At 36.1% G+C, this 72,089-nt stretch overlaps 1 protein-coding gene and 3 pseudogenes across 1 annotated transcript; 2 read left to right on the top strand and 2 right to left on the bottom strand.

Annotated features, from left to right (window-relative positions):
• The first annotated feature begins 16,114 nt into the window (after nt 1-16,114).
• LOC113739323 (F-box/kelch-repeat protein At1g74510-like) lies at nt 16,115-17,225 on the top strand (annotated as a pseudogene).
• Nucleotides 17,226-24,274: 7,049 nt separating this feature from the next.
• On the bottom strand, nt 24,275-25,528 carry LOC140004858 (uncharacterized). The gene has a single exon (XM_072045012.1). It carries the CDS (start codon nt 25,526-25,528, stop codon nt 24,275-24,277), a length of 1,254 nt encoding a protein of 417 aa, XP_071901113.1.
• A 17,666-nt stretch (nt 25,529-43,194) lies between these two features.
• On the bottom strand, nt 43,195-48,512 carry LOC140004857 (uncharacterized; annotated as a pseudogene).
• Nucleotides 48,513-51,126: 2,614 nt separating this feature from the next.
• On the top strand, nt 51,127-62,811 carry LOC140005389 (F-box/kelch-repeat protein SKIP11-like; annotated as a pseudogene).
• The last annotated feature ends 9,278 nt before the right edge of the window (nt 62,812-72,089 follow it).

Genomic DNA, 72,089 nt, shown 5'->3' with positions numbered 1-72,089 from the left:
GTCAACTTCGAAGGATCCTATCGGACGTCCAAAACATGCGTCCGAAGTTGTGCAATGATTATCGGACGTCCGGTACTGTCTTCTTGAGCGTCCGACAGGTTCAGCATATTTTATCTTTTTCAAATGTGTTTAATCTTTGAACCTGATTCGTTTCATTTCTGAAAAAGTCTTTGAGAAGATGTTAGCAACATCCATTTGTTTTGTAATCATCAAAAGCTAGGGACCAAGGTCAACAGAACTGTTTTTTATCTCATGCTAATATCTTAGGTGTACGAAGGAGTATTATTGCACAAACCACTGGTTTTCACGCACAATCTTTTCCAATAAAGTATCTTGGGTGCCTATTATACTCTGGGAGACGGAAAAAGAGTTATTTTTTGGTTGTATGTACTTCAGTGGTTAATAGGGTGCTCTTGTGGAAAGAGAATTCTTATCATATGGCAGCAAATTGGTCTTGATACGGAGTGTGCTGTTTTCGATGCCTATCCATATTCTTGCAGCTTCCAATCCTCCAAAGGGGATTATCAGGATATTGGAGAATATTTGTGTAGACTTTTTATGGGGTGTTTCAAATTTTGGGCCACGATTCATTGGATCAGCCTTATGGGGAGGGAGGTGTGGGTCTACGGCCGTTGCACCATGTTTTTGCTGCTTTTTCTCTAAAGTTGTGGTGGAGGTTCAAGCTACAACAATCATTATGGGCAGAGTTCATGCGCTTGAAATATAATTCCAATTTGCATTCGTATTATTCTGAGGTATGTCCAGGCAATCTTCCACTTAGAGGAGGATGATGGATGTTCAGGTGGTGGCAGAGAGGAATATACAATGGATATTGGGGAGCAGAAATTCAAGTTTTTGGCACGATAATTGGTTAGAATTAGGACCGATATGTCAAGAAGTGGAAACTTTTCAGGAACAGTCAGTTGCGGATTTCGTGGTTCAAGGTTGCTGGGATTGGTAGAGGTTATATGATGTGTTGCCTATAAGTTGAGTGCAGAGAGTCTTGGTATCCAACTAGCTCGGGTGAGTTTTCTATAGCATCAACATATCAGGTGGTGCGGTAGGGTAGTAATAGTTCTAGACTCTTCTCCTTTTTTTGGCATCAGGTCTTACCTTTGAAATTTTCCTTTTTTATAGTACGATTGATGAATGGTCGGTTGCCGGTTATGGATGTACTGGATAAATTTGGTGTATTCGGCCCGTCTTGTTGTTTTTCCTGTTGGCATTCTTCTCAAGAAACTATTAACCATATCTTTTGCACTGGTGAGTTTGCTAGACAGGTCTGAGATTTCTTTGAAGTGCCAATCGGAGGGTTTGGGGAAGCTTTCAGGATAAGGCATAACCGCATAAGGTGATTAATTGGTGGTTGAAATCTGGTCGAACTCCGTATATTCGATTCTTGTTTCAAATTCTGCCCGCCTTGATTTGTTGGAACTTATGGAAAACGAGAAATAAGTTTGTCTTTGAAGGGATGGTAGCGACTGTGACACAAGTTTGTGGTCGAATTGTTAATGAGCTTGACGAGAGTTGTGGCGCTCAGTTTCAGGAGGTTATTATGCCTAAAACTCCAATTGAGTGACCTAAAACTCCTGGATGCGGTAGCTAGGTTGAGAATATCTGTGAATGTGTTGACGGTTAGATGGAGATGTCCGTTGCAAGCAGTGGTGAAGTTAAACTTAGATGGTTGTTCAAGGGGTAATCCTGGGAGGAGTGGAGGGAGAGGTCTGTTCCGAGATAGTGATGGGAGGTTCCTGTTAGCCTTTTCTTGTTATTTTAGGGAGATGACTAGTTTACAAGCAGAAATGAAAGCGTTACTCCATGGGGTGCGGTTAGGAGTAGCTCGGGACTGGCCAATTTACATTTGGAGTCTGACTCGTTGGTTGTTATCAACATTATCCAAGGGAGAGCTAAGTCTCCATGGGTGGTGCAGCGGGAGTTACAAGAATTGTTGCAGTATAGCCATCACTACAGAGGGATCTCACACTCCTTTTGTGAGACGAATAAACCTGCGGATAGACTTTCTAAGGTTGGGGCTAATTCTAGGGAGTCGTTAGTTTATGATTCCGTCCTGGCCCTTCCCCGCATGGTTAGAGGAGATGTTACTTTAGATAGGTAGGGTTGTCCTAGTTTTCGTAGAGGTAAACATGGATGGTAACTTTGTGTAATCGGTCTCATAGGCTAGAGGTAACGTGTGGTCCCTCACTATGTATTTTTTATTTCTTATAATAAAAGTTGGGCTGGCATCCCACCCCCATGGACGGGGTTTGCCACATAAAAAAAAACTCATAAGGTAATGATGATGTAGAGCACCGATTGTGGGGCATTTGAGTGATGAAAGAAAAATGTCATTTTCCTACGAGAAGGATGTTGAGAGGAAGAGATCAACTTCCAGTTCCATTGTAGAAGTACTTTTTCGTTTTTATCAGAGCCAATAACATGATAAGAGCATTTTGTTGTTCATCATGAGAACTCAAATGCTAGTTTTCCTTCTTCTTGTTTTTTAAAAAAATTATGTTAAAGATATAGTTAGTTGGATCCTTTCGGGAGCACGTAGGTTATCACAAATCGCGTTGTTTATATTTACAAGAGCTTCTTTTTCTTCACATTCTTCTATTATCTCTCAAGGAACACTAGAAGAATTAGGTTTAATCTTACTTCATTTGCAAAAGTTAACTTTTTTATGCTAAACTATACACTTTAAAGTATATCTAATTCAATTGTTTAGAGTTATACTTAAGTGTTTTTCTGTTGGATAATGTATGATTTTGAATTCTAAATTATATTTGTAATCTTTATAACATTTTGAATATAATGATAAATTAGCCAAAATTTATTTTTAATTTTTTAAGGAATAAAAGTTATCCCAAAATTACTAATTTTGAATTTGCGCTAAAACTAAAAGTGATTTTGAAATCAAAAACTCTAATCCTAAATTAATCCAAAAACTCTTTTCTGGTACATATATATTTATATACATGCATGTCACTAAATTAATTACTAATACTCTTTGTCATGTAAGGATACCAGCAAAATCAGTACACTGAATGGTCAAGACAGACAATATATCCAATTCAAAAACCAAACTTTGAAACACAAGATATATACCAATTTAGAAACATCTTCAATGTCATTGTATATGCTAACGGGGTTGAATGAATGCCATATCATCTGAATTTGAATTTAAATACCAAATTTTGTATATGTGACACACATCTAGACCCACTAGTGTATATATTATCAGTGTATAAAAGATTTATCCTTATTATATACTAGTATTAAAGGCACACCCATGTGTGTGCAGTTTAAGAATAAATTAATTTTTATGGAATTTTTTTAATGAATTGATAGTTATCTTGGTAGTGATGTCAATTGGTAGTTATCTTGGCAATTAAACCTTTTTTTAATAATAAAAAGTTTGGATATTTAAACCTATTTGTAGTTGCAACAAAAATTGTTATGTTGGTTATATATAATTGGATAGTTAGGATAAAATTTAGTTTTTGTGAAGATAAAAATGAAAGTGAGAAAAGATGTTTAATGGATAATAGAGATAAGGGTAAATTTGAAAACACACAAAATTAATACCATATTAACTATTGTAGAGGCTTTATTATTGTAAAGATATATATATATATATCTATATATATATATATATATATATAGATATATATATATAGTAAGATAGTAATCAATTAGCATGCGTGCGAACAAAAAATAAACGACAACAGCTCTTGGAGTTGTATGGTGGGCAAACTTAATTCATATCAAAAGCCAAACTTTTTCGAGCTCGATCACTTGCAAAAGCAAAACTAGGACCTTCGGCCAAGAGGATTCCCATAACTTCTCAATCATTTTTTCTTGGGTTTTCTTAGTTCATCTTCTTCTTTTCTTATTGGTTGTTGGTAAAATTTGGGAGTTCTTTTCTGTCCAAATTTTATGAACCGTAAGAACTTAAGTTTTGCCTTGTTTGTGTTTGTTAATATGCCTCAATGAAATTAGTGTCCATTTTTTGTTCTTAATGAAGACAAAATAGGATATTTTTCTAGGTAGACAGAAATCCACCTGCAGCCTCTATGGCTGCCGCGGTTGCCCACCCACCTCCGGATGGTGGGCAACCTCCTTCTACGTCACCTAGATTTTGCAAGAAAGCATTCTCTGAGTTATTCTCCTCCATTTCAGCGCCCTTCCCCAGCCTCCAGGTTAAGGCAACCTCTATGGCCCATAGTGTAGAGTCGGCCATATCTTTTTCTTCAGCAACTATGGAGCTCATTGCGGCCCCCTTTAGATTCTCTTTGGTTGGGAAGTTCTCTAGACAGTGGCCAGCAATGGAGGTTGTGTGCAAATTCTTTACATCACTCGACTTGCATGACTTGTTTTTCATTGGGCTGCTTGACACTCAGCACGTCCTGATCCAGTTGCAGAACGAGGTTGATTTCTTACGGGTTTGGACAAGGAGTATCTAGTATGTGGTTGGGTGCCCAATGCATGTCTTCAAATGGTCTACAAGGTTTCACGTTGACAGGGAATCTTCACTCGCTCCAGTTTGGTTCAATCTGCCCAAGCTTCCAGTTCACCTGTTTGATAAAACAATGTTTGTTTCAGATTGTTTCATGTTTGAGGCAACCTCTCTTCGTCGATTTTGCAACGGCTAATCTCACCTATCCTAGCGTAGCAAGAGTGTGTGTCGAGGTTGACTTGCTAAAGGAATTACCATCCCGTATATGGCTTCAACTAGGTAAGGGACTAGGTTTTTGGTAGCCATTGTTACATGAGCACATGTCGCGGTATTGCTCCCACTGCTATCACCAAGGGCATGGGAAGAAGAATGCCATGTTAAAAAGCCAAAGTTTTGGACCAAAGGGCTGGCAAAACCTAACCCTCGCCTACAAAGGAAGCAGATGGATAAGTAGACTGATTCTGCTCTTGCTGCTAAGGAGATGGCACCTCCTTCAGCAGACCCCGTGGTGGCCTCTCTTTTGGAGGGTCAATGCGGGGAGGTCTCACTGCCTCTCGTAATGACGATGATGACTGCTGCCCAGCTGCAAGAAGACGAGGAGATGCTGGAGGAATCGTCAGGCGCTACTGCTTCAGAGACTTCAGGTTTTTGCACCCATCCGGTTTTCAACTGTTTGGATTTGAAATACTTAAAATGCTTGTAACGTGATATGCTGAGCTTATTTGTGACCTGAGCCCTGTTTAGGTGAGTGTGCTCTTATGTACATTCAATCGATCTGACTTGACAAAACAATTGATATTTCATTTATACATGAACAAGTAACTTGATTTGCATATGACCGTATATTGATTTGAAATACTTGAAATACTTGAGATGTAACTTGATTATGGTTAAGTGAGTGTGTCCTTATTCGCGCTCGACCTCCATGAACTTGAGTTAATTGATTCTGAACTTCAGTTAATTGATTCTGCATATGGACCCGCATGTTTATGTGCATGTTGTAGACCGGCTGCATTTCTCTTGCAGCAGTTAAACTGTAGACCGGTTGCATTTTTTCTTGTGACGATTGATAGGTTGCAATTTTATCATTTATTTTATTATTAATTCCCCCATTACCTGACCCCATGTGGATTAATTATTAAATTCTACTCACTTTTGATAATTTGCATTTATTTCAGGGAATAGATCAAAAATATCATAACAAGTGCCAATTTAGCAGACTTCGGGAAAGCAGTTCACATAGCTATCCTTAGTCCAGGGGCGAATATGGTACTCTAGGGGCACCTTTGGAGAAGGGGAACTTTTACCTTTTTGGCAACTACCGAACAGAGGAGAGACCGAGAAGGATGGACTCGCCCCCTTTTCCTTCCTAGGAGTAGCCGCAAAGCAGATGATAGCAATTTAGATAGGAAATAGGGAATAAATATAACAGACAATTGGGAGTCAATTTTCTTAGGTTAGCTTTTAACTTTTCTTTTCGTCTTTTAGTAAGTTATTCCTTCTTTTCATATGTAGAGAACAAAAAGGGAAGCATTGAATTCTTCCCAGTAGCTTCGTTTTCTTTCATTAGCGAATTCGCCCGAATTACGGAGACCATGGCCACGATTATTGCTTCAGTTTTGTGTGGGTTTTTTCTCATCAACAATGAACTAAACCTCTTTATCTAGTAAAGAAACAATGGATACTTTGATTCGCCTAAAAATTGTGAGATCGATTTAATTTTATCTTTTTCTTTTATTTATTGGTATTCGCATATTCTCTAGTTACAGTGCTTGTGATTATTCAATTAATTGATTGTATTGAATCCGGATAATTAGTTGATTGGGTAATTTATTGTCAATTGAGGCGTTAAATTCGTAATTATTTAATTGCCTTGAAATAGTGACAACTGGCATGATTAGATTTGTGTCAGGGGAATACGCGGGTTAATCTAAAATAACCCTAGTAGTGCGTTATTTGGTTAGAATAGGACTCCTCTAATACGTAAAGCAGTTGGGGAATTAAATCTTATGGGCGTACCTAAAATTATTTCTCAATTAGAGTAGTGATTAACGGGCGTACCTTAATCACCGGCACAGTAAGGAGGAGTTGACTGTCATCACTTGTTTGACAGTTATAACCCATTTATTGATAAATAATTGGAATTTCCTTTGTATCGATGATCAATTAGGTGAACTATTGCTGAAATTATTTCTTAGCTAGACCTTTAGTTACCATTCATTTGATTTTAGTGAATTGTTAGTTAGTTTTTATTAGTTTCTTAGATTTTATTTAATTGTCACCTTTTACACAAAAACACCCCCTGGTTATTGTGAATTTGAAAAGAAACATTTACACCCAATCCCTGTGGATTCGACCCTACTTATCACTATTTACAAAAATTAATTTTAGTTGAGTAGGTTTTTATTATTACACAGGCTGACAACCTGTCAATTTTTGGCGCCGCTGCCGAGAACTGGTGCCAGATTAATTTGTTTCTTTTTTAATTCATCTTGTTTTTATTTTTTTTATTTATTTTTCTCTTATTTTTTTTTATAGTTTATGGCTGCTAACATTCTATGTTTTGATGATAGACTGGACTTTATTTCTGAATAGAGTTGTGAGACTCGTGTTTTTTCCTAATGATCAATGGGCTGTTGAAAATTGTAAAACTTATTTTGCCTCAAGTTATTCAACCGATACATGCCCGGCATTTCAAGATAATCTAAGTGCTCCAATTGATATTTGTGGAGATTTTTCACCTCGATTTCAAACGTGGTATGACCCTTACCCAAACAGGTATGATCAAGGATGGTGGGATAATTTCAATTTTAATTATACGACAGGGCCAATGGATTTTCAATAGCAAGAGTCTCAACAATCATCATCCATGTCAGGTATGTCTCTTGAAAAAATGATTGAATTACTAGCTGCTAATATATATCGATTTCATCAGGAGACACAAACGAGTATTCGTAACATGACGGATCAAGTGCAACTATTGACATCCGAGATGGCAGATCAAGTGCATCTATTGACATCCAGAATAATGCAATTGGCTTCTCACATTTGTGAAGAATTGCCCTCACAGACCAACATCAACCTTGAGAAGATGAGAGTGCAATTATCCGGCCAAATGACATGAAACTGCAAGAGTTTCAAGGAAACGAATCTAAAGATGCAGTTGAAAAGGAAGTTGATGTGCAAAAAATAAGCCCCCAATATCAACTCGTCCAAGTAAATGAATCCAGTGAATAACCTCCAAATGCGGTGATATCTCCTCCATTCCTTAATCAATATTCTCCTGACTCTTATTTTTCAATTCTTGTTAATGAAATTGACTTTATTATACCAGAAAATCTTGAATTTCATGACAGGAATAAATTAAGAGTGGCGATGGCAAGATATCTTGGACCAATAAATATATGTGAGGGAGGAATGAATGGAGAATTCAAATTATCGTTGACTTGTTTGGTGCCATTTACTAGTCCATGAAAAACTGTAACTTGTGTGCTCAAGAATTACTCTATTTACGAGGGTTATCAGGACTATATAGATAATGAATCATTAAAATGAGTCACAAGAGTTTATCCTCCATGAAGAAACATGACAATGTCTAGCCAAAGACGTTAAAGAAAGGCATTCATTGAGAGGCAACCCAATTTCTTTTAGTTATTTATTCGTTTTTGTTTATTAGTTTAAATATGTTTTCCTTGACTTTGACTGATTTCTGGTTTCAATTTTCATTTTTGATGATTTGTAGGTGTCTCTCTAACTTGATGCGCCCGCGTAAGTCGTATGGAGAACTCATGGTCAGAAGGGTTCTTACCTTTTTGACGCGCCCGTGTCAAGTCCTATGGAGAGTTCATGGTTAGAATAGTTCTTGCCTTTTTGACATACCCACATCACATTTGCGGGAAAGGTAAGTATTCAAAAGTCGAAAACAGTTTTCGATTTCCTGTACTCTCTAATTTTGAATTTCGAAATGAGTTTTATTCATAATAATAATATTCAAAAAATAAATCAATAAAAAAATAAATAATAAAAAATTTAAAATTTTTTTTAGTTACAAAAAAAAGACTTTCCGTTTAGTTATAACTTTTGATTTCCAAAATTAGAATTTACAAAAAATCTAAAATAAAAAAAATGAAAAAAACAAAAACTATTTTATTTTTATTTTTATTTTTCTCTTTTATTTTTCTTTCTTTTCTTTTCTTCCTTTTCTTTCTTTCTTTCTTTTTTTTTTCTTCCTCTTTTCTTTCTTCTTCTTTTTCACTTTCTTCTCCCCTGTTTCTCCTCTTGTTCGATCGAAGCCCGCTACTCGCTTCCAATTCCACCTCGCTTGCAGCGCCGCCATCCTCCCCTCTTCGTGTGCCGCCGCTGCGCGCCTCGCGACCTCAGTTTCTCTCTCTCTCTCTCTCTCTCTCTCTCTCTCTCTCTCTCCTGCACCTCTACCTCCAGGGGTTGCTGAATGGCAACCAGACGCAGGTTCAGAATCTGGAGTCCCGGATGGTCAATATTGATAACAACGTGCATTTAATGACACATAATTTGGCAGCATTCATGCATCATGCGAGTCTTACGCTGCAATTTGGTTATCACTCACCACTTTGACCTAACTTCAGGGAAGTTTTGTTTCCCTTTCTCCTATTTTTAATGTTTATTTGCTACATTGTGGGCAATATATCGTTTAGGTGTGCGGGGATCAGTTGTGGTTCTAATTTTTAGCAGTTTCTAGTTTTTAGGTGTTTTTCCTTTATTTCTAGTTTGTTATTTGTCTATCTTTCATTCATTTTCTTTCTTTCTTTTTAGTGCTTAACTCTCATGTGAAGTCAAAGGTTTGATATTGGATTGTTGACTCTAATTCTATTATTGCCAAGTTTTAATAATAAAAGTGTATCGAGTTAATGTGGTTGAGTTCAAAAACATCTCTTTGTTGAATATCAGTAATTGTTTGATTCTTTTGAGATCTTTGTTAACTTTTCTAAGTATAGGGAATGACTGTTGGCATTTTTCATAAGAATTGGTCCAATATTAACTTTTGTTTTCCATGTTTGAAAGAAATGAGGCTAGCTGCTGTTTTTGTTTATTTTTGAGGTGTTATTTTGAATTATTGTGTTATCTAGTTGTAAATAAGAGTTGGCTGTACTCTGCTAATTGTTACAACTGAGTAATCGGGGATTTTCAGCAAAAGTGTCGATTCTGATGTCAAAAAGTAGTAATTGCTATGAGTACGTGGTCATATAGCGATAGAAACTGAGTAATCGGGCTCCTTCAATTGAAAAATGTTGGAATTCACATTAAAAGGCTCCAATGGCTAGAAACTAAGTCTTTTGTGTTATGTTAAAAAAAAAGAAAAAAAGAAAAAAAATTAAATAATAGAAAACGTGAGAAAAAAAGTGTAGGTTGTGTTGGTGTGTGATAGAAGTTAGCTTGCCGATTTATGAATTTAATATTGAGATTTTGGTTAATATTTAGACCATTTGCTGATAAATGTTGTGCACCATTTCTTTTTCTTAGATTAGTTAACCTAGAATTGAAGGAGTTTGTGGTTTAGAAGCTAACCGGGGTGATGTTTTCTTGGATTTTGATCATTGATACTTGATCTATGTTTTTCTTGATATTTTGGCAGTATGGTAGATAGAGCAATAGCCATTGTCAAATATTGGTGTTTGTTTGCTATTTTCATGCTTGAGGGCAAGCATGGTTTAGGTGTGGGAGGAATTGATAGGTTGCAATTTTATCATTTATTTTATTATTAATTTTCCCTATTATCTGACTCGATGTGGATTAATTATTAAATTCTATTCACTTTTGATAATTTACATTTATTTCAGGAAGTAGATCGAAAATATCATAACAAGTGCCAATTTAGCAAACTTCGGGAAAGCACTTCACGTAGCTGTCCTTAGTCCAGGGGCGAATATGGTATCTAGGGGCACTTTTGGAAAAGGGAAACTTTTACCCTTTTGGCAACTACCAAACAGAGGAGAGACCGAGAAGGATGGACTCTCCCCTTTTCCTTCCTGGGAATAGCCGCAAAGCAGATGATAGCAATTTAAATAGGAAATAGGGAATAGAGGTAGCAGACAATTGGGAGTCAATTTTCTTAGGTTAGCTTTTGACTTTTCTTTTCGTCTTTTAGTAAGTTATTCCTTCTTTTCGTATGTAGAGAACAAAAAGGGAAGCATTGAATTCTTCCCTGTAGCTTCGTTTTCTTTCATTAGTGAATTCGCCAAATTGCGGAGACCATGGCCACAATTATTGCTTCAGTTTTGTGTGGATTTTTCTCATCAACAATGAGCTAAACCCTTTTATCTAGTCAAGCAACAACGGATGCTTTGATTCGCCTAAAAATTATGAAATCAATTTAATTTTATATTTTTCTTTTATTTATTGGTATTCGCATATTCTTTGGTTACAGTGCTTGTGATTGTTCAATTAATTGATTATTTTGGATCCGGATAATTAGTTGATTGGGTAATTTATTGTCAATTGGGGCGTTAAATCCATAATTATTTAATTGTCTTGAAATAGTGACAGTTGGCATGATTGGATTTGTGGGATTTGTATCAGAGAAATACGTTAGCTAATCTAAAATAACCCTGATAGTGCGTTATTTGGTTAGAATAGGGCTCTTCTAATACGTAAAGCAGTTGGGAAATTAAATCTTACGGGCGTACCTAGAATTATTTCTCAATTAGAGCAGTGATTAACAGACGTACCTTAATCACCGGCACAGTAAAGAGGGGTTGACTGTCATCACTTGTTTGACAGTTATAACCTATTTATTGGTAAATAATTGAAATTGCTGTTGTATCGATGATCAATTTGGTGAACTATTGCTGAAGTTATTTCTTGGCTAGACCTTTAGTTACCATTCATTTGATTTTAGTGAATTGTTAGTTAGTTTTTATTAGTTTATTGGATTTTATTTGAATTTATTTGATTGTTACCTTTTACACAAAAACACCCCCTGGTTATTGTGAATTTGAAAAGAAACATTTACACCCAATCCCTGTGGATTCGATCCTGCTTACCACTATTTACAAAAATTAACTTTAGTTGAGCAAGTTTTTATTATTGCACAGGCTAACAACCTGTCAACGATTGAATAGTAGACCGGCTACATCCTTCTTATAGCGGTTGAATTGTAGGCCAGCTACATTTCTCTTGTAGTGATTGAACTGGGTTTTGGACTTTATCCGAGACGTCGGGTAAGTGGAATTTAGGGTTATTCATGCGTATGCGTGAATGTAAGTCGGTAACGGCTGAACTGAACCCTCGTTGGACCTTTTGCTTTAGACCAGTCTCAGAGCGATCGGGTAAGTTAGGAAATCTTGAGTAAAGGACAAGTTCCTAACCTCTTTACTCCTGACTAGAATTCATCACTTGAATACTGATATTACTGAATACGGAACGTTAAGTGTCAACTAACGTGTCCAATTATTACTGCGTGAGTATTGGATAATAGCCAACAACTCCACTTCTGAATACTGAATACTTGGGGTTATAAGTCAGATCCTGAATTACTAAATATCTGAGCCTATAAGCCTAACCTAGAGTTAGTTGGTCGAATCGAGCCAGCAATGGTTTGGTCGAGGAGATCGACGAACCTTGGATACATTTTTTATGTTTGGGCCCGGTAAGAAATATGTTTGGTAGACGAAAATTGATGTCAAGTGGTGATCTACGGATGTTATACTTTCATAGTTGACGGAAAGTCAACGAACCTTGTTAAAATTGCAGTGAAACTTGCTCCTGAGAGTAACCTATATCCTTTGTCATGAATGCGTTCTTTACTGTACATGATCTATTTGGTACTTTGCTTAACTTTATATTGGGTCATGATCTATTTGAGTTTGACTTGTTTCTTGATATTTGGGTATAATATCTTGCCTATTATATTACCTGCCTATTTTTTTGGAATCTCACTGGATTTTTAACTCATTCCATGCAAATTTGTTTTCCTTACAGGGATGAGAACATAAGAGGTTGAATTGAGGAAGGCCTAGATTTCATCTAAGTTCGTCAGTCGCTAACGCGAGCACTTTATAGATGTCTAGCCAGCGTGTTTGGTTTGAATTTTTTTTACAAGTTTGACTCCTTGGTTGTATATTAGATTGTGGGACATTGGAGGTATATATTAAAGGTTGTTCTTAATATCGCTTTTAGTTTGAAGTTATCATTTGTAAATTTCATAATGCGTGACTGAGTTCTGTCGAGAGTTGGGCAAACGGTCTACCAAACCCTTGGATACGCCCTAGGGGAAGGTGGGGCTGTCACAAAAACTAAATTAGGAAATTTAAATAAATAAATCAGCTAAATGGAAAATCTAGAAAAATAGTTTGTTATTATCATGTAAGAGAAATTCTACAAACATAGAGATACACAAATAAGTAGAATTTTTTTTGCACAAATAGTTTTACGAGCTCTAAGCGCATAATAATTGATGTTCATGATTATTATTAGTATTTCTTTCAATGAACTCATGAAACAATTAATTATTATGTGAACAATATACGATAGAGTTTTAGATTCTCTTATAAAGGTAATTCATCAGATAAAGTTCAATTTTGTTGTTTTACTTTATTTAATGATGGAATAACTATCATCAATTATCGATTTTTTTGGTCAATTATTTTAGTGAAAGAAACAAATATGACAAATCGCTATACATGTTATTTTTAACCGTTATATGCAAATAGAGCTCAAGCATGAATTTTTTTTTATACTTTGTATTCCACGACCTAATTTGTAAAGCAATTCAATTCATATTTCTTAACCTAAATCTTTGCAAACGACAAATATTATATACACTATTTTGGCCTATATATTTCTAACAGAACTCGCGCATCGATATCTAATCAATGCTTTGTATTCCATAACCTAATTATGTAAAGTAATTGAGTTCATATTGTATAACCTAAAGTGTTGAAATCGAATGTAGTAAATAGGGACATTTTTGTAAAGAATTAAAACCATAAGACCATACATGCCAAATACATTATAATCCTTCAAAGGCCTTAATCATAATTCTCATATAGGAAAATAGATTTCTAAATTTGGAAATGTGTATATTTTGGTACCAACATAATCTGATTGGAAAGAGACCATATTAGGATCACTCTAATAAACATCAAATCCACTCAAAAGAAAAAACAAAAGAGAAAAGTTGAAATTATAGTGTGTTACTGCAGTGTAGAAGAATTGTTGCGGAACGAAGAGCTGTACGGAAACGGAACTCTTTTGGAGTTTGGTAAGGAAAAACAATCCCAAAGGTGACAACCATTTCAGAAAAATGCTTACACATGCAATTGATGGCCATTAAATCATCTTCTGTTAAATCTTAACCCCATTAAATCTTAACCCTTACTATCACAGCCATCTCATTTCCCAAGTTACCGTCATCTCCCTCTTTCAGTTAGTTCACTACTATAAATACTGTTACTTCTAGCCAATATTCAACTCATCCAATAAAAAATCCAAGTCTTCTTCCTCCTCCTCACTCCTCAATTCTCATCATAGCTAAAGAGTGAGCTATTTTTTTTTTGTTGTAGCTTAGATTTGAGAGGGCCTCAAGCGTGGATAAAAGAAGTTTCCAAAGAGGCCTTGATGAAATAATTCAGCTACCAATTTATTTTTCTTTCTCTGTTTTTCAGCTGAAATTCGTTCTTTTTTGTAGTTACAATCAAGTACTGTGCTCATATTACTCTGGAAGTTTTCTGGTTTGATTTTTTAGGTTTTTCTTGTTAAGAGATAATTCCTAATGAGTTCTTTTCCCTTTTTCATTTCAAATTATATTTTGGAGGGAATGCATGCAAAGATTCTAACCATTGAGGGCAATTCATGTATAATGATCCCTCTTTTATTTCAAATTTATGTTAGTGTTAATTTTTTTTTATTTGCCTATTGCATACATCACTAATATTTGATTTTTTTGATTGGTAGGATTTTTCAAAGAAGTTCTCTTGACTGCTAGTTATCACTATTAAATTTGTGACTATTTTTTTGCTTGTGTATTTGCTTGTCATCCCCTTAATTGGGTGTTGCTATAGTTGCTTCCAAAATAGGCATTTGGCGGTTTGATTTTAGTTTGGATTTTTCTTGCAGGGGCTTGTTGAATTGAATTGGCTTTTACTGTACATGCATGCAGGTTTTAATTTGGTTCGGATTGAATATTGAATCCTTATCCTTGTCTTGATTTAAATATTGTAAAAGTGTTGGGAGTTCAACCCTTTTCGAGATTGAGCTTGAAGGGATGGATTTCCCACTTTTGTGAGTTTATGGTGATTTGTCTCTATTAGTAACGCAGGAGATTGTTTTTGTTGTTTTCCAAATTTTGATTTGTTTTATAGAATTTAAATGAAAATCTTTTTTCCCTAGAATAAAACATCATTTTTCAATTCAGGAATTTATTCTTATTCATCATGCACTTTCCAATGTATAAGATCTTTTCTGTTGATTTCCACATTTGGAATTTATTTCATGGAATTTAAATGAAAACTTTCTTTCTTTCCTTTCTCTTTTGGAAATACAAAACATTTTCCAAATCAAGGAATTTATTCATATTCATAAGTGGATCTTTTCAGTTGGCATTCATTGTCGTCCACAGCTGATTCTAGAGTTTGTTGTTTTATCTACTGTGCTTTAAATAATCATGTTTCTACCCATTCAATTCCAATTTTTTTTCTATTTTGATGATTTGGAAAAATATTTGATATTAACGATGGCAAAGAGATCTATATTGGCACTTGGAGCTAGTCATCTCCGAGCTAAACATGCTAGTATTGTTAGCACTTGTTTGTGCTTGTATCAAGATGTGTGTTCATGCCATCGTTGTTCTGTTTAGACTCAATTGTTTTCTTGCAAATGTAGAACTGCTCTAGCAATCAATGTCTTCAAAAACACTCCTCTATATCATGTTATTAGTTTTGGGTTTTAACTTGATTGTTTGTGCAAATTTTTCCTCTAATCATGCATGTCATGATGCTTTGCACGGTTTTACTAGTTTGCTAATTTTGCAGTTTGCCTTGGTGAGTATGCAAGCAACAACAAACAGAGGGTCTTGTTCACTTTTTAAATGTAATACCTAGCCAATTATATCCACTTTGTTACTCCCTATTTTCGATGTCTTATGGTTATGGAATTTCCTCTTCTTAGCATATTAAAGAGAGATATAGATTGTATTTATTCCAATGTTAAATAAAGATCATATATTTATGGCTAAACTGTTTAGGTACTCTTTTGCTTCCTTTTTTTTTTCCAGATTGTAGCATTAACTGATATTCCTTGGACTGATGTTTTCAAACTTAACTTTGTTGGACCAGTTTAGTTCTCAGATTTTTCATTCTTTTGGCCATCATATTGGAGAGGCCATCATTTCTTGTCTCTTGGGACTTGCCAAGCGCCTGTGAAGAAGAGAGCAAGTGGGTTTTTAATACTTATTTTTTTAGCAAGAACTCAGAGCGAAAGGGCGCTGAGAAAAGATGAGAAAGAGATTGGAGCAATGAAATCATCCAAGCGGTTGGCACTAAGGGCAAGGCTCAAAGCGAAAGTGCCCCGGGAGAGAGAATTCAAAGCGAATTCACCCCGAGGAAGAGACTGGAGTGATGAAATCATCCAAGCAACTAGCATTCCAAGGGCAAGCTATGGATCAAGAAGATGACCAAGGCCACGATGGGTAATATTCTGATACGAGTTCACTCATCTTCCAACTTGGCTGAGATCTCTCAATTAATTGCTTACTTCACTGCTCGAGGGCAGATTATGGCTCTATTGCTTCACTCAATTGGAGTTTTAGGTCTCTAATCCAGAGTTTCCAGAGTTGTGGGATCTTTATAGGTTGAGGAGGCAGCTGGGTATTGTGGCACATTGGGTCTATGTTTCTTGCAGCCTTCTTGAATGGGACACTTTTGATCCCGTCCATTGTAGATGGATGTATTTGCCTAAAATGATTTCAAATGAGTGTTTCTTTTTTTTCTGACAAGGAGTAGGTGGTTGTTGGCACTGAACTTCTTGTCTTTGGAAAGGAAATAGAGTCTCAAGTGATTTATAAATACAGCATATTAACCAATTCATAGCCATATGGTGTAAGGACAAACACCCCAAGATGGCTGTTTGGCTCTGCTAGTCTTTGAGAGATTGCAATCGTGGCTGGTGGTTGTGACTTAAGAGGCAATTTACTGAGCTCTGCTAAACTTTATAATTGAACAACAGAAAGTTGGTGCACTCTCCCCGAAATGCATAAACCCAGAAAACTATGTTCAGGGGTATTTATAGATGGCAAGTTTTATGTCATTGGTGGTGTTGGAATAGGCAACCCAACTGCAAGCGATGGAGTCAGCTTAAATGTGCTTACCTATGGGGAGGTATATGATTTGAGGATAGGAGCCTGATTTGAAATTCCTAATATGTACCCTCAACGTGCTAGAGAGGGTACAAATGATTCACCTGCAATGGCAAGAGCACCTCCTTTGCTTGCAATGGTGAAGAATGAGTTATATGCAATTTATTACGATGAAAAGGAGGTCTGGAAGTATGACAAGCAAAGAAATGTGTGGATTACTATTGGTAGGTTGCCTGAATGGGCACCCTCCATGGATGGCTAGGGTTTGGCTTCTAGGGTTGTGGTAATCAACTAATGGTTATCAGTGGATCAAGAGCATTGAATGGAGGGTACATAGAGATCAATGCTTGGAAGCCAGATGAAGGTCCCTTGGAGTGGACATTGTTGGGAAGAAAGCATTTAGGAAGTTCTGTATATAATTGCATTGCAATGGGTTGTTGAGTTGTCCTGATCTGACAACAACTCATAGTGTACATGTTTACTTTCATATGCCTTGTTAATATGATATTCAGAAAAAAATTTGGCTGGTCCGGAGCTTGAAGAAATTCCAGAGGCTTACACAAATAATGTTGAGCACCAGCTGCATCTTTTAGTTATGAAATATTGTAAAACTTCAATAAACAGAATGGAAAGCGTTATGTAAAGAGACAATTCTGATTTCCTTTAATATCTTAATTTGATGTAGTAAAATTGAAATTGCTTGGTTTCATTTGTTCTATGTATTTTCTTGCTTGTATATTGTTATCCTTCAAATACGGTAAAACTTGTGATAAATATATCCTTTCTGCTTCTAATTAAAGGACCAACAAGTTTCACAATTTCACTTATTGGCAATTGCCAAGTTACATTTATTGGTTTAATTAGGTGATGTAAAGAGGGAACTTGATGTTCACTCACATGAGTTTTCTCAGAGTGGAAATGTTGAAGCAGCTGCTTGGTGTCTCAGTGAAGTTGTTAGTTCTGAAAATAGGATATTTGCCACAACGGATATTCTATCCCACATTTTGTGTCACTCTCTATTCCATTGTTTATTATATTACTATTTCTCCTTCATAAACATCATATTTTAGTTCTTTTTTAGTTTTCTTAAGATACAATAACAATTAATTGAATAAAAAAATAAATCCAACAGTTGTAATTGAATAAAAAGTAATTCCAATAACTCATATTTTATGCATTTTGATTTTTTGAGTTTGTTAAATTTTGTGCATTACTTATTTAATAGTTATTGGATCTTAAAGAAACAAAAAAAAACTGAATATGATGTTTATGAAGGAAAAATAACAATATAATAAAAAGTGAGACAAAAAGTGGCACAGAGAGTTGAATAGAAGATCCGTTACGGATATTTACCCTTTGTGGTAGTGCCTTTTTATATATTTTTAATATCAAATTTATTTTTTATTTTTATTTACTATCTTGTTATTTGTGGTATTATTTTCGCTTTTATGGTTGGCTTGGTCATGCTTCGGAGCTCTAATAATCTTCCGTTTTGAATCTTATAACGGAACTTTTTTTCTCTTTTTTCATTCATTCACATATCTGCTAGTGCCTTGCATGATCTGGTGGTTCATGGTATTCCAACTAGGAAGGTGAAAATATGGGGTGTTACTTCTTGAATTTCCAATCATATAAACACATTCATGTCTACCCTCTACCCTCGTTAATATGGTTTTTGTTCAGTTTATGTGTGTGTGTGTATATATATATATATATATATATATGAAGATTAGTTTGTTCATAAGAACTCTTGCTTGCATGCCAAAAACTCATCTTAGCCAAGACCTATGTATAAAATCACGTTCTTTCCACTAACGACTTAGATAGTACATCAGTTACCTTCAAGATTAGGTTTCAAATCAAGAACATTGCCCATAGATTGTGTTCAGCTCTTAGTCGATTTGGGATGCCCATAGATTCTGTTCAAGATTAGGTTTCCACAATCCTTTCCAGTTCAATATTTAAGATGCCCCTTATTTTCTGGCCATTGTAAATTAGCTTATTATGGAGATATTTGTCAAAAAATTATTGCAAGAGTTTCATCTTGGAAGTCTCGGTCCCAAAAAGTTTATGCTTTTTGAGTAAAATAAAATTTGTCTTGGTAATGTATCTAACTAACAAACCTATCACAGTATATAATTTAAGCCACAGATTTTGATGCCGACTAAAAAAACTCGTACGAGAATCTCATATTTGTCAATTACATTATTCAACAAACTTAGGTAGACTATGATGTTTGGAAAACAACAGATGGATGTGGCCACTTTCTTTTCTTTCAAATAGATGTACTTGATTGGGACTGTCCCTGCCCCATATCCGATTGAAAATAGAATGATAGCTATAGATGATGATGAGAGGTGTCAATCATACACAAGGCAACATCACCATCCTTAAAGTCCATAACTGACCGAAACTATAAAATATAAACCACAAAAGGATTGTAGGTATACCATGTGATGCATTTGTCATAAGGTTAGATTCTTCAATTCATGTGCATAAATCAAGAAAGCACTTTAGTACCCGTAAGTGACATTAAGCTGCAAATCTTGTAATGTCTTCTTGTAGCTCTTGGCTCCTATAGGCTACAGGAAACTATAGAAGGTTGTACCTTTTAGCAAAAGCCAAATTTGAAATGTTCTAAAATCTAAGCAGTTGGGCTGCCACATCTCATTCTTTTATGGGTAAGAGTTGTGTCAGTTAATAGGTGGTATTACCCCCAATCATTGAGGTACTCATTTGGCCTCTGATTGCATATATATATGTAAACTTTTCTATTGAGAGTATACATATTGTTGTAAGATGTTATAATTTCTAATTACTTATTGTGATAAAAAATAACAAACTCCGCTTTAGTTAATTGTGATATTTAGGTAACTATACACATAAATTATTGTGTGCATGTAAACTTTTTCTTATAATTTGTGTTGGTTCTTTTTAATTAGATCTTTAACTAGAGAATTCAAGGCTCAACTAAGGGAAATAAAAAAAACTTTTATTGTTACAGATGATTCTCAAACTTCAATTCTCCTAACCATCTATTTCTCATTTGCTTGAATTTTAAAATTATTCGTCAACAGTCACATGGTTTCATAAAACTAGTGCCTTTGGCAAGTGTGTCTAATTTAAAAATGTATGGTTATTTGTTCTATCATATTAAGCTATTACATTTCATGGTACATATGTATATGTTTATTTGAAAAATCTGTAATTACTATTTTTTTAGAGCAATTTATTGTATTTGAAATTATGGTGGAAAAAAAGAGGAAATGCAAATAGTTTGAAAACTAACTTTAAAGGGTACTTTTGGTATAACATAAAGTGACACAAAATGTTTACACCAACCCTATCCTCTTCCTTTATATATGGTATAGACGATGCAAATAACAATTTAAATATTTCTATGTGTTGATAACTGCTAAAATTATCTTGTCAATGGTGCTATCACAAAAATTTTAAAGTCTAAGAGTGTTTTGTACATCCTAAATCATGCCCAGGGATCATTTCCTTGCAAATGTATTACAGTTGAATGTCAAAAAAAAAAAAAAAGATCAGTCAATGTACAAGAATGTACCACTTGGATCTATAATCTACCATAGATTGAGAGACTCGGATCTATCTAAGAAATCATCCTTGGAATCTACTTCAATAGAGTTAATTTATGACTAACTCATCTCACTGATCTTCAATGGTTATCCATCTATTCCTCTACTATTTTTGTCAAAAATTTAGTCCAAAAGTAGTAGGAAAGAGTTGCAAGTTGAAGTACAATTGGTTCTAGCTGTAAAGTAGCCAAAGTATGAATACGCACCCTCAAAATGTGGGTTAAGGTCACATATTGTGCCCGCATATTACCTCCCTTGCAAGTCTGCACTTTTCTGACCGGTCTTTAACTTTGCTCTGTTTTTGTACTAAATTCAACTAATATTTTCTCGATGATGGAGGTTGAACAAGTTCTTGTACAAAACATAAAGGTTGTAGCCCTTTGAGTTAGCTTTCCAATGCATCAAGAATCACCTAATTCGGAGCTCTATACTGAGAAATAACCAAAATACCCCTAAATTGTCAATCTTCTGTTTCAGCTTTTGACAACAAATCTATCCAACTGTATTTTGACTTTTTGACCAAAAAAATGCATGAACTAGATTTTGATGACTTCATAAGAATTGTACATCTGTGTTTTAGCTTTAAAATGGTTCAAGAATCACCTCAATCCGATACTTTTATCTCCATTATAGCCAAAATATCAAAAAGTGTCAAAACTATCAAGCATTTCTTCTTTAAATCACTTCAAATCATTATTAATCATCCAAATATCTTCTCAATTCACTTCATTTGATGATTGAATCATTAAAACCTATAAAAACATGAAGTTTTCACCACTTTAATCCATAGAAATGCAATTTTTTATACTTAAACCATGAAATGCATTGTTCACTAAAAACCTAGTTAATTAGGTATAAAAATGAATAAAACACACCAAAAGTAAAAAATAATACACATAACATGCACACTTATCAAGCCCCTATCATTAAGATACTCATTTGGCCTTTGATCGCATATATATATATATATATATATATATATATATATAAACTATTCTATTGAGTTTATGTATACTGTTGTAAGATGTTATAATTTCTAATTGCTTATTGTGATAAAAAAATTACAAAAATCTGCTTTAGTTAATCATGATATTTAGGTAAATATACACAAATTATTGTGTACATGTAAACTTTTTCTTATAATTTGTGTTGGTTTTTTTAAGTAGATCTTTAATTAGAGAATGCAAGGCTCAACTAAGGAATCAAAAGAGTTTTATTGTTATAGATGATTCTCAAATATCAATTATCCTAACAATCTGTTTCTCATTTGCTTGAATTTTAAAATTATTCACTTCTTATTTTGTCAACAGTCACATGCTTTTATAAAACTAGTGCTTTGGCACATCTCTTTTTTTTTTACACAAAAGCAATTTTTTTAAATAGTAATATATATTTTTATTTCATTGCAACAAGTAATAAGTTCCTCTTACATACGTCTAATTTTCCGAATAGAAGGCATCCCTAATCTTTCCAATCTAATTGCCCTGCGAGCCAGTCTCGGGAACATACAAAAGCAGTCATAGACCTTGACATGCTGCTCAAGTTGAGATATGCCCACATTGAACAATATATCAGCAACTTTATTAGCCTCCCTGTAGCAATGTGAGAATCGAGCAGGATCCTTGACTAACTGTCAAATCTGTGGGACTTCTCTTCGGATTTGGCACGAGCACTGAATGCGCCACTGGAGAACCCCAACTAAGACCAATGAGTCCGATTGTACCCATAGATTACTAAAACCTCAGTGAACACACGTTTGAAGATCAATCAGAAGGGCCAACGTCTCCGCACGAAGACAAGTAGTTTTTCCAAAGGAAGCTGAAAATCAACCAGAGGCAGCCCAGTTGAATCCCGAAGAACCCCACCGCCTCCACCCACTCTTGGATTACCTTTAGAGCAACCATTCGTATTAAGCACCAGTCTCCCCATCTCATTCGCCTCCCAGTGAACAAGTTTAAAGTCAAATACACTGGTAGGCAAATTTGACCAATCAAACAAATGACAGAATGTTTGCAACCGAAGCGTTTGTTTGAAATGGATCTCCACAATGGATTTGATTTTCGAGAAAATGGCTTGACAAATGACAGTAGACCGCATCTGTTCACCCTCAAACATTGCTTTATTTCTAGCCTTCCAACTATGCCAACAAATAAAACTTGAAAGGATGAGGCAAATAAAACGTTGCGTCACAAACTATTGTGACCGCAACTACCAGTCAACTATGCGAGCTCGCAGTGAAGAGCCCGGGGAGTTCAAACCGCACAAACCTCCAAAATAAGACCAGACATCCATCGCTATGTGATCACTGGCAAACACATGCTCAATAGATTCCTCAGAAGCACCTTGATAGCAAAAACATTTAGAAGGCAAATGGAACCCAAGTCTATATAAAGTATTCGGCAGTGGCAGCCTCCCTATCAATAGCTGCAACATAAAGAATGACACTTTCAAAAGAAGCCGAGGATGCCAAATCTTAGAGAAAACCACCGACGTGTTACGGGCCTGCCAAACGTCCCGAAAAGCAGATGCTAATGTGAATGTTCTAGACGTCGTTGGCAACCAAATGACTTCATCTGCACACCCTCTGTCAGGAACCAGGTGCTGCAAGATGGAAGGAACAATGTCCCCTGGCAAGATTCGAAACAAAAGATTTGCGTCCCAGTGCCCATCGGTAATGAAATTACAAAGCGAAAGAGATGGATCAACTGGTGCTCTAAGAAATAAAGCGCCACTGCCTAGCCAATTGTCGTACCAAAATTGACAGGATCCTTCATTGACTAACCATACCATAGAAAGTTCCACATGTCGCCTCACATTCAACATACGCCTCCAAACTGTCGAATCTATCAATGTCATTTCTGCATGCCAATGGTGGATCATTCTGCAATACTTAGCTTGCATGAAAGCAACCCAAAGTGACGTTCCCGTTCGGAAACTCCACAATAATTTATACGAGAAAACTGTGTAGACGTCCTGTGGTCTCCGAAACCCTACTCCACCATCCTCAATCGGGTAACACAGTTGAGCCCAACGTATCCAGTGAAACTTCGAATCTTCGGATGCTGACCCCCATAAAAAATTCGAGCAAACCTTCTCTATAGTGTTAAACACCGAGCTAGGGATCACAGCAGCGGACAGCAAATATACTAGCATTGACAACAACACTTGCTTGATTAAAACCATCTTGCCCCCCGCTGACAGAAACTTTGATTTCCATGACAAGACCCGTCCAAGAATAGACTGACACACTTCACCATAATATGAAGATTTACACCTCCTAAAATAAAGCGGAAACCCTAGATAGCGGATAGGGAAAGGCTGCCAAGTAAATCTCGTGACACATTCAATCACTCTTCTTCTAGTCGGGGACAATGACGGATGAACCAAGTAACCAATTTTTTGAGCATTTATTAGCTGACTCGAGCACCGTTGATACATCTCCAACACCTGCATAATGTCATTCAGAGAGGAGGAAGACCCGTTCGCAAATATAAGCACATCATCCGCGAACGCCAAATGAGTTACAGAAGGGCATCCATATGGGACTTTAAACCACAAGAAACCCGATTGCACCGTAAGGGCATTTAAGCCTCTCGACAAGACCTCGACCCCTATAATAAATAATGCCGGTGACAACGGGTCACCCCAACGTAACCCTCTCATAGATTTAAAAAAATCATGCGAATACCCATTGATACTTACCGAGAACCAAACATTAGATAATAACCGCCATACTAGATCTATGAAACGCTCCCTAAATCCAAACCGCCGCAAAACACCAATAATATGCAACCAAAATACCCTGTCATAAGTTTTGGACATGTCTAACTTCAAAATGACATTGCTACCCCTAGCTTTTTTTTTCAATACCCAACACCACCTCCTAAACTAGCAGGTAGTTCTCAGATATATTACGGCCCTTAACAAACCCTGACTGCTGGGGAAAATAATTTTTGGCAAGACACCAGCCACTCTATCAGCCAAGATTCTAGATAACAACTTGTTAAAGAAGTTACATAGGCTAATCGGTCTAAATTGAGAGAGATCCTGTGGATTCAAGACCTTAGGAAGTAGCACGATCGAGGTAGAGGTGATGAATCGAGGAAGTTCTACCCCACAGAAAAAGCTGAGTACCGCATTATAAACATCTTGAGCAACAACCTCCCACGTAAAGGTGTAAAATTTACCCATGAATCCATTGGGGCCAGTTGCATTGTCCTTTTCCATTACCCTCACCACTTGATAAATCTCCTCTATAGAAGGAACCGCCTCTAACATGCGATTGTCCTCCCCTATAATCAAGGGTAGAATGAGGTGCAACATATTGGAAGCAGACTCCAACGGTCCAGAGAAAAGATTAGAGCAATACGTTATTGCCTTACTTGCTATCTCAGCATCTGTATTCACCCAATCACCGTTGGACTTCTTTATTCGATGTATCATTCCTTGGACCCGTCTCTGCTTTACCACCGCATGAAAATACCTTGAATTACTATCTCCACTTCGAAACCATTTTACTCGAGTCTTTTGACTCCAGTACTGCTTTTCAATAGACAAGGCATAACATAGCTCCGCTTGAGCCTTCCTGAGCTTAACTTGACCCGCTTCCGAATCATCATGATCCACGGCCTTCTCAGCCCTTTGCACCGTAGCCTCCACCTCACGAACAGCATCGAACACATGTTCAAAATATTGCTTGTTCCAGACCTGAATAGCCCTCCTCGTCGCCAATAATTTAGAGCACAAAACACGCAATGGGGAACCACTTGCTTCTTGACCCCAGGCATGTCTAATCACCTCTAAGAGCTCTGGTTTAGTCATCCAGACATTCAAGAATCGGAATGGCCTTGGCTTATTGTCAATCCGAGATGCAAATGAAATCTTCAACGGCGTATGGTCCGAGGGATGTCTCGTCAAATGAACCACAAAAATGGCTACATAAAAATCCAAAAATTTCCTATTGACTAACAGCCTGTCCAATCTCTTCGAAACTCTATCTCTACCTCTCTGATTATTACACCATGTGAAGTTAGGTCCCAAAAAGCCCACATAAAAAATCCCAGTCTCCTTCAAGAAGGACATAAACTCCACCCCCTTAGCTACAACAAACGGGCGGCCTCCCCGTTTTTCATGAGGAGCCATTGTGACATTAAAATCCCCCTCAATGCACCATGGCAGAGAGTTAGGCTTATCCGCTAATAAGTTGTTCCAAAATTCTCTTCACTCCTTCACAGAGCACTTTGCATGAACAAAAGATATTATGATTGACCCAGGCATCAACGGAGATTGCACAGAAAGAGATAAATGTTGCCAACAATGGAACACACGAAAGGACTACTGTAGAACACCCAAATATCACCCGAACAATTCACAATCACAAAATCAAAATGTAAGTGTACTCAATTTTAGACACATCTAGTTCGGGCTCACATATCATAACGAACTTAGTCTGATGCAACTTTACTAATTTAATCAATCTTCTTAGATTAGGGGCTTTAGCCACCCCTCTAAAATTCCAAAAGATGCCATTAATCATGAGATAATACCTGAAAGGAGTTATAGGAGGATGTCGCAGACCGAATCTGTCTATCAGAGGAAAAACGAGTACGCACACCCTTTACTCTCACTTGCCTGAAATCTCTCTCAACTGTCTCAGATTGGTCAATGTTCAAAGCCATCACCGCTGACCTTCCCACCCTTTCTTGTCGAACAAGCCTTGGAGATAGATTTCCTGCGATAGTCGATAACTCAACGTCAGCGTCCCCATGTTCATCGTGAAGCACCTCCTCCTTCCTACTCAAATCGACAACCAAACTCCCCAGCTCGCTGCTGTGCAACAGGATCATCTGCCCCGCGGCAACCTGCTATCTGTTACTCAGAGACTGAGTCACGAGGTCCTGCCGCACCTGACACTCATGCCCCTGTTGAGAAACCAACACTGCTGCACTTACCCCTTGCTTCCTTTCCAATGTCCTTTCCACTCCGTCATATGCAACTTGGCCCTCCTACCCAACAGTAACTGTAGCCCCAATAGCATCTTGCCTACTCTCTTGCAGTTGCCCACAATAGGCGTTGGATCGCAAGGACAGAGAGCCTGCTGCCACTAGAAGTTGACCATCCGGACTGTGCCCTTCTTCCATGATCTCCACTCTAGCTTCCACCTGCTCCGTCAAGGCCCCATCTGTTGCACAGAGAGCTGTGGGTCGATCCCATTCTGGTATGCCATCTTCCTGTCCACTGCTCTCCAGTAGTGCCAAGGTCATATCAGCAACAATCAAATGAGCAGGCTGCTGCACAGGGTGCTTCGGCATTGCCTCCCTGGTTTCCATCTCCGCTGCCGCAGCTGCGTCCGCTGGACTTTTACATCCGTCACTAGCAGGGCTTGAAGGCTACCCTTCCATCAACGCTGCTGGTATTGAATCTCCAATCCCCCTAGGCTTTGATGTACCAACAAGACTGCCCTTGGCCTTCTCGATAGCCTCAGCAGCTTCTCGCTGCTTTACAATTTGGACTTGTTTGCCCTTAAGCAAAGCCCCAGCACCATTATGTGTATCCTTCTTGCATTTCTCCACTGAATAGCCCAATCTGTAGCAGGCGCTGCAGTACTTGGGTGTGTTCTCTAACACTATATTTTGCCAAAAACCTCCCTCTTCTTCAACAACCACCCACACCCGCGAACAAATTGGTTTCAACAGGTCTACCTCTATGCATACCCTCGCTATACTCGATCTCATGCCCGCTGCCGTTGCCGAATCCAGGAAGTGCGATTTCCCAATTGGTGCTAAAATAGAGAATAGTGAGTGTTTGTCAAAGTAGTGAACGGGAAGGGCCCGCAGAGATGCCCAAACTGGTATCAAGGCTGATTCCTTTTTCACATGGAAGTCCCTAGTCCAACGGAAAATTCGCATAGAATATTTCCCCAGTTGCCACATCCCACAAGTCCAGATATGGCTGAAATCTTGTTTGGCAAAACACTTAAGAAGAACATGTCTATAATCCAGGAGCCCAATGGAGACTTGATCCTTCAAGTTTAAGGAGGAGAAGAACTTACGAATCCCTTCCAAACTGGGATGCCCGTGCGAGAATTTCCCCACCAGAACCCTGCGAAAAAGGGTTGCTAGCTTATCCGCCTCTGCTTTGGAGAATACAACAGCCGCCTCACCCCATGTACTTTGTTGTTGGCTTCACCTGGATATTGGTGATTCGGCAGGCTGAGAGAAGAGCTGTGTGAAAGATTTTGCCGTACTTGGGGAGCAGGGACTCCCATCTGCCAAGGGCTACCGCGCCGCCATGGAAGAGCCGCCAGCCACCATTGCATGCCAAGGGTTTCCGCTCATGCACGTCCAAATTTTTCGCTTCCTTTTCAAATAAAAATGCTTTGGCACATCTTAAGTGTGTGTTTATTTTTAAAAAAATGTATGACTATTTATTCTATCATATTAAGCTATTACATGGTAGACATGTATGTGTTTATTTGGAAAATCTGTAATTACTATTTTTCAGAGCAATTTATTGTTTTTGAAATTATGGTGGAAAAAAAGAGGAAATGTGAGTAGTTTGAAAACTAACTTTAAAGGGCACTTTTGGTATAACATAAAGTGACACAAAATATTTACACCAACCCTCTTTGCTTCCTTTATATATAGTATAGATATGGATATTAGACGATGCAAATAAGAATTTAAATATTTCTGTGTCAATAACTGCTAAAATTATGGTATCAATGGTGCTATCACAAAAATGTTAAAGTCTAAAACTATTTTGTGCAACCTAAATCATGCCTAGAGACCATTTCCTTGCAAATGTATTATAGTTGCATGTAAAAAAAAATGTAAGATCAGTCCATGTACAAGAATGTATCACTTGGATCTATAACCTACTGTAGATTGAGAGACTCGATCTATATAAGAAATCATCCTTGGAATCTGCTTCAATAGAGTTAATTTATGACTTAGTTCATCACACTGATCTTCAATGGTTATCCATCTTTTCCACTACTATTTTTGTTCTTCTTTCCACGATGTCTATCCTCCCATGGTCACTTTTGTCGTCCGAAGCAAATTTTGCTCTTCTTTCCAGCTCAATGTCTATCCTCGCATTCTCATTTTTTTTTCTTGGATTTACTTATTTTTTGTGACTGAACTAACACATTTTTCCTGATGCATGTCATACACGTGTTTTAAAATTGATGTTCTCATGCATGTCCTACATGTGTTTTAAAATCGATTTTGACTCTACCTGTGATTATGTCACAGTGCATATGTCACAGTGCATGTGTGAGAGGAAATAATTAAACCAAAATTTGACAAAAAATAAAACCTCCATCCCACCAACTATCTTAGAGAAAACAAAAGAACATTTATCACAGCAAATACCTAGATAAGCAAAAGTTCATCCGTGCATCTATGATCATCACAGATTTGTGTGTGTGAGAATTTAAGTGGTGAATTTTTTCATAGTAGTATCATAGTAGCTGCACGGGATTTTTGCGCACGTGATGTTGTGTGTTTTTCTAAAGGAAAATTAAAAATATTGTGTTACATTTTAACCTAATGAAAACCACCAGAAAGTAAATACTACAAAATTCAAACATTAAGAAAAATTTATCCATAAATATTCAAGTGAAAGAAAGAAAGGAAGATGAAAAATTGAGCCTATGAAGTATTGTTAAAGTTCAACAATTCTACTCACGTGATGTTGTGTGTTTTTCTAAAGGAAAATTAAAAATATTGTGTTACTTTTTAGCCTAATGAAAACCACCAGAAAGTAAATACTACGAAATTCAAACATTAAGAAAAATTTATCCATAAATATTCAAGTGAAAGAAAGAAAGGAAGATGAAAAATTGAGCCTATGAAGTATTGTTAAAGTTCAACAACTCTACTTAGAAATCCCTCATTAGATGTTTCACCCCAAAAATGTTATATTAATAAACAAAATTATTTAGACATCCATGATCATACAGTAGTATTACTCGAATTTTCCGTACACAAACCATTTTTACAAGTTCTAAGCTTGTAATCAATGTTATCATGAACATTATTTCAATTTAATTAACTAGTAAAGACAATAATTATTATCAAAATATAACAAAATATATTATATTCACTTGTAAAAGTGGTCCATTTGATACAATTTAGTTTTGTCTTTTTTCTTTAAACATTATATTAAGATAGAATCATGATAGTGAATTGTTGATTTTCTGCCATATATTCATAAAAGGAAATAAAAATACAAATAATTCATAATAAAACATTATTTATGTTCTTTAACAATTTTATCGCTATAGAGGTTAAACAAGATTTTATTCAACAATTTGAATTCTATAACTTAATCTTTATGTTGAGCTCGTATTTATGTATAACTTGAATCTCTGAAGACAAATTGCCAAATAGGGAAACTTTTGTGTACACTTTAACCAAAAAAAAAAAGAAAAATGACCATACATGCAAATTTACTCAACCCTAAAAATTGTCATCAAAACCAAAATAGCAAACTAAATTAGGAAATACAAATCGGTGAATGAATAAACAAATGATGAAAATTATATATCATGGTGAAATTCAACCAAATGGAGTGGCTTGTAGATCAGATGAATTCTCTTTACACAAGTACTTTTTATGAATTGTAAGCAAATGATCTTTGATATATATTATGATTTTTTTCTTCCAAAATCCAATCTTATTAAATCAAACAAATCATCGAATACAGCGAGGGAGGCCTAGACCTTTACCTCCAGAAAGCATAAAGAAATAAACAAAGGAACAACTCTCACCAGAGCATAAAGAAATGGCTAAACTCTACTTCTTCGAAAATCCGGAAACCCAAACCAATCAAGTGCGATGTCACCTCTCACCAGACGAGGCAAATCACGAAAAGATTCATACGTCAAAATTGCTCCAGAGTCAACCCCAACATTCGAAAGTCTGTCGGCAGGTTTATTCGCTTCTCGATAGCATTGTGATATCTCTCTAAAAAACCTTCTAGCTTGCAATAGTTCCTGTAAATCCCCTTGCAACCTCCATGGACACCTCACCTTTCCTTGATTGATATGAACAATTACCAAAGAATCAAATTCTAAGTGCAAATCAAAATACCCTCGAGCAAGAGCCAACCTAACACCATAAAGAAGCGCTTTCAACTCTACCTGTAAACTCGTCATCTTCCCAAAGAAACACGAGAACCCTAGAAGAAACCTTCCTTTGCAACTTCGGAGCAAACCCTTGCCTCCACTCTTACCCGGATTACCCCTCGAACATCCATCCAAATTTGGCTTCACAACTAATTGCACTGGACATCTCCACCAAACAACTAAAGTTTTGTAATCTCTTTTCAACCTAGCTACCATATCAAAATACCTCGGCCAAGAATGACCAATGATAACAGTACCTTTAAATTTAAGATGAAAAAGGTCCCGAAAATCACCAAAAATTCACTCACAAACAGTAGCTGACCTTCAAACATAGATTTATTCCGCATTTTCCATAAGTACCAATATATTAAAGAAGGCAAGAGTCGAAAGAGATACTGAAGATACGGGTTTCGAATAGGTTTCAACCACTAACTAATCACCTTATATCTTGTCTAGAAGAAACGCTAAACCCTCCAACCACCACTTCAAAGTAATTCCAGATTCTTTGTGCAACCTCTCCAGTGCAGAAAATGTGATTAATCATCTCTTAACATGGATGTAGACAACAAAAACAATAAGAAGGGCCTAACACCCCAAGTTTATGCAAACTATCCATCACTGACAATCTGGCTCCCGTCAATCTCAACATGAAGAAAGAAATCTTTATCGGCAGCCTTTGAAGCTAGAACGATGAGTAAATACAAGAGTTGTTTCCAACTTCTCGAACAATCTGGTAGGCTGATGATAATGAGAACTTGCCTGAGTTACTGGGAGACCAAACCATTGTGGCCACTTGGTCCAGAGAAGGACGTGCAACATCTAAGATATGCCCCACCTACCGGGCAGCTAATACAATATATAACTGCTGCACATTCCAACACCTTGCTCAACAAAATCGGAAACTGTATATTCCTGGAAAGTATCCACTTGTCGACATAGTGGATCCTGTCCCAACCAATTATCATGCCAAAAACTCACAGAACCACTAGACAAGATCCATCTTATATGCTGCTCAGCAATCCTTTGAATAGACACCATTCTCTTCCAAGTCCACGAATTCCCCGGAGAAACATTAGCAAAACAAAGATGAACATTTGGACAATATTTTCAATGCATGAACTCAGCCCACAATGACTGCCGCAATAAAAAATGCCACCATAATTTCATCGAGAAAGCATCAAACACATGCTGCAAAAACCTCAAACCCACTCCCCCTTGTCGTAAGGTTTGCATAAATGGTCCTATTTTATCCAATGGAACCGCGGCCCAACCACTGAGGAGCCCCATAGAAAATTAGCAAAATCTTCTCCAAAATGCCAAATATCGACTAAGGGGTAGTCAATGCAGCAAAAGTATGAATAGGCATGGAAGATAGTACACTCTTTATCAGGGCCACCTTACCACCATGTGATAATAACTTCTCCTTCTATGATAACACCCTACTCCCGATCGAGTCACAAATTGCTGAGAAGTAACTTTTCTTTCGCCTCCAAACATATAAGGGGCAGTCCAAATATTTTACCGAACAATCCTTTGACTGAAACCCAGTTATCTCTGCAACAATGCGTTTTTTCATCCAAGGAAACTTTGCATGAGACAAAAAACAACTCTTTTGATGATTTACCTTCTGATCTGATACCAAAACATAAGCTTCAATAATCTTCATAACCAACTGAACAGACCTCTTCAGCCCACTAGAAAAGATAATAACACCATCCGCATATGCCAAATGAGTAACATTCGGACATCCCTGCGGAACTCTAAAAGGCATAAAGCCTCGACAGTTAACCAATGAGTTCAGAAGATGAGAGAGAATTTCAACACTAATCACAAAGAGAGCCAGCGAGATCGAATCTCCTGGTTGCAACCCACGACTAGATTTAAAGAATCCTTGAGGTGCACCATTAATTATTACTGAAAACCAAACATTCGAAATAAGCCTCCATATCATATCAATCCACATCTCACCAAACCTAAACCTTCTTAACACTTGTAACCAAAAAGACCAAAAAACTCTGTCATAAGCCTTGGCCATATCCAACTTCAAAACTACATTTCCCCCTCTATTCGATCTACAATTATTAGATACCAACTCCTGGACCAATAAAAAATTATCAAAAATCTGTCTACCCTTAACAAATCCACTTTGTTGAGGAGAAATAATACTCGACAGCATCTTTGACAAACGAATAGCCAAGATTTTTGAAATAACTTTATTGAAAAAATTGCAGGGACTTATTGGCCAAAATTGGCTAAAATCTTGGGGTGAGTTTACCTTCGGAAGCAACACAATCAACATCGAAGCAATACTCTTCAGCAGCTCATGACTACAAAAGAAACTAATCACTGTTTCATACAAGTCGTTGCCTAATAGATTGCATTTTTGTCATTAATTTTGTGATTATTTTCCTCTTTTATTTTACCAAATATTGTATTAATGGATAGATTCTACTTATATTTGGTATTTGGTGCTAATTATAGGAAAATAAGCAAAAAATGATAAAAGAGGTGATTTTTCAAGAGTTTCCCAATTCAAGATGAAGTCTACGTGGATTATTGGCGAAAGATTAGGAAATTACCATTTTTCTTAGATATTTTATATAGAAAATAATTGGCATTATTCTTGGAGTTACTTTTTTCAATTAGAATTCTAGTTTCGGTTGTCCAAGTGAGAAGCCGAATTGGTTATTAATTAGTAGTCATTAGGTATCTTATGGGGAGGAAGGACGGTCACTTGGCTTTTTGGCCAATCATTTGTTTTCTCTAGTTTTTCTCTTATCAAAGACTCATGCGGCTTGTGTGGGAAAAATGGTGTGAATTCCTTCAATTGGCTATGCGCAACTAAGTTTCTTTTCTAGTTGAAAGTCAACTTAAAGACTTGGTTCCAAACATCAGTGAGATCGGATTATTTTTATTTATTTCTTTTATTCATTGGTATTTGTAGATTTTCTGGTTTAACTTCTTATGATTGTTTTATTATTTGAATGTCAAGGGTCTGATATTCGAATTAACCTAATAATCTACTGCCAATTTAACCTGTTAAATCCGTAATTGTTTGATTGGTTTATACCAGTGGCGACTAGTGTGATTAGTCCCATGTTAAGAAAACGTATAATCTAATTTAAACAAGCCCCGGTAGCTTATTTGTTGATTAGGGTTGAGTTTTTCTAATTCTTAATCCAATTGAGGAATTACATCCTATAAGGCCCGAAAACAACCTAAGAAGGGGGTGAATTAGGTTGATTGAAACTTAATCAGATTATGAGACACCTTTTAGTTCAATATGAAATTTACTTTCTTTTCTAAGTGATCACACAATGAGTCAATCAATGAATGAACAAAATCACTTGAGAGAAGTAAAAAAGATAAGCAATTTAAAGATCACAAATGTAATAATAAGTAAATAAAAAGGAAAGAATTACAAATCAATTGACTACCCAACTCCTCTTGAGCTTATAGATCAATTCAAACAAGTTTTTTCAAGTTGATGAATTACAATCACTTTTGTATACAAAATAAGGCTCACTTCCTCCTTGCCCCAAACTCCACTCGGTCAAGGTAGAAAGTTTTACTATCCCTCAAGACAACCCTCACAGAGGTACACTCATGAAGTATTCACTCACAAATGAAAAGCTTACAATGAACTTCACACCACTAAAACTTCAAATCTTTCTTGGAGAGTGTTTTCTCACTAAAATTACTCTTAATCTTTTGTATTTTCAATGTGTAAAAGTTATTTGAAGTATCTGGCCAACCGCTATTTATATAAGACAAAAAAATGCCTCATTAATGCTTCCAATAGATAGAAAGTAGCTAAAAAATTAACTAGTCGTTGGAGTATCGGACGTCCGGTGCAAGATCTTTGTGCGTCCAATAGCAAACAAAGAGATTTGAGAAATCATCTTGTATTTATCAAACGTCCGGTGGAGACATATTCAGCGTCTGATAGTTTTGTCGACTTTAAAGAATCCTATCGGACGTCCAATGCTTGCGTCCGAAAAAGGTCAGTGAGTTAAATGGAATGTCTTAATTTCTTCGAACGTCCGGTGATGGAGTTCTTCATGTATCCGAAATTGCGCAATGACTATCGAACGTCCGATCCTGTCTTCTTGAGCGTCCAATAGCTTCAGCATACTTTGTCCCTTTCAAATGTGTTTAATTTTTTAATCTGATTTGCTTCATAGTTGAAAGTATTTCTTTAAGAGATATTAGTATCATCCAATTATTTTGTAAATATCAAAAGTTAGGGACCAAGATCAACATTCTCCCCCATTTTGATGATGACAAAACAATGGATGAAGGAAAGAAAAAAGATTGAGCATAAGTTCCCCCTTACTCATTGCATCCAAAAATTTTAAGTACCAAACTTATAATCTCAAAACTCAGAATAACTTCCCCTAACACATAGCATTCAAACTCAAAATAACTCCCCCTAATACATAGCATCAATTTCTCCCCCTTTTTGTCATCATAAGAAAAGAGTAAAAATTAGCAATCATAATCCAGTAATAATAATGGAGAATCCAGTATTTTAGAGAAATGATACCAGAATTCGGTAATCACCAACATACCAATATTTACCAACATATCACAGAGAATTGATATCAAAAGAAGTATTAAACAGAAAAATAATAGAAGTATCAAACAGAGAAATAACAATCAAATAATTATCAAAACAAATCATCATTAGATCAATATCATTCGATCAGCATTATTCATTTCTACCCCTTTTTATTATCATAAAAATTCAGTAATATTCAAAAATATTAAAAAAAAAACTCAGTTCAACACATCAGAAACATCAAAAGAAAATTACAAAAGAACATTATGAACAAAAATCTCACCGATCTTATCAATATCTCCTACTCCAATTATTTTAGTTTTCATATCATCTCCAAATGTGACTTTGCCACTAGACTTTGGTTTGAATAGTAATGGATCATGGGTCATGTGTCTTGAGCATTCATTATTTATGAACCATTTTGATTCTTTAATGATGTTCACCAGGTTCACCTACTTAAGAATTCAAGAACTAATATTTGGTACCCTATAATTTTTAGGTTCTTGAGAGTTAGTATCATGTTTAACTAACCACATACATTTCATTTCTCTTCTCATGTTCTTCATCACACAGAAATTACATTTCATGTGACTTTTTTGACAATAAAAATTACACATAATCAAAAAATTATTTACATGAATAAATTTAATAAATCTTACTTATCTTCTCTTATAAACAGCAAAAATATTTACACCAAAATTTATCTTTTTCTCATAAGTGCCGAGATGAGACTTGGATTCATTTCCTTGAAAGCAGTTTTATTTCTTATATTAGAACAACCCATTTAAATCATCCATTCTTCTTTTCAAATTACCTTATTCCTTTTTTAATGTTTCACAAAGATTTGTTTTTCTATCAAGTTTATTTTGTAAATCAATCTCATTCTTTTTCAAGAAATCGTTTTCAATTTTCAATTTCCTGTTTTCTTGAAAAAGGCGTGTATTATCCTGAAAAAGAAAACTGATTTTGTGTTTCAATTCCTTGTTTCTAACATAAGATTCTTACAAACTATCATGCAATTTTTTAATGAAAGATTCAAGATCATCATCAATTTCATCATCACTATCAGATTAAGAGTTACAAGTTGTTATCTCATCATCTCCAATAGTCATGAAAGTCAATTGAGCAGATTCTTCTTTCTCTTCAATCTCACTATCGGAGTTACACCCATTTCATGTGAATTGAAAATTATTTAATTTTGATTTTTTTCATCTTTCCTCTTCTTCATTGGATACTCACTCATGTAGTGTCCAACTTGGCTGCATTCATAGCATTTGTCACCTTGCTTTTTGTTGGCCTCATACTTTTCTTTGTTTCTTGCATTGTTGAATTGACTATAATCTGAATTACTAGGTCCTCCTTTTGTTGGCCTCCTTTTGTTAAGGATCCTTTTGAAACTTCTTATTATGAGAGTAAGATCACTGTCATCAACTTCCATATCTTTTCCATCCAAGGATGTCGAATCATCTTCATCTTGAGATGCTTTTAGATCAATGCACTGTCTTACCTTTACATCCTCTTCCTCTTGCACTTTGGACTTAAGTTTCAACTCATAAGAGATTCGAGAATTAATAAGAGATTCAATAGGTAAGGAATTTAGATCTCTAGTTTCTTCAATGGCAGTCACTTTACTCTCCCAATCCTTGGATAAGGCATTCAAAATTTTTCTATTTTTCTCACCTAGAGAGTATTCCTTTTCCGGCACCTCTAAGTCTTTAATGAGATCATTGAATGTACAATACATCTTATCAATGTTTTCATGAGGTTTCATCTTGAACGATTCATACTTGGTAACCAAAATACACTTCTTTTGTTCTCTCACATTTTCATTTCCTTCATGAATTTCTCTAAATTTGTCTCAGATTTCTTTAACGGATTTACAACCCTTGAGTCTAATAGATTCATTTGAGTCTAAAGTACAATATAACACATTCATGACTTTTGCATTTAAGGTGAGATGAGCTCTATCCACAGCAGTCAGTTCACTTCTTAGTTTTGGTCTAGATTTATGAGTATTTTCATCTATAAGAGAGGCATCATATGGACCTTCACTAATAATAAACCATAATTCAATATCAATTAATTGCAAAACGATAATCATTCTTTCTTTCCAACTCACATAATTTGACCCATTAAACATAGATGGTCTAATGATAGAATGTCCTTCCAAAAACATGACATTGTTGGTTGTCATCTTTACTTCTAAACTGATTGAGTTTAATCTCAAGAAGACCAAGTTTTGATACCAATTGTAAGGCTCGAATATAAGCTAAGAAGGGGTGAATTAGGTTAATTGAAACTTAATCAGGTTATGAGACACCTCTTTGCTCAATATGAAATTTACTCTCTTTTCTAAGTGATCACACAATGAATCAATCAATGAATGAACAAAATCACTTGAGAGAAGTAGAAGAGATAAGCAATTTAAAGATCATAAACGTAACAATAAGTAAATAAAAAGAAAAGAATTGTAAACCAATTGACTACTTATCTTCTTTTGAGCTTGTAGATCAATTCAAACAAGTTTCTTCAAATTGATGAATTATAATCACTCTTGTGTACAAAGAAAAATTCACTTCATCCTTACCCCAAGCTCCACTCGGTCAAGTTAGAAAGTTTTACTGTCCCTCAGGACAACCCTCACAGAGCTACACTCATGAAGTATTCACTCACAAATGAAAAGTTTACAATGAATCTCACATCACTAAGACTACAAATCTTCTTTGAAGAGTGTTTTCTCACTAAAACTACTCTTAATCTTTTGTATCTTCAGTGTGCAAAAGTTATTGACCAACCATTATTTATATAGAACAAAGAAAGTGTTTTATTAATGCTTTCAATGGATAGAAAGTAGTTAAAGAGTCAATTAGCCGTTGGAGTATCGGACGTCCGGTGCAAGCTCTTTGTGCGTCCGACAGCAAACAAAGAGATTTGAGAAATCATCTTATTTTTATCGGACATCCGGTGGAGACATATTCAGCGTCCGATAGTTTCATCGACTTTGAAAGATCCTATCGAACGTCCAATGCTTGCGTCTGAAACAGGTCAGTGAGTTAGGTGGAATGTCTTAATTTCTTCGGAGGTCCGGTGTTGGAGGTTTTCATGCGTCCGAAGTTGCGCAATGATTATCGGACGTCCGATCCTGTCTTCTTGAGCGTCTGACAATTTCAAATACTTTGTCCCTTTCAAATGTGTTTAATTTTTTAATCTGATTTGCTTTATAGCTGAAAGTATTTCTTGAAGAGATATTAGTATCATCCAATTGTTTTGTAAACATCAAAAGTTAGGGACCAAGATCAACAAATCCTACGATCGTACTTAGCGTTATTTCTTAATTAGGAAAATAGTTAACGGTCGTATCTCAACTATCGAAAAAGTAAGAAAAAATTAGTTGTTTATCACATGTATGACAATTGTAACTAATTTATTAATGAGTAATTGAATTAGTTTTGCATCAATGATCAGTTAAATGGACTGTGTTTGAAAAGTTGCACCTTTGGTTAGAGTCATATTTATTATTGATTAATTTTTATTTATTTTCTTGAGTTGTTTTTATTTAGTTAATTGGTTACTTTTATATTTTTATTTAAAAAACCCCCTATATTCTGAACTCTAGAAGAAACGAATTATCCCAAATTCCTGTGGATTCGACCCTGCTCACCGCTATATACAAAATTTATATTTTTGTTGAGTAGATAATTATTATTGCACAGGCTCGACAATCTGTCATTGCCAACCACCTTCCAAGCAAAGGTAAAAAACGTACCTATAAATCCATCCGAGTCAGTTGCACTCTTCCCATCCATCACAAACACATCCTCCCTTATCTCCTCCATAGACGGGAATCGCCCCAAATCAGCATTTTGTTCATCTGAAATAATCTTGGGAATCATATCCAAAATACTCCACGACTCCATGCAAGGCTCAGCCGAAAATAAGGCTTTAAAGAACTCCACTGCCTCTGCCGAAATCTAATCTTCATCTGTTACCTACTCCCCCTTAGTATTTTTAATTCGATGCATAACCGACTTAGATCTTCTCTCCGCAACAATAGCATGGAAGAACTTTGAATTTTTATCCCCGTCCTGGAGTCATTTAACCCTTGCTTTTTGCTTCCAATACCTTTCGTCCCTAAGCACTTCCTAAAGTACTAACCAATACTGCTGTGATGGATCATTATCAAAAACAGCCTCCGCTACCGCTACCACATCTTCTGCCTTTTTTACCGCATCGAAAATATTACCAAACTGCTCACGAGACCAAAGTTGGTTGGCCAGTTTAGCTTGTCGCAATTTTGCAGCCAAACGCTGTAACGGTGTCCCAGAACAAAAACCTGCCCAACTCTTCCTAATGACACCCAATAACTCTGCTTTCGACGTCCAAATGTTTAAGAAACGAAGGGGTATAGGCTTGTTATCAAATCCAGTCGAAAGCCGATAATAAAAGGGGGACATGATCCGAAGGCTCCCTCTTTAGGGATTGAATAAAAAGGTTAACCTTTAAAAGAGAAGCAGTCTGATTAAAAAGCAATCTATCTAGTCGTTTCCAAATGCGAGCCTGTCCCCCTCTATTATTACACCATGTGAAGCGAGAACCTGAATAACCAGCATCACTTACACCAGCCATAGACATAAATGTTTTAAATTCCACTCCTTCATCAGTCCTAAAAGGCAAGCTACCCTGCTTCTCCTTTTCACTAACGATGACATTGAAGTCCCCTGCCAATATCCATGGATAGTCCACTAGATTTTCATCTAACAAGGCCGACCAAAGCAGTGTTTGCTCCTGCTGAGTGCATTTTGCATGGATGAAAGAAAAATAAACTGGACCCAAGAAAAGTCGAGAATTAATTTTGAGCAAAAAGTGTTGAGAGAATTCACCAACATGATCACAAATAAACAAGTTTTGATAGAATACCTAGATAGATCCCTCTCTATTCACAAGCCACCAATCCATTTTGAGCTGCACACACATCAATTGGATGTTACGTGGCAACTCCTTAGGCTGACAAATAGCCAGTAATTGAATAGAGTACTCATCAATAATCCTTTTTAACCTACAAAAATTTGGAGCACGCGAATACCCCAAATATTCTAGAATAAAAAATTAATCATCAGACAATACAGAAAAAAAATTAGAGGATAATTTTGACTTAGAGCATAAAGAGTGATCACTCGGAAATTAGGGACGAATACGCTTCCTCTTTGATTTATTGACCAATTTAAGCCCTTTCACATTTTGAACCTTTTCCTGAACATGCTGAATTATAGGATCAAGATTAAAAATATCAATAACCAAAGAGTCAGACTCACATTGCCGTCCTACCAGTCGCTCTAGAGGAGATAAGCTACCAGTCCTTTGTTCTGTAATGGAAACATTAGTGACCTCGAGCTCCCCCTCGGATACCACCTCCTCCTCCCTCAAATCTATAACAATCCTTGTTGAGTCATCTTCCAGCAAATCTGCAAAAGTTACTGCAGCATTTCCTTCTTCTAACGAACTATTTTTAAAGGCCGTTTGCTGTCTCAACTACTGGAGAGGCACCTCATGTAGTGTTGCCGAGCTATTTGCTGGCCTACCAGCAGACGCAACACACTACAAGAAATTTGACCTTTAGTGACAATCTATTCTTGTCACAAAAAAGTAAAAAGTCATCACTAATGGATTTTACTGACAACTTTTCGGTCGTCACAGGGTCGTCACTAAATGCCCGTCGGTAAAAGTATACATTGATGACTTAAAAGTCGTCAGTGAATAAAGAGCTTTTGTGACAACTTTTCTCATCAATAAATGCTTTAAGTTTAGTGACAACATGACTTCTTATCAATGATGCATGAAACAATATCGTCACTAAAACTCAACAATGGTCATCAGTATGTGGTCCAATTACTAGCAATTTTGTTGTCACTAAACACCTTTCAACAGTGACAACATATTGTTGTCAATATAGAATTTAATTCAATTACAACAATTGTTGTCAATAAAGACATTTGATTTACTGACAATAGGCACTTGTCATTGGAGAAATGTGATTCAGTTACAATATCTTGTCACTGTGTAATTTGATGTATTTCTTGCTAGAGTAATATAAAAAAATGGGAGCCACCATTAATGAATAACAAACACATTCACCCATTACAATAGAAAATGCCAAAATATTATAATAATCCTTCCAATATCATAATCATGTGCAACATCACATTATAAAGAGTTTGACAAGTAGTATTAGAATGAGTTGTATCATTTAAGGCAAGGGAGCAGTACAAAACGAATCCAAGTCCCAAAACATTTTTGTGTTATACAAAACATTTCCTAAGCATAAGATAGCACTATAACCAGTTTTTGAGCTAATAAGTAGCCTCGGCTACTCATCTTCCAAAACTCTAAAATGTGCAATATATCTGCAATAGAAAAATACAATTATTAGTAGATGACAAAACAAACTTGAGACAAGGAAAATCAAATGAGGATTCACAAAAAATAAAGTCTCATTTATTTAAACTCTCATCCAAATAGTGACCACATAAAGAGCAGAATAAGAGACAAAATAAAAGCAAAGATAGCTCTTAATATGCACATAGGAACCAATTATAGAGAGTAAAAACCAGGTATTGTCACAGACAAAGAAAACTCTTAATATCAAAGACGTATAACAGCCTTCAAATTTCCTAAATAAAAAAACAAAAGTAACAAGCATTTACTAAATTCTTTGGCAAATTACATGTTAATATTGTCACAGACCAAGGATTAAGGTTCAATAACTTATGCTATTTTTGAATCGCAACAGCCACTATATCTATAATAAATATGCCTTAGTCACAATTTAAGGTCTCATATATGCTGGAAAATTACAAGAGCGTCTCATTTACAAACATAACACAATTTAGACAAGTATATATAGTTGAAAATAGGCTTATGCTGGAAAATCACTTGTTGTCCATAAAAGGGCAGCAAGTAACATAATGAAGGCACGGCAGTTAATTTAATCTTCCCAAACAACAACAATGAAAAGTAAACAAAATGGAACACAGCCATATTTGAGATTGTCATGAACTGGAGCAAGAACACAAAAAAGTACAAAAAAAATCATAGTAATTAGTCTTAGCTATTAAATCACATTAACCACTGTGCACCTACATATGCATTATATACATAGTGCATTTAGTAGCTGTATAGCAACATTTCAATTTTTAGGATGATTTAGAAAGTATAAATTTATAGTGAATTGGATTGGCTATAAATCACAGAAAAAAAGAAGCAAAGAGGAGATAGAGAGTATAAGGGTACCACAAGCGAATATGGTAGCTTGATTGGTAGATTGTAATATCCTAGACCCAAATCCGAATCCGAAGCCTCTGCCAACAGGTTCAATTGCTGCAAATAATAACAAAAATCAGTCGACTGCAGGAGACATTAAGAAGCTAACTTGAAGCTAATACTAGCACTAGAAAACTATAGAAGGAATTCTTGGTCCTAAAACTAATTGAGAGCCCTCTTGGCCAATAAGTCAGCAAACAATAATGCAAAAAAAAAAGGAAGCTGAATCAATTACTCTCACACAAACAACTCAACTAAACCATGCAAAAACTTCCAAAAGGAAGGAAAAGAAAATTACTCCTATCATATTCATTAATTGGCAGGAAAATCAAACACAAATCAGAGACCACTTGTAGCTTGTTTATATGCAAATGTCTCCTAGAACAAAGTGAAAATTGTCACTTTTACAGAAACTTTGTTGACAAGACCCAACCATTTGAAACAAGTCTAACATAGATAGAAAGGAGTATATACTTACCCAAACATCACAATAATTGGGAATTCCATAGCAGGGACCAATAGCATCAGCATAATGAGCTGCAAGACAATAACAAACCAATGATGTCCCTACGAAATGATAATGTGCATTATAAGCTCGAAGACAATGAATAAAATGGTAGCTGTAGTTCTTATAAGAAAATGTTTGCATATAAAACATATGTTTTCTTCTTTTAATTTTGATACTAATCTATACTTGTACCTAATTACGTTACAACTACATATTCCAAGAGCACTACATAATCATCAAAACTTACATATTCATTCGATTTATTTATTTATATTTTTTTTAAGTCCAAATATAAGCAATTGGAACACCTATTCATATCACAGTAATAATGATACACAACTTTCAGGCTGAGTTGCAAGTTCAAAATAAGCTACTCATTACTCGCGTATAATCTACACCTATACCTACATAATTCCACATACAAACTCACATTCAAGAATTAAAGCAAATTATCTCATTCACTTTTGATATCACTTAGAAACCAAAAGGATCTCAGGCTTTTTAGCCTTACTGGGTGTATTAGCATTGGAGGTAGCACTGGCAGCTGCAGCTGCAGCAACAGCCTCGCGTGCCCTGTTATCTAGCTAAATCAGACTGCTAGTCGCCAAAATGGCCTGCGGGTTCAGGTCATGGGAGGCCCAGCATACAAGCTCCTTATTGCCACTGAAGTTGCTGCTTTCACATCCTCTGTAATCAAATGCCCTAGCAAGCAGTGCCCCAAAATCCTCAATGCCGGCTGTAATAACTCTCATGGCAGCGGAATTCTCACCCCCTGTGACCTCAACTCGTCATCCCTCCCCTCACTTCGCAAATGCCGAATTTCTTCCACAACATCCTCAATCTCACTGTGACCCCTCGAGTCACCCGAAAGCCCATGGCTACTTTCAGTAAAATTATCAGGTTTTTGGGTAGTAAAATCATCGAAATCAGATTTACAAGGGCAATCCTGACTTGCCCAATCTGCCGAAAATTTGCAAAAATCAAGCTTTGACCAACTGGGCATTTGCGAGATCTGCTTATAATAACAATCAAGGGCAATGCCTACAATGGAAGCTCGTTTAGTAGACTTCACCGCCATCTGGGGTTCGAGAGGAGGCGATAGAACGCCGACTAGAGGCCGAGACGAGGGGTTATTGTTAATGGGGTTCGATTTATTCGAAGGGGGATTTCGAGAGGAGTGATAAAGAGAAGGTTGAGAGAGATCAGGGATTGAAATGAGCACGGGTATACCCGAATGAGCCTTGACTTCAGATGAGTAGAGGACAAGAAGGACAGCTTCGAAGCCGGCGAGATTAGGGGTGGGGGAGATAGCGGATGTGGTGGAGGAGGAGTGGATGCGGGATAGATAGAAGGAGGAGAGGAGAGGGATATAGCAGAGGACAACGAGGCGGAGTTCGGAGTTAGCGGAGAGGAAGGTGTCGTATAGCCACAAGCAAAGAGAGTCGTCGTCGGAGCCGGATGAAGGGGAGGAGAGGGAAGATGAGATGGAAGAATAGGCAGCGGAAGAGAGGAGGAGGGAGCGGGTAGGGCGGTCGGAGTCGGCAAGGAACGAGAGAACTGAGGAGGTTCCGGGGAGAAGAGTGGAGAGGAGATGGATTCGAGTGCGGGCTTTTGATATGGACTCCCACCAGGAGTGCATCGAGTCGGAGTTATTTGCTCCGGCAGCGATGCGGTGGGGAGCAGGACCACCGTTTTGGTGGTTGAAGGAAGTGGAGTTAGATGGGTTAATCTCGGTGGCAGAGGTGGATGAAAAAGGGGATCCACTCCTACCACTATAGCTAATTAAAACCTTCACCTTCGTCCCCAAACTCACAATCTCTCAAACCCGTTTCCACCACCAACTCCGCTGAAAACCTTTATCTTGCACAATAAAAAAATGAAGTAATGGTATTCACAACTAAAATAATTCTACTGGAGATGATTTCGCCCATAACTCAAACAATATCCAAAAAACTTGGGCACAAATTTTCATATCAAATTAACTGATAATCATTCTAAGTTAAGTAGTCACAAGTTTATTTACACTAATGAATTATTTATTTATTCAATTATTTTTATTCTAATGAAGTTATTACATATACAAGAAAATTAAATTAACAAGGAGGCTCATAAGTATATAACAGTTAAAAATCATTAGAGAACACATAATGATTACAAAAACACAATGCTTTTTTTTTATTTTTAATTTGGTTTGAAGCATAGATTTTATTGCTATAGTATTATTCTTTATTTTTTAGTACAAAAACACAAATTTTCATCAATATAGGTGGCAAAATTTGTTAATTACATATAAGTGAAAATATACTTTTATAATTTGCAAATATTTTAGCCCTGCAATTTTTTATAATTGCAGCACTAAAGTACATCATTAATTGAAAATAACGAAAGTCAAATTTTATGGTTATAACAGACTTTCATTAAAAATAATCAAATGCTATTAATAAGACATTATTATTAAGTCAAAATCAAAGAAAATTTAGTGACGACATAATGTTATCACTAATTTATTCAAGATTATAATGACAAGAAAAGTCGTCACTAATTAAATTGCTAGTTTTTAATATTGTCAATTGCTAGTTTTTAATACTTTTGTGAAAATATTGATAATGGTTGAGAAAATTTTGTTACATTACCGCAAGTGATAAATGTACTTTTGTTCTTTTTGAAACATTTATTTTAATGTTTAATTTTGTTTAAAACTATTGTACTAGTATAGATTTGCAAGACAAAACTTAAGTTCTCAATAGTTAAAAAAATCATTATAGAGAAAACACAAAGTAGTAGTTGCAAAATGTGTATAAATTACAAATATTTTAATATGTATAAATTACAGTTTATTTTAATGTTTAATTTTGTTTGAAACTATTTTACTAGTATACATTTGCAAGACATAGATTTATGGGTAATTTCTTTTTTTTTTTTTGCTTTCACATATTTAATTTATGTTAAATACAAAACCTACCAGTTTCCCTTCCATAAAAATATTAGTGCAACACTTTTTGAATTTTACTTACAAACATTTATGTATTTAACATAAATTAAATGATTCGGAGTGAAATGCCCATAAAGAGCAGAATATTTGTTCATGTAATGGAGGAAACCCACAAAGAGTTGGTACTTTAAGGGCCATTTCTTTTTTTAAAAAAATTTAATTTATGTTGAAAAGATAACCTGCCAGTTTTCGTTTTGTAAGAAATCAGTGTAACACTTTTTGAATTTTACTTACAAACATTTATAAATTTATCATAAATTATATGTTTGAGAGTAAAATGCCCATAAAAAGTTGGTACTTTGAATAGATAATGCTCATTTGCCCATAAATTACACTCCTTGAAGGCTATTTTGTTAATTACTTTGTAGTACTTTGTTATTCCTTTGCTAATACTACTTGGCATGTAGTACAAAGGATAAATCTGGCATAAATTTCTTATTCCATTGATAAAAAGACCTGTCTGCCTTATAACTATTGTAATGAAATATATATCTTTAGAGTTTATAACAAATTATTACTTAAGTTTGAGAAAATTATAAAATATTTATGCATAGTTTATCAAGATACCATTCATAATTTCCTAATAAAAAAATAGGGGCTAAATTGTAAAAGTTAGGGTGCCATAATAGAAATAATAAAATTGGTGTATTACATATGGGGGTTAAATTGTAAAAGTTAGAGTGCCATAGTAGAATTAATGAAATTGGTGAATTACATATGGGGCTAAATTACAAAAATTAGGGAGTAATAATAGAATTAAAGAAATCGGTGTACTACATATGGGGCTAAATTGTAAAAGTTAAGGTATCATAATGGAATTAATGGAATTTTTTACAACATTTGGGGCTAAATCGCAAAAGTTAGGGTGGCACAGTAGAATTAATGAAAGTGACTTAGAAATAAGTACTTTAAACAGTGACGATCAATTCTTGTCACTAAATCCGAATCGGTAGAGTGACAGTGACGATATTAGAAGTTGTCACTATATAGAGCATTTTAGTGACAACTTTTTCAAGGTCGTCACTGAAGACTTAGTTGCTTTGAGCAATTATGACAACTTTCCTTGTCGTCACTAAACAATCACGTTTTGTGACGACTTTTGTCGTCACTAAAAAATGTTGTCACTAATGACCATATTTCTTGCAGTGTAGTTTGTGACGAAAATAACGGGTCGTCACTAAACATTTAGTTACTTTGATGCAATTGTGACAACTTTAGGTGTCGCGACTAAAGAAGCTCCTTTTGTGACGACCTATTGTCATCACTACAAAATGTTGTCACTAATAACTTTTTTTTTTAGTGATCAGTGACGACAACAAAAAGTCGTCCGTAAATAGGCCAAGCAATAGTGATGATGTTCTTAATGTCGTCACTATTGTGTGTTCTAAACACTCCCGCGCTCTTGCTAAATCTTGGCGGGAATTTACTAGTGACGACTTAGAAAAGTCGTCGCAAATGAGTTGGCTCCCATTAGAGGTTTGTGACGAGTTAGAAAGTCGTCAATAAAAGATCCACTTTTGTGACAACTTTTTTTCGTCACAGAGAAAAGTTGTCACTGATGACCAATTTTCTTGTAGTGACACGAGCTACTGCAGCCATTATCTCCTCTGAATAGCTGGAAGAAGCAGAATTCCGCTGCTGCAATTTCTCTAGAACCACCTCTTGTGGTGAAGGCGACCCATCCGTTGGAATACCAGAACGCTGGGCTACTGCAATATCTCCCTCCCTCAAAGGACTGACAGACATGATCTTCTGATGCCGCAAGTTCTCTGCAGAGAGACCACTAGAGTCTGTTCTTATGTTCCCCAAAGGATACGAGTCAACCCTTGTAGTGTTCTTTATCGATCCCTCCTGATCAACACAGAAATTTTCTTTTCCTATCTCAGTTGGCACCGACATAGCTCCCGCAATAGCCAAAGAGCCTTTTGGATGATTTCCTGCTAGATTAGCTTTCTTCTCCACCCATTCCACCCTCAGTGCTGGATGGAGCACATGACACCTATCCTTGTCATGCCCTTGCTTGAAACAGTGGCTGCAATACTTAGGAAGACTCTCTAGAATAAGCTGCTGCCAGAAACCTCCGTGCTCCCCATTACCAATCCATATCCTCACAGGAAGAGTTTGGAGCAAGTCAATCTCTACACAAACCCTAGCTTCACTAGGACGAACACCAGAAGCTCTAGCAGAATCCACAAACAGCGGTTTAGCCAAGCAACTCACAATTTGGAAGAGGCACTCCTTGTCAAAGTAATGAATCGGCAATTTCGGCAATTGGAACCATACCGGAACAACAGAAGGCTCACGATCCACATGAAATGCAGGAGACCATTTAAACACTCTCATCGGCACTCCATGGATGTACCAGATGCCCCTAGACCAAATCCTATGAAAGTCCACCTCGTTCCCTAATCGAATTAGCACATGTCTCGAATCTAACAAGCCCACCGAAACTGTTTCCTTGAGATCCAACGAGAGGAAAAACTTCTGTATAACGTCCATGATAGGCCTTCCCTTCGAAAACTTTCCAACCAAAGCAAACGTAAATAGGGCAAGCAACACTTCAAGATCAGTCTGTGCAAATGTGATAGACGGCTCGCCTCGATGTGAAGACCTCATGGCCTTGACTTTAAACAAAGGCTGGTCCGAGACAGAAGTAGAGAAAAGCTCAGAAAAGGATTTCTTCGAGAAGGTAGGAGAAGTGGACTGCCATAACTAAACCCAAACCCTAGCAGGAAGCAGAAAGAAACATGGTACTGAGGTCAGAGTTGTTTTTTCTCCCTAATATTTCTTCGAGAGTTGTTATTATCTTCTTTAAGTAACTTCTAAACCAAAAGATTGCTATGAGATCTGACAAAAAAATTATTAGATGCTCTTATAAACGTAGTTCATTAGATATTTTGTTTGATTTTGGTGGTTTACATTTTCTGGATGGACTCCTGATTGTCAATTACTATTTTAAAGTCATTCCCTCATAAAAAAAATAAAAGATATACTGAGACAAATATTATGTATGCTATTGTAATAGTTATAAATCAAATAGAGTTCAAGCATGGTTTTTTGACACTGGGTACTAGAAAATCCTAAGTTAAAAGACAACACAAGTCGTACTCCACAACATTAATTTTTGTAAATGAATTACTAGATCGAGAACTATTATATACAATTAAAACCATGAGAGCATTCGTTAATGAATCATTGCCCTACCAAATTCGAAAGGTAATTCTCATCAAGAGGAAATTGAAAACTAAATAAGGAAATTTAAATAAATAAATCATTTAAATTGAAAATCTGGAAAAATAGTTTGTTATTATAGTGCAAGAGAAATGCTGCAAACATAGAGGTACATAAATAAGTAGAATTCTTTTTGCACAAATAGTTTTACGATCGCTAACTGCATAATAATTGATATTCATGATTATTATTATCATTATTTCTTTTCAATTAACTCATGAAATAATTAATTATTATGTGAACAGTATACGATAGAATTTTAGATTCTCTTATAAAACCAATTTGTCAAATAAAGTTTGATTTTGGTATTTTACTTTATTTAATGATGGAATAACTATCATCAATTTTTTGATTTTTTTGATCAATTATTTTAGTGCAAGAAACAAATATGACAAATCACTATACATGTTATTTTTAACTGTTATATGCAAATAGAGCTCGAGCATGAATTTTTTTGATGCTTTGTATTCCATAACCTAATTTGTAAAGCGATTCAATTCGTATTTCTTAACCTAAATCTTTGGTAACGACAAATATTATATACACTATTTTGGCCTATATATTTCTAAGAGAACTCGTGCATAGATATCTAATTAACGCTTTGTATTCCATAACCTAATTATATAAAATAATTGAATTCATATTGTATAACCTAAACCGTTGTAAACAAATATGGCAAATAGGGAAATTTTGGTAAATAATTAAAACCATAGGGCCATACATGCCAAATACATTATAATCCTTCAAAAGCCTTAATCTTGATTCTCATATAGGAAAATAAATTTCTAATTAAAACCATAGGGCCATACATGCCAAATACATTATAATCCTTCAAAAGCCTTAATCTTGATTTTCATATAGGAAAATAAATTTCTAAATTAGGAAACGTGTATATTTTGGTATCAACGTGATTGGATTGGCAAGAGACCATATTAGGATCACTGCAATAAATATCAAATCCACTCAAAGGACAAAAAAAAAGAAAAAAGTGGAAATTATGGTGTGTTCCTATAGTGCAGAAGAAATGTTATGGAACGAAGAGCCGTACAGAGAATGGAACTCTTTTGGAGTTTGGGAGTTTGGTAAGGAAAAACAGTCAAAAGGTGATGACCATTTCAAAAAAAATGCTTACATGTGCAAATAACGGCCGTTAAATCATCTTCCATTAAATCTTAACCCCTTACTATCATAACCACCTCATTTCCCAAGTTACCATCATCTCCCTCTTCCCATTAGTTCACTACTATAAATACTGCTACTTCTAGCCAACATTCAGCTCATCCAATAAAGAATCCAACTCTTCTTCCTCGTTCTCATTCCTCAGTTCTCAACACAGCTGAAGAGAACCTATTTTTTTGTTGTAGTTTAGATTTGAAAGGCCTCAAATGTGAATAAAAGAAATTTCCATAGACATCAAAAATTTTATAAACTGTTTCTATTATTTGTTTGTATCTATTTTTATTTATTTAAGTTTATTTGTTTTTTTGTTTATTTATTTATCTCTCTTTCTATTTTTATCATTTTGATTTGCATTTAATTATTTTGCAGAAAAATCAGAAAGAAAAGAAAAAAATCAATTAAAAATAGATTTTGTAAAAAAAAAAAAATTTTCTTCACGTCGCACGCACGCTATCCTTCATCGCCTTCGTACGAGCTAGGAAGCGGAGCTCAGTACAGGAAAATTGCAGCAACAAATTTGCATCCCATTCCACTCAGTTTTTTTTCTTTTTTTTTCCCAAAATTCCTTAAACCATTTTTATTATTTCTTTGTATCTATTTTTATTTATTTACATTTATTTGTCTGTTTGTTTATTTATTTATTTATCTCTCTTTCTATTTTTATTATTTTGATTTGCATTTAATTATTTTGCAGAAAGATCAGAAAGAAAAAGAAAAAGAAAGACAAAAAAGAAAAGAAAAAATCAATTAAAATCAGATTTTGTAAAAAAAATAAAATAAAATTCTTCTATCGCACGCGCGCTATCCTTTATCGCCTTCGTACAAGCCAAGAAGCGGAGATCAATACAGGAAAATTGCAGCAACAAATTTGCATCCCATCCCACTCAGTTTTTTTTCTATTCTTTTTTCCCAAACCTTTGCCACCTCACCTCAACCAGAATCATCAAGAAAATTCTGGAAGAGGGAGGATCGAATGGCTCAAGTTGAGCCACAAAAAAACAACCTTCATCCACACCTTTGAATGTAAGGTTGTGGGAATCTTACTTCATATAAAAAGGGCAAAAGAGACACCATTAAGGTGAGAAAGGGAGGGCGGCAAATAAAAAAAGGAGAAAAAAGAGAGAGAAAAGGAGAAAAAAAATGCAGAAAAATTTTGGTGAAAACCTTGAGCCGGGGTTGAACATCCAGCCTCCTTCTTAAGCAAAATCGAACCTCAATCTCAATCGCCTCAGCGTTTTTTCCAAATCTGCACTATCTATGTTTATAGAAGTGCAACTTCTGTTCAAAAAACTTCCAGAAAAAATCCCCCAAGTACGTGAAATTCGAGCTCGAATCTGCTGCTTCATCAACCCGTGAACATTCTGCAACAAAACTCTAGCTATTCGATTCCAGCCTTGAAGCTAATTTTTCTTGGATCCCCCACGTTGATTTGGTGTCTTCAAATATCAAAGGTAGTCTGTTCATCCTTCTCCCTCCTTATAAGCTTGAATCTGCAACAGATTTGCCTCATTTTGTTCTTAGCCTTGTCTTTCCTTCTGCTATGTCTTTTGTGAACTGTTGGTTTGAGATTTCTGCCATGTTTGCATAATCTTGTTTTGGTCCAAATTTTTTATGATTATTGGTGGTATGTTGCGTTCTGATGAAATAAGAAAAGAAATTGCAGAAAGGCTTCGAAGCTTTGCATGATAATGTGAAAAATTTACAATTTACCCCTTAATTTTCACATGATTCTACTGCGACCCAAAATCTGGAAAATATGAATCAATTTCAGCCCTTTTGATTTTTATTCCGCTTTTTCATGTTTCAAGTATGTTTTTAAGCATTTGATTTCTGGATTTTAGGGCATGAATAGAACTCTAATTTTTTATTGATTTAATATCTTGTTGGATTAGGTTTTGGGTTAAAGCATATTTTAGTTGGGTTAGTGTTTCATTTCTTTTTTTGGGTTTGGCATTGGGTTTAAGAGAGTAAAGCCCAACCTTTTGGTTGGTTTTTTGTTTGGTAGAAAGGCAGGCCAGCCCACTTTTCTTCTTAGGGCTTTTCATTAGGCCAGGATGGTTTTGGCCCAAGGCAATAATAAAATGGCCCAAATGGCTTTTATCTTGCAAAAATCTGATACAAAACTTGCATTTCAGTCCCTGAACTTTTGAGTATTTTTACTATAGTCCTAAAAATTTTGAATTTCTTTCAATTAGGTCCCTATTCTAATTACATTTTGGTCCCTAAACTTTATTTTTTATTTTTTACCCCTAAATTTTGTAATAATTGATAATTTGACTCAAAAAAGTTCTTAATTTTTGCAATTAGGTCCCTAACAATTTTGATTTCTTAAATATAAGTTTTTTATCTTTTTTAATTGTTAATTATACTTCATTTAAATGTTTCAATTGGTAGATTTCATGGTTATTGCAACTTCTTTATAATTTATTTATTAATTAAATTGGTGCCTTGACCATTTTGCTGATTTTGAAGTATAAATAGGGCAAATTCTATCCCATTTAACCATTACTTCAAGAAAGGTACCTTCTTTCATTATTTTTAATCCTCTTATGTGCTCCTATGTATTTTTTTGTGTAATTGCATATTTGGAGTGCTTTTTCTTTAATTACTCATTTTAAATTTCATTTATTTTATTTAATTTTGATGATTATTTGAGAGATATTTAAATGCCAATTTGTAATAGATAGATGCTCAAGACGTATTTAGTTGGGCTATGTAATAGATAGATTTTAGTTTTGCCAAAATGTAATTAGTTAGATAAATATAATAGTTAGGTTATTATTTTTTCAAATTCCCCCCTTAGATTGTAGTTAGACCCCCAAATGTAATAGTTAGGTTTTTATGTGCATCTCTTTACTTGTATGCTTATGTGTTTATTCGCTTTCTTTAGAGTTTTTGTATCTAAAACTGTGTTATGTGCTCTATGTGTTTTATGTGTTTGCTTGTTTTAATTATGTTTTATATGATTTACTTAGTTATAATAAATGCATGACATCACCACACTAATCCAACGCTAGTTGTGGCCTTTTTTTCGTTTTCTCACTAGTCCAATGCTAGTGAGAACCTATAAAAATGGGTTAGTACAATGTTAGACCCTTTAAGCAATTTTCGCGCTAAATTCATACTTTCACGTGACATTTATTGCATTTCATGCATTTTTTTTATTTTTAGATCATTTTTATTTGTATGATATTTTCCCTACTATTATTTCCTTACCCTCTATGTGTTTGAACCATATCATTTAGAATTGCATCTCATTTTAGAAAATTAGAAGTAGGTTAGTCCATTTGCTGGTGTATGTAATAAGAGTCACCCTTCAAATATAGGAAATAAACGAGTATGACCTCTTAATTTTAGCACGCTCATATCCCCTCTATAAGAAGGAAAATTGTGTCACGAATTTTAGTCCCCCGTACACGTTATGTTGCATCCCTCCCTTAGGTCATATATATATATTTATATATTATAATTTTTTTCTTTTCTTTAAATCTCATCTTTGGCATATTTGTGACCTCATCTAAGAATCATTTTTGGACATCACAATTAATGTGATTTGCACCAATTAAATTTTAAAGAGACATTCCGACCCTCCCAATACCTCCTAAGTCTAAATTCGCATTCATATAGATATATTCTAATGTGATAAGTTTTATATGTTAAATTAATAAAATTTTCGACTAAATCTCGCAACTAATATTGACTAGATTGAAAGGGTACCTTAGGTTTAAACCTATCAAATCTTTGCCTTTCCTTTTTTCAACCGTAACCCTCGAACCCTTTTATCTTGTTTTCAAAGATTTGGAGTCGTCTAAAATGGATTTTATTTTTTATTTATTTAAAAATACTTTGGTGACTTGGTACACCTAAACTCAATACCAAGTGATGACTTCTATTTTTTCTTAAAAACCTCTTTTGAGACTATTACTTTGGGCCAAAACCATCGCATATTTTAAGTCCCATTTTAGGCCCCTTTTTCTTTATTTATTCTATTTCTAAAATCAATAAATACATTTTTTAATGCCTAAATTTTATTTTTTTTCAAAAAAATAGGGCGCGACAGTTTCCAAAGAGACCCTGATGAAATAATTCAGCTATTGATTCATTCTTCTTTCTCTATTTTCAGCAGAAATTTGTTCTTTTTGGTAGTTACAATCAAGGACTGTGCTTAGATTACTTTGTAAGTTTTTTGGTTTGGTTTTAGGTTTTTCTTGTTACAAGATAATTCCAAATGAGTTCTTTTCCCTTTTTCATTTCAAGTTATATTTTGGAGGGAATGCATGCAAACATTCTAACCATTGAGGGCAATTCATGTATAATATTCCCTCTTTTATTTCAAATTTATGTCCATGTTAATTTTTATTTCCTATTCCATGTATCACTAACATTTGATTTTTTTGATTGGTAGGATTTTTCAATTGTGTTCTCTTGACTGTTAGTTATCGCTGTTAAATTTGTGATTGTCTTTTCATTTTTGAGTATTTGCTTGTTATCCCCTTAATTGGGTGTTGCTATAATTGCTTCCAGGATAGGCATTTGGTGGTCTGATTTTTGTGTGAATTTTTCTTGCAGGGGATTGTTGAATTGAATTGGCTTTTACTGTACATGGATGCAGGTTTTAATTTGATTTCGAATTTAATATTGAATCCTTATTCTTGTTTTGATTAAAATTTTGTAAAATTATTGGGTGTTCAATTCTTTTCCAAATTGATTTTGAAAGGATAGATTTCTCACTTCTGTGGGTTTATGGTGATTTGTCTCTATTTGTAATGTAGAAGATTGTTTTTGTTGTTTTCCAAATTTTGATTTGTTTTATGGATCAGAGAGAGGTCGCGATTTTCTCTCTTCTAGCTGCTAGGGTTTCGCTTCATGACAAGGCGGGCTAGGGTTAGTTTGGTTATGGGTTGCCATGGCAGCCCTCCGGCCACCTGCTGAAGGGCATCCTCCTCCACAGCCAGTCTCTCCAACAATCCAAAGTAAGTCTTTCTCGGATCTATTCAAGCAGCAGGCGTCACACCCTTCACTCTCCATAGTGGCTGAAGTGACGACTCACAAAGGTGAGCCAGCGATCATCTTTACGCAGGCAGCTGTGGAGACCTTGGCCAATCCTTATCGGTTTGCGTTAGTAGGAAAACTTTTCAGGGGTAGACCGAAGATTGAGGAGGTACGCAAGTTCTTCTCAACGCTGGATCTTAGAGAGAAACCCACGGCGGGTCTTCTTGATGCACGGCATGTGTTGATACAACTGCAGAATGAGGCTGATTTCCATCGCGTGTGGTTCAGGAGGATCTAGTACGTCTTCGCGACACTGATGCGTGTCTTCAAATGGACATCTATTGTTCCCCTGTGGTTCCAGCTTCCGAAGCTACCGCTGCACTTCTTCAACAAAGAGGTGTTTTTTCAGATTCTATCATGCGTGGGTCTGCCATTACTAGTGGATGCGGCCACTCTTGCTGTGCCACGACCGAGTGTAGCTCGCATGTGCATCGAGGTGGATCTGCTGAAGACGTTGCCGTCGCATGTATGGATTGGAAATGGAGATAACACTAGTTTTTTGCAGGACCTGGTGGTGGAGAACCGTCCACGGTATTGCTCTCACTGTTTCCGCCAGGGACATGCGGAGGATACTTGTCATGTCTTGAATCCTGCGCTGCTTGCTACCTCAGGGCAGCCCAGGAACGTGGAAGAGGGAAGCAGCGAGGCAGCGCCTCTGTTGAAGGTTGCAGCAACACCCACGGCTGGACAAGTAGTGTTGCTTGAAGGGGTGACACCTGATATATCACGGAGTGGGGTGGGGCAGCAACTGGAAGTGTCGGCAGAGGTGCAGCAGCAGCAGCTACAGGGGGTGGGGGAAGTGCAGCAGTTGGGGGCGTCGTTGGTGGAACAACAACCATAGCAAAAAGGGGCGGGCTTTCTGGTTGCCCAGCCTCCAGCGAAGGAGCTCGGACATGCGGGCACGGCTGAGGATTCAAGTTTGGGTTTAGAGATGGAGGAAGGGTTGCCAAGAATTGGTGGAGATCGCAGCAATTCTTTGGGCAGTGTACGGGCAGCGAGAGCCGGGGTCAAGCAAGAAAGTTTGTGGGCTGCACGGTCAGAGACTGATGAGGGGATGGTGACGGAGGTGCAGGAGATGCAGCGAAGGGTTGGGAATTTATCTCCTAGAGGAAATGGGAATAAGGTGCGGGTTCGTGGAGTGATGTCGCCAATGGGGGAATTGAATCTTGATTCGATGGTAGTTTCTGGCAGCCATGCACGAGAGCAAGTAGGCCTGGGGGGGGCCTCTGTGGCCAAGGTACGTGGTAGTCGTGTGGTGGTTCCTGCTGATAGAACTCTAAGATCTAGGGGTAATGTTTCAACAAATTCCCTGTCTGCGATTTCTCATGATTAAAGTACTTTTCTGGAATATAAGAGGAGTGGCTCGTGCTCCAAATTTAAAAAGATTGAAGAAACTTATTAAATTGCATTCTTTACAATTGGTGGTGGTAGTTGAACCTAAGTCGGGTTTGGAGAACCTTACTGCCATTCAACTCAAATTAGGGATGGATTACTGCCTAACTAATCAAGGGGGCTCCGTTTGAGTGTTTTATCGGTCTATGTTTAATTGTCAGATTATTGGGGAGTCGGCACAACATCTAACTATACAGGTGCAATCTCAGTTATTTCCTAAGTCCATTCTCTTGTCATGTATTCATGCTAAGTGTATGTCTCAGGAAATGGTGGTTTTGTGGAGTGACTTATTAAGGGATAGGCCACTCTCGGTTCCGTGGTTTATAGTGGGAGATTTTAATGTGATCACTAACGAAAAGGAAAAAAAGGAGGGTTTGCCTTTTAGACCTTCGGAGGGGTTGAACTTCTTAAATTTTATGTTTGAGGCGGGAATGGTTGATGCGGGGTTCTCGGGGTCGAGGTTTACTTGGTGCAATAACCGGGCGGGTCTGGCTCGTATTTGGAAGCACCTAGATAGATTGCTGTTGAATGGGTCAGCGTTGGAGATGCACCACCAAGTCATGGTTCAACACTTGGGGCGGGATCTGTCGGATCACTCTTCATTGTTGCTATCTGTGAAGACGTGTCTGGACAATAAACCCAGGTCGTTTCGCTTTTTGAATGTTTGAACCACTCACAAGGACTTGCTGGGGTGATTAGAGAATGTTGGTTGCAACCGGGGAATGGATCCCCCTTGCAGGTTCTGGCGGCAAAGCTGCGGGGAGTGAAGCAAGCTCTCAAGCAATGGTTTAAGCTATCGTTTGGGGATATCTTTCAGACAGCCCGGAGCACGGAGCGTGAGTTGCTGGAGGTTGAGATAAGGTATGACATGGATCCTACGAATGACTTGCGGTGTGAGTTACATCATGCTTAGGCGCGATTGCGGCATGCATTGATGGTTGAGAAAGGCTTTTGGAGGCAGAAGGCTCGAGTAAAATGGTTGCAGGATAGAGATAGGAATTCGAAATTTTTTCACTCCTTGGTGGCGGAGAGGAGACGCCGGGCGGTGATTCATTGGGTGCGTAAGTCAGATGGAAAGTGGCTAGAGGATGAGTACAAATTGGTACGGCGGCGGTTAATTTCTTCCATGAGCTCTTCATGGCAGAGGGCGTGCCACCGGACACTGATATTTTGGAGGTCATTCCGAAATTAGTCACCGCCCAAGACAACACTGTATTAACGGAGATCCCGCGGCTGGACAAGGTGAAGGACATAGTGTTTGCACTAGGTGCGTACAGTGTAGCGGGCCCGGATGGGTTCACAGGGAAGTTCTTCACTTTCGCATGGGAGGTGATAACCATGGATGTATATCAGGCGATGGTGAGTTTCTTTTATGAGGCAGAGCTATCGAGGAGTATCACGGCTACATCAATTATGCTACTGTCGAAAGTGGAAAACCCTCAGGATTTCTCTCAATTTAGACCCATTAACTTATGCAACTTTGCGAACAAGATCGTTTCGAAACTGTTTTCGGAGAGGTTGGCTAAGGTCTTGCCCGGCTTATATCTCTACAACAGAGCGATTTTGTGAAAGTGGAACAGATCGCAGACAATTTCTTGCTGGTCCAGGAATTGCTATCCGATATCTCGAAATGTAACCGGAGTAGGAACGTGGTGATTAAATTAGACATGATGAAAGCATATGATAGTCTCTTGGCCTTATCTTTTACAAGTTCTTCGCTGCTTCGGGTTCTCGGAGACTTGGATTGATATGATCTGGCGTCTTGTTTCTAATGTTTGGTTTTCGGTATTGGTCAATGGCGCTTCGCAAGGATTCTTCAAGTCATCCCGGGGTTTTCGGTAAGGGGATCCAATTTCGCCGGTCTTATTTGTTCTCGGAGCTAATGTACTATTGCGGGCCCTGAATGCACTACCCTCTCAGTGGCGATTCATTCCTTTCATAGTCCCTCCTCGGTGCCCGGTAGTCACTCATTTGGTGTATGTCGATGATATAGTCATCTTCTCTAGTGGTGCGCGATCCTCGCTAGGCCTAGTTAAGAGGGTATTGGACGAGTACAGTATGATATCGGATCAGCGAATAAACTCCCAAAAGAGCTACTTTTTTACTCATCCGAAGTTTCCGTCACGGAAAGTAGCAGTGGTTGCCCACACTCTGGGATTTCAGAGGAGAGCGTTTTCGGTTCGGTACCTCAAGTGGCCTCTGTATGTGGGACGGTGGAAAAAGGTCTATTTTGCAGAGGTACATAATTCGATGGTGGCTCGTATTCTCTCGTGGAAGAATAAGATTCTATCTATTAGTGGTCGAGTGGTTCTACTTCAGAGTGTGTTAGCCTCCATGCCAATACACTTGCTGGCAGCCGCTTCTCCGCCAAAGGGGGTTCTCGTGACCTTGGAGAAAGTATTCGCAGACTTCCCGTATGGGACATCGGACATTGAGACTAATTACCACTGGATACGTTAGAAGGACTTATGTAGGCCGCGAGAGGAAGGAGGTATTAGTTTGCGGGGGCTGGAGGGTGTTTACGACTTGTTCTCAATTAAACTCTGGTGAAAATTTAGGCAACAACAGTCACTCTGGGTCGAGTTCATATCAAAAAAGTATTACTCGGGTTTACACCCTTGTCTAGCGGAGGTGAGTCCATGGAGCTCCCACACGTGGAGGATGATGTATACAGTACAACAGGTGGCAGAGAACAACATTAACTGGGTTGTCAAGCAGGGCAGGATGCATTTTTGGCATGAAAATTGGAGGGGTCAGGGGCGCTCTATCAGAAAGTGGAGATATTTCACGACTATTTGGTTGCCGATTTTGTGGATCAAGAGGCCTGGAATATTGCTATGTTTAATCAACACTTGGAGGCAGGTTTGGTGGCGTGCATGGACATGTCTCCGCCATCCTTTCAAGATCCAGATAGAATGGTTTGGGGTTTGACGACTTCTGGATTCTTCTCCACGTCTTCAGCATACTCCCTAGTCCGACAGGTTGATAACAGATCTTGGTGTGCTGCAACTGTCTGGCACCACAGTATCCCAATTAAGATCTCTTTCTTGATGTTGTGCTTACTGCGATGAAAGATCTCTACGTTGAACAAGTTGAGGAGATTGGGGGTTCGAGGCCCTTCCCGCTGTTGGTGTTGCCAGGATCCTAAAGAGGAGGACATAAAGCACGTTTTTTGTACTAGAGAAGGAGCAAGGCTAGTTTGGCATCACTTTGAGATGCATGTGGGAGAAATGGAAGGAATACATACGGTGCGACATATGGTGTGGCTTTGGTGGTTACGGGGTGGGCATAATACCAGTTTGACATTTTTGTATAGGGTCCTACCGACGGTGGTGTGCTGGGAGTTGTGGAAAGCACGGAATAGGGGGTGTTTGAGGGGTATCGGTTGAGGGTCAGGGAGACGGTGAATCGAATCATACAGCTATTAGGAGACATTTTGCAGGCATGATTCCCGGGTTTGAGAGGGGTAGAGTCTTCATGGGAAGGATGGCTTCATGCAGTAGCCCACTGCCAGAGGCGGGTGGTCATTCAACCGGTTCGTTAGATCTCGCTGCAGGGGGTGGAACAGACGGGTGTTCGCGGGGGAACCCAGGGTTGAGTGGAGGGGGTGGGCTGGTGCAAGATTGTCATGAGATTTTTGTTTTCGGTTACTTGGCTTTTTTTGGGACGATGAGCAGCCTGCACGCAGAGTTACGTGCACTCCTTCAGGGTGTGAAATACTGTGTTGCCCGAGAGATCCAAGAGTTACATCTCGAGTCAGATTCACTTATGCTCATTCAGATTGTTTAGGGAGATAGTGCTTGTCCATGGCAGTTGCAGAGGGAGCTGGAGGAGCTGTTTCAATTTCATCTATGTTTCCTAACGGTCTCGCATTGTTATAGGGAGGCGAATTCATTGGCTGATCGGTTGGCAAATTATGGTGTCGACTCTGAGGCAGGACAGGTTTTCAATACCTTTGCAGATCTACCACATTTGGTTAGATGGGATATTAGAATGGATAGGTTGGGTTTCCCAGCGTTTCGTAGAAGGATGGCTGGTCATTAGTGCTGGTAGTTTCATCTCATGTATGCATGATTTCTGATTAATAAAAAAACTATTTAGTTAAAAACAAGATTTGTTTTATGGAATTTAAATGAAAATCTTTTTTTACCAGAAGTGCAAAATCATTTTCCAATTCAAGAATTTATTTCATGGAATTTAAATGAAAACTTCCTTCCTTTCCTTTCTTTTTTGGAAATACAAAAACATTTGCCAATTCAAGGAATTTATTCTTATTCACAAGTGGATCTTTTCAGCTAGCATTCATTGTCATCCACCGTTGATTCTAGAGTTTGTTGTTTTATGTACTGTACTTTAAATAACCCTGTTTCTACCCATTCAATTCCAATTTTTTCCTGTTTTGATGATTTGGAAAAATATTTGATATTGGCGATGGCAAAGAGATCTAGATTGGCACTTGGCGCTAGTCATCTCTGAGTCAGCACTTGTTTGTGCTTGTATCAAGATGTGTGTTCATGCCCTCATTGTTCTATTTAGACTCAACTATTTCCTTGCAAATGTAGAATTGCTCTAGAGATCAATGTTTTCAATAACACTCCTCTATACCTTGCTATTGAGTTTTGGGTTTTAACTGACTATTTGTGAAAATTTTTCCTCTAAATCATGCATTTCATGATGCTTTACACGATTTTACTAGTTCGCTAATTTTGTAGTCTGCCTTGGTGAGTATGTAAGCTACATCTCGCAGAGGGTCTTTTCACTTTTTAAATGTAATGCCTAGCCAATTACATCCATTTTGTTACTCTATTTTAGATGTCTTATAGTTATGGAATTCGCTCTTCTTAGCATATCAAAGAGAGATATAGATTGTATTTATTCCAATTTTCAATAAAGATCATATATTTATGGCTGAACTGTTGAGGTATTCTTTTTCTTCTTTATTTTCCAGATTGTAGCATTCACTAATATTGCTTGGATTGATGTCTTTAGGCTTAACTTTGTTGGACCAGTTTAGTTCTTAGATTTCTCATTCTTTTGGCCATCATATTGGAGGGGCCATCATTTCTTTTCTCTCAGGACTTGCTAAGCACCTGTGAAGAAGAGAGCAAGTGGGTTTTTATTACTTATTCTGTTATCGAGAACTTAAAGAGAAAGGACCCCAAGGAAGGCGAGAAAAAGGCCAGAGCGATGAAATCATACAGGCGACTAGCATTTCGAGGGCAAGGCTCAAAGCAAAAGTGCCCTGAGGGAGAAAACTCAAAGCAAAAGCACCCCGAGGAAGAGACTGGAGTGATGAAACCATCCAAGCGGCTGGCATTCCAAGGGCGAGCTATGGATCAAGAAGATGACCAAGGCCACGATGGCTATTATTCTTGTACGAGTTCACTCGTCTTCCAACTTGGCTGAGATCTCTCAATTAATTGCTTACTTCGCTATTCGAGGGTAGATTATGGCTCAATCGCTTTTCTCAATTAGAGTTTCAAGTCTCTAGTCCAAAGTGGGGATCTTTATAGGTTAAGGAGGCAGTTGGGTGTTGTAGAACATTGGGTCTATGTTTCTTGCAGCCTTCTTGAATGGGAAGCTTTTGATCTCGTGCGCCGCAGATGGAAGTCTTTGCTTAAAATGATTTCAAATGAGTGTTTCTTTTTTTTGACAAGGAGTTGCTGGCTGTGGGCACCGAACTTCTTGTCTTTGGAAAGGAAGTAGAGTCTCAAGTGATCTACAAATACAGCATATTAACCAATTCATTGTCATCTGGCGCAAGGTCAAACACACCAAGATGGGTGTTTAGCTCAGTCTTGGAGAGATTGTGATTGTGACTAGTGGTTGTGACTTAAAAGGCAATTTACTAAGCTCTGCTGAACATTATTACTCAATGACCGAAACTTGGTGCACTCTCCCCAAAATGCATAAACCCAAAAAACTATGTTTAGGGGTAATTATAGATGGCAAGTTTTATACCATTGGTGGTGTCGGAATAGGCAACCCAAGTGCAAGCGATGGATCCAACTTAAAGGTGCTTACCTATGGGGAGGTATATGATTTGAGGATAGGAACCTGATTTGAAATTCCTGATATGTACCCTTAATGTGCGAGAGAGGGTACTAATGATTCACCTGCAACAGCAAAAGCACCTCCTCTACTTGCAATGGTGACGAATGAGTTATATGCAGCTTATTATGATGAAAAGGAAGTCTAGAAGTATGACAAGCAGAGAAATGTATGAATTACCATAGGTAGATTACCTGAACGGGCAATCTCCATGAATGGTTGGGGGTTGGCACTCAGGGCCTGTGGTAATCAACTAATGGTTATCGGTTGATCAAGGGCATTGAATGGAGGGTACATAGAGATCAATGCTTAGAAGCCAGATGAAGGTCCCCTAGAACAAAGCATTCATGAAGTTTTGTATATAATTGCGCTGTGATGAGTTTCTGAGGTGTCCTGATCTGACAAGAACTCATAGTTTACGTGTTTATTTTCATATGGCTTGTTAATTTGATATTCAAAAAAATTTTGGCTAGTCAAGAGCTTGAAAAAAATTCCAGAGGCAAAGACAAATAATGTAGGGCACCTGGTGCATCGTTTAGCTGTGAAATATTATAAAACTTCAATAAACAGAATGGAATGTGCTATTTAAGTAGACAATTCTGATTTCCTTTAATATCTTAATTTGATGTTGAAAAGTTGAAATTGTCTGGCTTCTTTTGTTCTATGTATTTTCTTGCTTGCATATTGTCATCTATCAATATATGGTAAAGTTGGTGATAAATATATCCTTTCTCTTTCTAATTAAAGGACCAACAAGTTTCACAGTTCCAATGAATGGCAATTGCCAAGTTCACATTTATTGGTTTAATCAGCTGGAGTATTTATGCAATCAGAGGCCAAATGAGTGCCTCAATGATTGGGGCTAATAGCACATGGTTTTCTTATGAATTTGTGAGTGTATTCTCTAAGTTTAACACTACTATGAACTAGTGTCAAATTTCAATTTTCATTAAAAACCTAACACCTTGAGATTATCACAATCAATGGCCAATTAATTGTGATTTTGAGAGCAATAGTGCTAAATAACTCAATCAAGATAATAGTCCAAAATAATTAAGAAATCAACACATAGCAATCATAGATAGTACAACCAAATACCCAAGACTTAAATTTTAAAACAACATCACAAGTATAATATTCAAAACTTGTATTAACAAAACTTAGAATCCAATACAAGATAAAGAGGTGGAGACAAAAAAAACTCTTGTCACAAGAGCTTCTTAAACCTCTCCATCTTCATTTCCATCGGCCTCCTTGTTGAACCAATACAAGAGTAGATGTACAACACAAATCTTAAACTAACCCTACAAACTAATAGAAATGAAGAAGAAAACTATGAATATTGTGGGTTTATGTCATGCCTCAAAGGGCAAGACACAATCCCTTTTGTTTCTCTCTTTTGCTCCAAAACTCTCTTCCTCTCTAAACTAACTAGAAACTAAAAGCTTAAAAAGCTCCCTTTAAGACTGAAGGTTCCATTATTTATAATTTTTAAAACTTCTCTAATCTTCCAGAAAAATCTTTTTTGTGCCCTGAAGAGTTAAAAAGGTGCAATGAAGTGACATAAAGTTGACAAAAGTTGATGTGTCAGGTCCAAAAAGATGCTACCAAAAAGTCAAAGATTTTTCCAGCTCAAGTATCTGATGTGGTATCTGAATCAAATTTCACTATCTACTACCATATACTGCTAAACACTCTTCTTCGAAAACTTCTTTGATGAGTATCTGGTTCGATTATCTGGCTGTACTTTTTTAATCCGACGTCGTATACTATTCAACACTCTTTTTTTTTTTTACAGAACTTTCTAACAGGTATCCGGTTTGGTATCTGACACGAAATTCATTGTTCAGTCTCGTATATGCTCATTCAATCCAATGATAACTTTTTGGAAATGGCCCCGAATTATCCTTACTGCTTCATCCCTACCAAAATATGATAAACATTAACAAATAAAAGGGACGAATTCACAATTCTTCTCAAAGTTACTCAACGACATCAAATATTGTCAAAATAGTCACTCCCATTGCCTTAGGAGCTCAAAATTAACTATAAATGAACTAAATATGTGCAAACTATTATGTAAAATGGACACTTGTCCATAGCAAATAGGGAAATTTTGGTAAATAATTAAAACCACAAGACCATACATGCCAAATACATTATAATTCTTCAAATGCCTTACAAGATAATTCTCATACAGGAAAATGGATTTCTAAATTAGGAAGCATGTATATTTTGGTACCAGCATAATCGGATTAAAAAGAGACCATATTAGGATCACTCTAATAAACATCAAATCCATTCAGAAAAAAGACAAAAGAGAAAAGTGGGAATTATAGTGTGTTATAACAGTACACGAGAAATGTTATAGAACAAAGAGGCATACGGAGAAGGGAACTTATTTAGAGTTTGGTAAAGAAAAATAGTCCAAAAGATGACCACCGTTTTAGAAAAATGCTTACACGTATGACAGCTGTTAAATCATCTTCCGTTAAATCTTATTCTATCACAACCATCTCATTTCCCACATTACTGTCATCTCCCTCTTCTCGTTAGTTCACTACTATAAATACTACTACTTCTATCAAATAATAAAACAAATATTAAAACATCACTATAAAAATCCCAACTCTTCTTCCCCCTGCTCATTCCTCAGTCCTTATCGCAGCTGAAGAGTGAAATATTTTTTTGCTGTAGTTTAGATTTGAGAGGTACTCAAATGTGAATAAAAAAAGTTTCCAAAGAGGCCCTGGTGAAATAATTCAGCTACTGATTCTTTTTTCTTTCTCTATTTTTTAGCAAAAAAAAATTGTTCTTTTTGGTAGTTACAATCAAGGACTGTGCTCGGATTACTCTATAAGTTTACTAGTTTGGTTTTTTAGGTTTTTCTTGTTATGAGATAGTTGCTAATGAGTTGTATTCCCTTTTTTATCTCAGGTTATATTTTGGAGGGAATGCATGCAAATATTCTAACCATTGAGGGCAATTCATGTATAATGATCCCTGTATTATTTCAAATTTATGTCGATGTTAATTTGTTTTATCTTATTGCATGTATCACTAATTTTTTATTTTTTTGATTTGTAGGATTTTTCAAAGGTGTTCTCTTGACTGCTTGTTATCACTATTAAATTTGTGATTGATTTTTCATTTCTGAGTATTTTCTTATTATCCCCTTAATTGGGTGTTGCTACAATTGCTTCCAGGATAGGCATTTGGTGGTTTGATCTTAGTTTGAATTTTCATGCAGGGGCTTGTTGAATTGAATTGGCTTTTACTGTACATGCATGCATGTTTTGATTTGCTTTCGAATTTAATATTGAATCCTTATCCTTGTTTTGATTTAAATTTTCTATAAATATTGGGAGTTCAACCCTTTTCCAGATTGAGTTTGAAGGGATGGATTTCTCACTTTTCTGAGTTTGTGGTGATTTGTCTCTATTAATAATGTAGAAGATTCTTTTTATTGTTTTCCAAATTTTGATTTGTGTCATGAAATTTAAATGAAAAGCTTTTTTCCCTGGAAGTACAAAATTATTTTCCAATTCAGGAATTTATTCTTATTTATCAGTGCTTCTTTTCAATGTATAAGATCCTTTCTGTTGATTTCCACATTTGAAATTTATTTCTTGGAATTTAAATGAAAACTTTTTTTCTTTCCTTTCTTTTTTACCAATACGAAAACATTTTCCAATTCAAGGAATTTATTCTTATTCATAAATGGATCATTTCAGTTGGCATTCATTGTCACCCACAGTTGATTCTAGAGTTTGTTGTTTTATCTATAGCACTTTAAATAACCATGTTTCTACCCATTCAATTCCAATTTTTGTCTGTTTTGATGATTTGGAAAAATATTTGATATTGACGATGGGAAAGAGATCTAATTATCTTTGACCTACACATGCTAGTATTTTCAGCACTTGTTTCTGCTTGTATCAAGATGTGTGTTTATGCTTTGGTTGTTCTGTTTAGACTTGACTGTTTCCTTGCAAATGTAGAACTGCTCTTGCAATCAATGTCTTCAAAAACACTCTTCTATTGAGTTTTGGGTTTTAACTGACAGTTTGTGAAAAATTTTCCTCCAATCATGCATTGCATGGTTTTACTGGTTTTACTACTTTTGATCATAAATCAAATATAAGCAAGTCTTGCTTCATTTAGTCTGCCTTGGTGAATATGATTTGAGGATAGGAGCCTAGTTTGAAATTCCTTATATGTATCCTCAATGTGCTAAAGAGTGTAATATGATTCACCTGCAATAGCAAGAGCACCTCCTCTACTTGCAATGGTGAAGAATGAGATATATGCAGCTTATTACAATGAAATAGAAGTCTGGAAGTATAACAAGCAAAGAAATGTGTCGATTACCATTGGTTCAGGCAACCTCCATAGATGGCTGGGGTTTGGCTTTCCGGGCTTGTGGTAATCAACTAATGGTTATCGATGGATGAATGGAAGGTAAATAGAGATCAATGCTTGGAAGCCAGATGAAGGTCCCCTAGAGTGGACATTGTTGGGAAGAAAGCATTCAGGAAGTTCTATATATAATTGCGCTGTGATGGGTTGTTGAGTTGTCCTGATCTAACAATAACTCATAGTTTACATGTTTACTTTCATATGCTTTGTTAATCTGATATTCAGAAAAAAATTTTGGCTAGTCAGGAGCTTGAAAGAAATTCCAGAGGCATAGACAAATACTATTGAGCACTAGCTGCATCTTTTAGGCGTGAAATATTGTAGAACTTCAAAAAATAGAATGGAAAGCGCTATGTAAATAGACAATTCTAAAAAGGCGATAGAATCAGGTAAAAAATGAAAGGTTAGAAATTAACATCATTTTGATGATTCATTCTGGTTTCCAATTGAACCAGGGTCTTGACCGGTCTTGACTGAGTCAAACAGCATCCAACTTTTAGTATTAACTCGGACCGGTGGTCTTGCCAGTCCAGTCCGAGTTTAATAACATAGCATTAATCTGCAAATCTTGTAATGTCTTCCCGTAGCTCTTGGCTCCTATAGGCTATAGGAAAATATAGAAGGTTGTACCTTTTAGCAAAAACCAAATTTGAAATGTTCTAAATCCTAAGTAGTTGGCCTGTCATATCCCATTCTTTTATGGGTTAAGAGTTGTGTCAGTTAACATGTGGTATGTGGTATTAGCCCCAATCATTAAGGTACTCATTTGGCCTCTGATTGCATATATATATATATATATATATATGTATATAAACTTTTCTATTGATTGTATATATATTGTTGTAGGATGTTATAATTTCTAATCGATTATTGAGATAAAAAATTACAAACTCCGCTTTAGTTAATCATGATATTTAGGTAACTATACACATAAATTATTGTGTGCATGTAATCTTTCTCTTATACTTTGTGTTGGTTCTTTTTAATTAGATCTTTAATTAGAGAATTCAATGCTCAACTAAGGGAAATAGAAAAACTTTTATTGTTATAGATGATTATCAAACATCAATTCTCCTAGCCATTTGATTCTCATTTGCTTGAATTTTAAAATTATTTACTTCTTATTTTGTCAACAATCACTTGCTTTTATAAAAGTAGTGCCTTTGGCAAGTGTGTGCTTATTTTAAAAAATGTATGATTATTTATTCTATCATATTAAGCTATTACATTTCATGGTATATATGTATATGTTTGTTTGAAAAATCTACAATTACTATTTTTTCAGAGCAATTTATTGTATTTGAAATTATGGTGGAAAAAAAGAGGATATGTGAATAATTTGAAAACTAAGGGTACTTTTGGTATAACATAAAGTGACACAAAATGTTAACACCAACCCTCTCTTCTTCCTTTATATATAGTATAGATATAGATATTAGACGATGCAAACAACAATTTAAATATTCGTATGTGTCGATAACTGCTAAAATTATCTTGGCAATGGTGTTATCACAAAAATTTTAAAGTCTAAGAGTGTTTTGTACAACCTAAATCATGCCCAAGCATCATTTCCTTGCAAATGTATTACAATTGAATGTCAAAAAAATTTGTAAGATCAGTTAATGTGCAAGAATGTACCACTTGGATCTCTAACTTACCGTAGATTGAGAGACTCGGATCTATCTAAGAAATCGTCCTTGGAATCTGCTTCAATAGAGTTAATTTATGACTAGCTCATCTCACCGATCTTCAATGGTTATCCATATTTTCCTCTACTATTTTTGTCAGAAAATTGGTCCAAAAGTAACAGGAAAGAGTTGCAAGTTGAAGTAAAACTGGTTCCAGCTATCAAATAGCCAAAATATGAATACGCACCCTCAAAATGTGGGTTAAGGTTGGGTATTGTACCCGTGTATTGCCTCCCTTGCAGGTTTGCATTTTTCTGATTAGTCTTCAACTTTGCTATATTTTTGTACTAAATTCAATTGATATTTTCTCGATGATAGAGGCTGAACTAGCTCTTATACAAAGCATAAAAATTGTAGTCTTTTGAATTAGCTTTCCAATGCATTAAGAATTCACCTAATTTGGAGCTCTATATACTGCAAAATAACAAAAATACCCCTAAATTGTCAATCTCCTGTTTCAACTTTTGACAACAAATCTGTCCAACTGTATTTTAACTTTTTGACCAAGAAAATGCATGAACTAGATTTTGATGACTTCATAAGAATTATAGATCTGTATCTTAGTTTCAAAATGGTTCAAGAATCACCTCAATCTGATATTTTTATCTCTTTTATAGCCGAAATATCGAAAGGTGTCAAAGCTATCAAACATTTCTTCTTTTATACTTGATTGCATTTCATCTTTTGAACATTTTGCACGTCACATTCTCTCTAAATCACTTCAAATCATCAATAATCATCCAAATATCTTTTCAATTCACTTCATTTGATGATTGAATCATTAAAACTTACAAAAACCTGAAGTTTTTACCATTTTAATCCATAGAAATGCAATTTTTTACACTTAAATCACAAAATGCATATTTCACTAAAAACCTAGTTAATTAGTTATAAAAATGAATAAAACATACCAAAAGTAAATAATAAAACACAAAAAATGCACATTTATCAAGCCCCAATCATTGAGGTACTCATTTGGCCTCTGCTTGCATATATATACATATATATATAAACTATTCTATTGAGTTTATATATATTGTTGTAAGATGTTATAATTTTGAATTGCTTATTGTGATAAAAAAAAAGTACAAAAATCCGCTTCAGTTAATCGTGATATTAGGTAACTATACACAAATTATTTTGTGCATGTAAACTTTTTCTTATAATTTGTGTTGGTTCCTTTTAATTAGATCTTTAATTAGAGAATTCAAGACTCAACTAAGGAAAATTGAAAAGGCTTTATTGTTATAGATGATTCTCAAATATCAATTATCCAAACCATCTTTTTCTCGTTTGCTTGAATTTTAAAATTATTCACTTCTTATTTTGTCAACAGTCACATGCTTTTATAAAACTAGTGCTTTTAGCACACCTTAAGTGTGTGTTTATTTCAAAAAAATGTATGATTATTTATTCTATCATATTAAGCTATTACACTTCATGGTAGACATGTATGTGTAGATTTGAAAAATCTGTAATTACTATTTTTTAGAGAAATTTATTGTATTTGAAATTATGGTGCAAAAAAAGAGGAAATGTGAATAGTTTGAAAACTAACTTTAAAGGGTACTTTTGGTATAACATAAAGTGACACAAAATGTTTACATCAACCCTCTCCTCTTCCTTTATACTAGCTTTTGGGTGCAGGGTGGCCTGTATGTAGGTTGTATACAATACTATGATTGAATTTTGAATTTTGTGTGTAATAATTTTTATGAGTTGGAGTTGTTTAGTTAAATTTATAATTTTTTACTACATTTTTGCATGATTAAAAGTGTTAATTGACTTGTTTAAAGACAAAGTGATAGTTTGTATTGTCGACATATTTAATAAGGTTCAAAATTAGAAAATTTCGTATTATTATTTGGTAGTATTTTAGTCAACTTAGGGTTTTAATAATTTTATTGGAGATAAGTTATCGTAATTTTATTTTTTAGGAATTAGTATCTTATTAGGAAATTTCTTATGAGACTTGTTTATCAAATCATCTAGCCTATAAATAGAAAGTCATATTATTGTATTTAGTTAAGTAGGGGGAAAGATTGAGAGTCTTGTTTTTATGATGTGATTGATAGATTATTGTTGGTATTATTTCTCTTCTCCCATACATATTTTTATGTGTGTAAATTGCCTTCCCATGTATATTGATTTTATGAAATATATATCCTATATATTTTTTTGGTGAACTTTTTGGGTTCTATGTGTATATTGATTGTGAATAATTTGTGGGTAAAACGTGGGTTTGATTTGTGAGGAATATAATAATTTTATTATAGATAGAGGTAGATGTCTAATTAAACATGTGCACAATTATAAGTTTGTGCTGATAATAGAAATTTAGGGAGGATATAAAGAAAACAGAGAAAAAATAGAGTATGTGATGATGTGCAGTAAATGCTAATAATCTTTGTGTGCCAAAAATGTGTACCAATGTCCAGGGAATTACCACTCAAACTGGACCATCTGTAGAAAAATACCCCCTCAATTGATCAAAATTACCATTGAAACCAACCCAAAAAAGAACTGTAGCAAAACCCCCATCCCTTTTGATAAGTGACTAATTTACGTAATAATTGTATGACTTTTTATATTATTTTTAGTCACTTTGGTTATATTATTGGAAGAAAATGAATCATTTTGGCTATAATTGGTGAAAAATGCTTTTAAGTGATTAAATGAGGTTTTTATCACTTTTTACTTGGATTTTATGCATTTTGACAATTTTGACACATTTTCGTATTTCGGCTATAACTTGAGCTACAATGATCAGATTGAGATAATTCTTAAACCAATTTGAAGATAAGAGATAGATCTACAATTTTGATGAATACATCTGAATCCAGTTTGAAGGTTTTCTAGGTCAAAAAGCTGAATTACAGTAGCTAATTTCTATTGGTAGAAACTGTAACAGGGCAGTGAGCAGTCAAGGGTATTTTGGTCATTTCTCATCCTATACAGATCCAAATGAGGTGATTCTTAATCAATTGGAAAGCTAACTCAAAGAGCTATAAGTTTTATGTTTTGGCCAAGAGCTAAATCAGCTTTTATCACCAAGAAAAGTTCAGTTGAACTTGACGCAAAATCAGAGCAGAGCTGGAAATTGAACAAAAGTACACCAAAATGTCACTATAGCAATCCGGCCGGATTTCTGGCCGGATTGTGGTCAGAAAAGGCTACTCTT

This window comes from Coffea arabica, chromosome 4c (genome assembly GCF_036785885.1).
Source record: "Coffea arabica cultivar ET-39 chromosome 4c, Coffea Arabica ET-39 HiFi, whole genome shotgun sequence".
NCBI lineage: Eukaryota > Viridiplantae > Streptophyta > Magnoliopsida > Gentianales > Rubiaceae > Coffea > Coffea arabica.
Note: the sequence above shows the minus strand (reverse complement) of the source record. Positions and strands in the feature narration are given on the sequence as shown.

Coding starts and splice junctions, on each gene's coding strand:
- LOC140004858 (XM_072045012.1), bottom strand. CDS start 25,528: ATGGCTCCTCATGAAAAACGGGGAGGCCGCCCGTTTGTTGTAGCTAAG.